Here is a 67,922-nt window from a genome sequence, read left to right on the forward strand (position 1 = left end):
TCCCCGTTCTCCTGGAGGGTCGCGAAGCCCAGAGCTCGCTCCTCTCTCCTGGGGCGCGCCTTAGGCCGGCCTGACTTCTTAAGGCGTGGGTCGGAAGCCCAGTCCGTACGGGCGTTCCTGTATTAGCGTCGAGGCTGCGGCGTAAAGGCCGTCCGGTTTCCGAGGCGTTTGCTTGAAAAATTCGTCTGAGAGATGTGTTTGTTCGTGGATTTGTTCCTTAAAGACCTTGGCTTTTATTACGCCCTCAGGGCATCCCGAAATTAATGTTGATGTCACCGTGGTTCAAATTATTCGTTTTAAACTAGATTTATTGCTGGAAACGAATCCAGAAGCCTTACCGCTGGAAATCCATTATTTTCAATACAAACAAGGAATTAATCAAGTGAAGCGTTACCGATCAGGCAGCAATAGAAATCCAGGCAGTGCAAGATGTGTTTTAGCTCTCCGCTTCCTACTTCTACTGGGAGACCTGCACGCACCGATGGCCTGGCTGATGGGGACAGCTTGCAGGACTCTGCTGTTCACTGACCAAGTTGCCTATTCTAGTGTTTTCAGTAATTAGATTAACCAGGACACAGTGAGTGTATGGTGAAAATTATATGGAAATGTATTTTACGAAAAAGGGAAAAAAATAAAATTGTCAGTGATCAGATTTCAAAAGTGAGTGTTGTTTCCAGACCAAATTTCAAAACTCAGCTGAATATATTTAGAACTCCCATTCTGTTTAACGTAGTTAAATATTTTCTGTAGTTATAGTCACAGTAAATCAGCAGCTAAAGGGGAGCAGTTCTTCCTTAGCAAGTTCTTTGCATAGAGAATGTACCTCTGCACCAAAGTCCAAGGACGTGTTTTTGCCGCAAGGACTGGTGGGTTTATATCTACTCTGCACTGGTGGAAATGGTTACTGCAGTCACAGGGCACCGGAGAAGCTGTCCAGCAGCAGGACTAGTAATTATTATTATTAAAAAAAAAAGTCTCATCTTTAATTATTTAAAAAAAAAAAAATAAATGTTTCAACTTGCCTGTATGGCCTATGCAGGAGCTGATCGTTACTGTAATATTGCTTTCTCCCTTAGGGATTCAAAAAACTTGCCTCCATCTTGCTGTGTTTTACTTTTTCCAAACTGGATAGCAGCATTTGTCAATTTTACACGTTTAATTTTTATGTACGTGTTCCTCAGCTCCTCTAACAAAACAGTATAATTAAACATTCAGATTTGCACTGCTCTTTGTCATACACGAGTTAAGTCTGGGGGGTTTGCCTTTGTTGAATTAATGGTATGTCATTTTTAGTTGTGTATGTAACATGAAAACGAGAGAGTACTGAATGGAAATTATCTATTGATACTGTTTAATGCTTTTTTAAGGCTTCAAATATAAATAAAAGTCAGTTATCTGCTATATATTATCTTTTTTCTCCCGTCACTAGAAAACACAGGATACTGAAGTATCCCCAGTTTCCTGAGAAGTGCTGATTACCTTCAAATCGTATTGATTAAAATAGTAATTTCTCTTTGATTCCAGTAGGATTTATCAGTGGCTGGCATTTCTGTGGAGCAGGAACATTTTTTTCAATCTTCTTGTGACATACAGAAAGTCAGTGTTGGTCCGCAATGCTCAGGCTATACCCAAGGCTTCAAGTGACAGCTAATGAAAGCCTAATTGATATTGTTTCTTCCCTAGAGTTTTTTATTTCAGTCAGTACACAGGATGAAGAGAGGAAAGTGGACTGAGGTGAAGTCAGGCTATGAGCAAGGGAATGAAGAGCTAGAAAAGCCCGCAGTCTTTCAGATTTTCTTTGATTATTATGTCTGTGACTGCATCAAATACAAACTTGACATTCTGGGTGTCTGTGGCACATGTCAAGTGAGAATATATCTCTTTATCTTCTTTCCTTATGTTCAAGTCTAGGAATTGTTTCTTGATGTAATTTCCAGCATCTTCAAATGTATTTAGTCCTAGTGGAGAGAACGGTAAAAGAAAGAGAAGACACATTTCAACTGGTACTTCCTCACAGCTGCTAAGAAACAAGACTTCTTTTTTTCTTTTTTTTTTTTCTTTCTTTTCTTTTTTTCTAAAGGGAATGAACTTCATGCAATAGGTGTGAAAATTTTGTATCTAAACTGCCCACCTAAATTTAAATTTAAATCCCTAACCAGAAGTCCTCATTTCTGAAGTGAAATGCTCCTAAGTCAGTGTGAAACAGTTAAGGACCTTAGAGAGAGAGCAGAAAGTGAGAGAAACAGAAGAAAAAAGGAAGGAGCGTAAAGTCAAAGGGAATCAGGTAGATAGCAGACAAAATTGGTGGGAAGTACAAACATGAAGAGATAAAGAAATAAAGAAGGAAAAAGGGAAAATTGAGATGCTTATATATTCAGTCATAATTTCTTCATGCAGCTTTTCTGCCTTTCGGTAGTACTCCTTTAGAACAACAGCAGGTGTAAACACTGGTACCGCGGACTCGCTGTAGGTCTGGAGCGGGATGGGAGTCCTGGAGGCAGGCTGTGCCGAGAGCCCTTGCTGGCTCCCATCCTGTCTGAAGCCTCAGGCAGCGTAAAGTGGTGTAGCTCCACTGAGTCTAGCACATATTTGATTATCCCAGTGAAGCACTGAGTAATTTGGGGTTGCTGTGTTGATGTGTCCTGGGAAAGGGAGTGAAGGAGCTGGTTTTCAGGAAGTGCGCAGAACCCATCTTCTAATAACAATATTGCTTTAATTATGCTTCATTCTGGACACTCCCTATCCCAAATGCATTAGGTTAATACTAAAATACTGACAGATTTTGGCTTTTATGGCACTTTCTGACTTAGCCTCCTATATTGTCTTGCACCAGCTGGGAACAGCTGCTGTTTTTTATTTCCAGTAGACACTACTGTGACATGCAAAAGGAGGCAGGCTTCCTTTATGGAATGGATTTTCAAAATAGGGACAAAAAACCTTGGATCCAGTTATGGTGTGTGTGAATGATAAGCCAGTGACTTGTACTGAAGTATTGGCTGGGTTCATCACACCACACTTCAGCCATCTGAAACTTCTAGGTCTCTCAGCTTCGTCTACTGCCAAGGGAGAGAAATAAGCATCTCCAGAGAGACATGACCCCACCCTAGGATAAACATGATGAGTAGGTGAGATGAACCGGATTCTGACCATGTCTGTCCCATACCATTCTTTGAGAGTAAGGCTAGATGCTTAGATAAGATGCTTAGCATTTAAATGGTTATATATATTGGTGACTTGAGTCAAAATATGAGTCTTTAATGCATGGCCTGCACTAATCATCTGAATGTATTTTCTTCTGAAAAACCCAAACTTACCATTATACTCAGGAAAGCAGATATTCAGATGAACTTTTGTTATTTTCTCTTGAAAGAGGTCTTTTTTATTTAGAAACAGCACAATGGAAGTGGCTGCAAAGCACTTGTGGTTGCAGATGCTGTTGAACAGCTGAAGGCTTTCATGCATTCTGTTCTGTTGAGATGCAAAAGGTAAACTTGAGAGACTGACAAATCTCATGCCCATATGTCATTTTTACTGTAATGTTCTTTACCGGCAAGAACCAATACAGCATAATAGCCTTTAAATGGTTATCAGGGAACAGGAATAGTTCTGATATGCCATCAGAGAGTACATTAAAACTTAGCAGCAAAAAGGGTTGTTTGTCTCTTCTGACTCACCACTTCTTTATCTTCCACCAGAACCATGTCATAGGCACTGAGTGCAGCACAGAATATGATGCAAGTAACTCCCTCAAAGCAATGAATCCACTTTTTTCTCTCTGATCGCTGTCCACCCACATCAAACATCCTTTGCAGAAAAAATAACATATGTACAATGTAAAGCACTAACTAATAAGGACAGAGTCATGCTGTTAATGTGCAGAGTGCAACTGGAAATCAATGACAGTCAAATATCCAGCTTTTCCAAATATTGGTCTGTTTCTATCCCAACAGGTCAAGGAGTACTATATATTATTTACGGCTTTGTAGTGGGCATAAAATGAAAAGTAAAGGCTTAAATACCTGTGTATAGGAAATACATTCAGTACTTTCGGGTGGCACTCTGTGTTGAGGAAGTGGGGCTCTGCATAAGAGCTCAGTGCGGGACTAAGCCCTGCAGGCAAGGATTTATTCAGGACAAAGTTCATACGTGAAACATTGACAAAAGACCCTCAAATCCACAGTCATTTGTTACTTCATAGTTTTGCTTGTAGTGAATGGACACATTGATCAGTAAGACATGTGACTGGAAGCCGATCATGGATTGACCCACTAGTTATGTTTAATTGGCTAGCGTAGATCTATATTTAGTCATCTATTCATTGCCCTGGCGCGATCACTTAGCTAGCTGTATAACCTGCAGCATGCGTTTGTGTGGGGGGGGTCTCTGCCCTGTCAATCTCATTAGCTGCTGTTTAAGCAGCAATTCGTGGGGAGCAGGAATCCCTTCATTTGTAGAGAGGAAAACATAGAGCTGTCCTCCTCTGCATTAATTTCCTTCAGTCTTTGCCAGAAATTACTACCTTTGGGTAGTCATATGAACTTTTTATGGACTCTTCATATGGGGTCAAAAGCCAACCGAGCATACCTGGCTGGGACCTAGTTAGGGCCCAGCTGAGATGGAGCTGTCGTCAACGCTACCGTTGTTCTGGTTAGCATTAGCTTTCAAAGTTCCCACTTACATTTGCAGTTCTTCAGTGATAAGGGATGGGGCTTTCTTTTCACTCTTTTTCTGACATAAAAAGTGCCAAAACTGAACATTTTAAGTGCATTACAAGGGAGAAAGAACATGTAAAAAAATCAGATTTATCCTACCCTTACTTTTTCTGTTTCCTTGTGTACATGATGACTTTTCCCTGTGCTGCCTGTTGTTGCTGAAGTTAAAGCTGTAAACCCTAATCCCCTCTTGCATTATCCCTTCCTTCAAGAAAATGCATTAGATCTTAGTCTCTGATGTATCTCCTGCAGTATCTGGAAACTAAACACAGCTCGGTTTTTACAGCAATGAAAATATCGGGATTCGGTATGAAAAAATTATGTCAGTAATAAACAAAGCACGAATAATTTGTTACTGAAACACCATTTTTTGCAGTATATTGATCCTCTGTTTTCTTCACCATCGCCAATGCAGCTGATGGAAACAAAGGTTATTGTTAATCATTTTTCATCCTGCTTAGAAGAGATGAAATCCTTCCCAATGGTTGTGATGAACTGTTTCTGCAGCTGAGGAGTAATTAGAGAAAATTATTTTTTTTCTAGTACATTTCATCTCTGATCATTGGGTGTCTATAAATGTGAATTATTAGGAAATCAGGAAGCTGTTGTGGAGCAAGATTTTAGTAACAGTAATGGCGTCCTTCCAAGCATATCTTCACTGAGTTCAGTATGCCTACTGAAGAGTGAGGTCAGTATGAATAAAGCATCTTGATTTTTGGCTGCCATTAGTGCCCCCAAATCACGTGCCATTATGCGTCTTCCTTGATTTGTGGTATGTAACTCTGAAATCAGGGTTATGGGGGGAAAAAGGCTTCAAAATTTAGTCTGCAGTAAAGTTTTGCAAGCATATATAATCATATGAATCTGTATTCACTTCCTGCAAGCTTTGAGCGTATTGCCCTGTGAATATTCATTAATAGGACAAGATCAAGGCCAGAGGCAATGCTTATGGGCAGTTTTTGTTGTACTAACCTTAGTTTGCTTAGCTCTTCTCATGTCAGCCTAGAATGTAGCATATGCCCATGTAAAATTGAAGTCCCTCTGTGAGTGGTAGAAAATGTATTTCTGAGATGATATTTTCGTTTTACCAAGACAGACAAAGTTAGTCTCAAAAGCTCTATATTTTCCCAGCACTGCTCTTGGAAAACTTAGCTACAGATATGGGGCTGGATATATATTTATTTGCCCTAATGGTACATATAGTGAGACTTGAAGACTAAAATAAAGCTTGCCTGATTTCAGTCAAACTCTTCCTAGCACATCAATGGAAATGACAGCAGGAGAAGACCTATGGAGATCAAACCTTCCTTTAAAAATATTTAAGTATGTTCTGAGCTCTGGAAATCAAAGTCAACAATAGTGAAATAAATTGAAGACCACAAGAAAGGTAAATTACACTAAACCAGCAACGTAACCACTAAGAAGATAGCAAATAACAAGAGATGTTGTCTGTGCAACTGTAATTCAGTTCCCTGGAGCAGTACTGGGATTTAGACTTTTACTGCACAGATACAGAATGTTTTCTGCCTCGTTCAGTTCAGGAGAGGGACAAGTGTTTAGTGAATGAAGCATCTGTTCATGTTTTCTTTCTATCCACGTATGGCTTGTGACCTCAGGCCTCATTTAAGTACATCGACCAAAACTCTGAATGTGGAAGTGTTCCGTCTCTTTATAGAAGTTTCTATGGTACTTATCAAACTAACTGCAGAGTCATCAGGATCCCCCAGCTGTTTTGCATTGCTCTGGCAGTGCAAAATAGCAGTAACTGGCTGGTTAAGATGGATTTATAGCTGCTCTGCGTCTCTGTAGCAGCTCAAACCCTCAGACTATTTTGTAGTGATTTTACCTTGTATTACTCAAGTGCCTAAAACCACCAATGAATTTACTCACATAACACTACTGTGATGCATAGCAGAGAGGCTAAACACAGTGGGTTTTGTGTTTGTGGTGGCATTAGGAGCCTTCCTCTTGTTTACAGACATTCAGGTAACTTAATTGTCAGTTGTGCTGCATTTCAGTTGGACCTAGACACTAATTCTGTTATTCTAATATCAGGACTGGTAGCATTCATGTCAAAGAGGGTTTGCACTCTGATGATTTATTTCTCCATCCTGATTTTATTTCGTACATAAACTATGATTGTAACTGAAGATGCTCGGATTTCCAATGTACAAAGCTGTCTGGAAATAAGTTAATCAGAGAAAAAGAAGATGATGTCTATGACGCTGCACTGTAGTGTTTGTGGGTAAGTGCTGAATTTTCACACGTGATCAGTGTATTAATAGGTGATAATAATTTATTTGTAGGGCATCTACTTCAGAATCTTATTTTGTATATGTAATTTTCATTGTGTCAAAGCATAGATGGTTTGGGGGATGTTTAATTGCCACACGAGAAGAAAAAATGAAGCCCAATGAAAAATCTAAAAGTTATAATCATGGTGCTTTATACATCTATCTGTCTCTACAGGCAGTTTCTTGTCTGGACTAAATTCCTCAATTTGCACCCCAGCCTTTAAATTAAGAATTAAATGGAATTCAGTCCTTAGAGGAAAGCATTATAGAACACTGAAACTATCATAATTCATTCAAATACATTTTCATGTGGAATTAGATGTTTTTAATTGGTTCACCAAGCATAACAAAATCTTGAGTATCTGAAACTGTCAGTTATTTTTCAGTCAAATTTCTCAGAGACATTATTTTCAAGACTTTTTCTGAACATTTTGCTTTTCATTTTAGATGAGCATGAAGGCATGCATGCTAATACTGAAATTTCCCATGGGACAGAAATTATTCTTTTTTTGCCAGCTGTAATGCATTCCAGTGTTAAGAGCAGTTATTTCCATTCTCAAAAGAAGAGAGTGAAAGGTTGAGAGTGCGTGCAAATTAGTAGTCATCAAATGTTTTGCATGCTGTTAAGGACATTTATGTAGGCAAATTTCATAAATGTCACAAACAATTATTCAAATGGCAGGATACAAATAATGCTTTTAGACACTTACATATGTAAAATGTCCTTTTAGAACCTGATATTCTGAGATCTCTTAATAACAGTCCATTATATGCTTAAATTTGGAGTACTGGTACTAAAATACCTTGCTTTTTTGGCTGTTTCAAAATATTAAATAAGAGTGGATTCAAGGATATCACAATGCGATTACCAATATTATAACAGGTCAATACTTTTGAAAGAAAATACTTAAGAAAGATAAAACCCCAGAAAACTGTCAAGAAAACTGGCTTTCCTACCTGAAGTTCAAATCCTTGAAAGAAAACTGAGTCTCTATAATCCCAGTTGTTTTCACTCGGGAGTGCAAAACATCTTGCTCACTAGGCACATAGTCTGGCATTGCTAACCTGTCCAAATCGTTGAGGTAACTAAGGAGAGTAAAAAGAAATGGTGATCAGTGAATTCAAAAGGTGAAATGAACATTACATAATCACTTCATATTGAGCTGCTTTTAAATATTTCGTGTAAATTGCACATTAAAATACAATACTATTGGTTTTTATACAACGTAGATCCACAATCCAGAGCTTTTCTTTTTTCTTTTTTTCTTTTTTTCTTTTTTTCCTTGTATATAGAAGCTTAATTTAGTTGTATATGATAAACATCTTTCTGAGAATTTCAGTCCAGGAAAATCCTTAATTTCCTCAGGGATGCTAAAAACCTACCTTTTCAGGGAAGGGGTTTTGTCCATTTGCTGCCACCACAGAGGAAGAACCTCAAGCATCTTGCAGAAGCACATTAACTAGAAGTTATTACAGCCTATCAGACGTGTTTTAACATTATCTTCCTTCCTAAGTGAGAGGGAGGGCCTAATATTTTGGAGGAATTCACATTTAGGGGCTGTTTTCCCTGCAGACCTATCAGTTTACAAGAGGAAGATACATGATAATTTAAAAAAACATATTTTGTAATCAAAACCAGAAGCTTCAATGAAGCTGAGCCCCCCCTAGGCTAGTATTCTCACAACCCCATGGAAAAGAGTGGATTATCTGGTTTTATGTCTGGCATACAGAGATAAAATCTGCATGAAACGAGAATGCCAACTAGATCTTTGAAGCCTGTTCCTGTCCTACCAGCAACCCTTCTCCTTTCTCTTCCAGGAGCAAGGAGCTTTCTCAAAATGGCTGGACAGAGCCTATGAAATCCTACTAGCTGGTCTAGGAATCTGTGTAAAGAGGTTATGAACTGAGAGAAGGAAAAGAAGAGGTGATGTCTGGGTAGCTTCCTACCTTTTAACTACTAATATTCAAATAAAGCCACAGGCAAGAAACCACATACAAAGGTTGAAGCATTTTCAAGCTTTCGGTGTCCCAGTTGGCTGCTTTCCATTTGTAGCCTCTTGTCTCTTGACAAAAGAAACACAGTCTCTCTAATGTTTATTAGGCTTCATGCCTTTTTTTTCCTTCTCTAACACAAAGTCTGCCCAGCGTGAAGTTCTGCTGTTCAGTTTAACCAGACAACTACCAAAACAAACCTCACAGCTCATCATACCTGTCTGCAATATTTAATAGATCTGTAAATAAAAATAAAAAAAGAAAAATAATTTTTTTTAAAGCTAGAATCTTCCATTTGGAGATTTGTGAGTAATGCTTGGAAATGGGGTTTTCTAATTTTACATTGAATAAACTGAGTCCACTCAGCAAGGAGTGCTGAAGTTCATCTGAGTAATCCAATGTTTGCCCATTATTTGAGTCCAGGAAGCAATCTGTTTTAAAAAAAATTATGCAATATAGCTCTGGTTCTCTGAGTAGGGCCTGAGGCAAACTCAGCTCAGCTCACTTTTGTGGAACACAGAAACAAAAGACATTTTGCAATTTATAAAACATGTAAGCACTAAAATAAACACTTGTATATAAAATTCATTGTAAAGATCTGATAGTTCTTAGTCACAAATACCTAAATTCAATTCAACACAGCCAATTGTAATTGCATAAAAAATTAGACCAGGTTAATTATTTAGTTAATGGAGCAAGAGAAGCATCTTCAGATTCTTCCTAGAGCTGTAGGCAGCTCCAAGGGGACACTCTGCAGGCCAACTCTCCACTTGCAAAAGAGGGACCGCAAACTAGCAGGTTAGTCTAAATGCCTGATCTTTCCTTGGCTTGAATGAGGTGAGGAAAATCCTACCCTGAGAGACAAATAACTGAGCAAGCAAGAAGCGCCATGTACTACTGGTAGCTATACAATGACATTTAAGGTCATGATTTATAATCCTGATTTTGCCCCTTCCTTACCCATTGCTCCATCTTAAAACAGGATTAATTCCAGGTGAGTCTAAGGAAGACATTCCAGCCAAATTTGACATAGATGGGATTTTCTATTATTCAGAAGATCTCATTTTTTTCAATTAAAACACACAGAGTAAAGGCAGTGATCAAACTTCATCAGGATGAATTAATAATGAAAAGACTCAGAGCAGACAACCTCAGAAGGTCAGTTTACACAATATAAATCAATACTCTGTGTAGGAGCTGATTCACAGCAGCTGAGAAACAGGGTGTTGGTTTTAAAAGAAATTGAAATGTAGCATTAGATGGTTGATTGACTCTAGCTGGTTTTGAATTGATCATTAGAAGCCCAGTAGCAAGGGCAAAAATTAAGTTGATTTTAATGGTTTAGAGCCAAAGGCTAGATTTTCAGAAGCATCAGGTACTGAAGGATGAAGACAGAGGATTAGCAGGATTTTCAGAAGTGTTCAAGCAGATGAAAAACATATCACTGTTGTTTTTAATGTAACTCTAGCAATAAATAATGATTATTGGCTCCTTTACAGACTGTACTAGCTCCCTTAAATACTGAAACCTGTTGCAGGTTAAAACATGACACAGCCCATAACACTGAAAGGGAATTACTTTAGACTATCCTATCTTCTTTTTAGCCAACAGAGCCTAATCTGCCAGGCGTAGTGTAATATTTTTTTTCCTGCATTAGTTTTTGTTTGTTTGGTTGGTTGTTTTTTTTAATGTTTTTAGAAGTGTTTTTCCTTTTAATTATGATGACTGACTTGTTATGGGCTTTTAGTGCTGGGAACTGCAGTGTGGGCTGTCAGAAAGGATGTATTAGGAAACAAAAGATTGCTCTGTACTATTCCTATAGAAATACAAGGGTGCCATAAAATACTGCCAAATCAGGCACAAATCAATGCAGGCAGTATTTTCTTTGTTTAGGTATCTGGCAGAAAGGTCTTCATTCTTGCTTTGAAGATATAAAGAGACAAAGAATTTTTAATATTTTCATGGTATATCCCGTCTACTATCTACCATTAGTGAGCTGTTACTGCCTTCCATTTGCCCAGCTCCTGGACCAGCCTCCGATCATGCCTTCCCTGCTGAGTAGAACGGACACCCAACACCTTGTGAGGTTTCACCCTGCAAGTGCCCTCAGCCTGTACGAGATGCTCCAGGAGCAGAGAAACCTCCATCTGCAGATCTTGGAAGATGGACCTCAGCTGGAACAACCTTCTGCCCCAGGTGTAGAGTCTGACTTTACGCACTCTAGGAAAACTCCGACCCAGGTGACAACTCCCTTCTTGGTCTCCTGTGAACTCAGGGAGAAAACAGCAGAGCAGGACCAGTGTAGCCTGCAAGAACAGCTGTTCTGTTGCAACCAGACCAGGGAATCCTGAAAAGTTGAAGCTTACTGACTACATCTAAGCTAGGAGATGTACTCCAGCTGAATGGTGACCCTTCGTGGAGCTGGAGCTGAGCAGCCCTACTCCCCTGCTTATCTGCCTGCCACCTCCCAGGCTGCAGAAAGGGAACTGGGGGCCATCAGGTGGAGAGCGGCTGCAGCACCGCTGGCCAAGACCAGCTGGATGCTGCGGTGGTAACGGCCCAGGGAATACCCGTCCGTGCAGCCAGATTAGTTTAGAGGAAAGTTTCTATAGCTTTCTCCAGACTTATGTTTAGCAGCTTGAAAGGTGTACATTCAAAGTACAACTAGAACCTAAGCTGTTTCAATTCGCCTTTTTCCTCATTTTGTCAATCTTGGAATTACCTAGGGAGAGAATAGACTTTTTTTTTACAGTTTAAACAAACTCACAGAAAGAAATTATTCCTTGTTTTCACTTGTTTCCTTCAGTTAAGCATTTCTAATACTTTATAAACGTCAGCAAAAACCCTCGTTCTTTTTCAGGTTAGTGAGCAATAATTTTCATAGGCTGTTCTGCACGTGAGGAAGAGTTCTTGTCGCCAGCCTTCCTACGCTGTCCGTTACGGTAATAGCCAGCGGGTCAGCACCTGCGGCTGGTGTCACCTACTAGGCTGCCGAGTCACTGAGCTGGTACTCCGCTGCCCTTGCGAAGCAGGCCTGCGTCCCGCCGTCCCTCCACAGTCGTTTGATGAGTTCAACCAATTCAGAAGACATGTCGCCATCCTCCAGAGTTGTTGCCATGGCGCACAGCTTCCTTTCGTCTTCCTAAAGAGAAATTTCAGTAAATGTTGTGCAAACTCACTGTGCCCCTCCACCTCCCTGAAGACGTGCTTGGTTTACAATGTGTTGCAGGGGCAAAATTTCTCATTTTCACTGATTTTTCCAGGTAGCTGTACTCACCTGTGCATGTAAGCATCCTTTTACAAGCTCGCTTCCCTCTAGTTAGTGCCAAGGTTAGACTTAAATTGTGATACACAGAGTTTTCCTCTTTTTATTGTTTTGTTTTGTTCATACAAGAGCTCAGTTTCATCTTACCATAGCTGTTCACAAAAGGTCCAACTTGGAAGGAAGACTTTTATTGTAAGAGAGAGTAGGGGGGTATCAAAAACTAAATTAAAAAGGATATTTAAAACTTAAAGATATTATAACTACATCAAAGCAGAAATATATAGCTAAATATATTTTTGAATGTATGTGGAAGAAAAAATGTCTAACTTTAGGCCACGGTGAGAAATGTGGCAAAGTGAATAAAGCTAGTAAATGCATTTCCCATATGCTTTTTTTTGAGGAGGAAGAAACCTCTAACTGAATAAAATCCCAAATATTTTAAATGTATTATTCTGTAATTTCTTCCTTTTGCAGTCAATCCAAAAAGACTTCAAGTAATGTATTACATTAAAAATATTTCTTTTCAGTGGTTAACAGCTTAGGAATGTACTGTAAATAAAGAGCATGATTAAAATAGGGTAATCTGATACAGTGTCACAGCAATGGATAATTATAGAATATAATTCCTTCCTAGCCATGTAAGTAGACAACTGAAGTGACTTGCAGTCAATAGTTGCAAAAGGAGAAGTGCATTCTGACAGACGCCGTTTTGGCAGGGAGCATGTTTTATTCAAAAATAGAAAATATCTTCACAATAACTTGTAACAAATTTATTTTAGGAATGTACTATACCTTTATGTTTCAATAGAAATTACAGTTTATGGAAACTTTGTAAAAGTAAGAGACTGATCAAAAAGAAAACACAGCAGGTTTTCTAAAATATAGGAGAAACGGAGTTAGCATGGAAAGAAAAAGAAAAAAAAAAAGGGGGAAATAACCCCTAGAGAATTGCCTTCATTCAGAAGAGGAAGGAGGACAGCCGTACAATTGCCCTTCTGCACTAAACGACACCGGCTCCATTTACAGCCCCATCCTCTCGCTCGGTGCTGGCTCAGCAGAGCCGAGTCATGCTTTCTCCCGTGTGCCCCTCATTTGTCTCCAGGGCTGCTCTGCAGGGCGCACACTTGTTCAGCTTCCAGATAAGAGTTGGAACGTTCTCCCTTCAAGATACTGCATATCATTTAATGATTATAGCTCTCCTCCTGCGATATTGGATTTGGTGGTTGAACAGCCTGCAACAAGCCTTGAGCTTAGAGCTGCCAGGTGTATGGTACATGTTCGTGGATTATTATGCAAAAGGTGGCAACTGTGGATTTTGATGCTTACGTAAAAAGGGAAGATAGTGGCAGACTGAGTTTATCATAACCCTGATTTATACCATATTTTGTTTCTCTCTGGCATTTAGACAGACTTCAGATGATTTTCATATTAAAGATAGATTGCAGTGTTGCTTTAGGAAGAAAAAAATACCTCTCCCCAGAACAGATGTTGTTCAAAATTACGTGCTGAGGCACTTTCAGGACCAGTAAGAGGTATTTGCAGGCAGTCCTGGAACATGGATAAACCCATTGCTTTCTGGCCCAAGATAAGCCCAGTCTTTGGGCTAGATGACTTTAAGCAGCTAAATCTGAACCAGAAGACAGCAAGAACAAAGTCCAGCTGAAATCAAAGCTTATATCAAAACAACTCAAGCTTGTAAATGGCTTATGATTTTACAGAAAATGTAAGCTAAGTTTGGGTTTGGAAGAAAAGGCAATGTTTAGTGGCGATTCAAATAAATGTGACCAAAATTTCAATTTTCTTTAAAACTCACATCCAGGTTACTTTTATGTGGTTCTGGGGGAAAAGAAGGCAGGCACTGCAAATATTTTATACAGGTGTATTCAACTGTACTCCTAGAGGCCTATTCTGCCAATGACAGTAAGAGTGGGTTTACTGTGATAAACTTACAAAAGCTGTATTTTCTGCATTTGCTTATATATTATGTGAAGAAATTAACTGGGCTATTTAACAAAATTTTCAACTCCCAGTTCCCCAGGCTGTGAAATCCCTTGAAAATAATGTCTGTGAAACTGGCATAGATGATAGATGATGAGTGAACATGTATAAACCTCTCAGAAAGTTTGGTGGGGCTGAGGAAAGAAGCTGAAGCACCAGGGCTCAGGCAGAACATATCTCAATTACAGATGGCAAACAGAGTCTGGACCTTGTAGTGGATATTAGAGGCTGAGCCAGGACTTTTGGCTAGGTGCTGCAAGGTTCAACTGACTTAGGCCATGTAGACTGGTAGGTGGGTCCTTATGTGGTACACGTGTCTCTCACAACTGAGGAGACAGGCCAAGTTGCAGCACATTCACATGGGTCTATTTTCTGTGTGCTGCTTTTGGGCAGCATTACATTTGTTTGAATGACTTGCATTCACGGACCCTTAAAAGGATACAGGAAGAAAACATTTAGTTCCTATTTTGCCAAATGACTGTATGAGCTTTGGTAACCTTTGAAGCATTTGTTTATAATTTTTTAGGTCAAAGTACCACATCACTGTAATGAAATATAGACTTCTGGAGCGAGAAAAGCTCTTTCAGATAACCAGATGTAATTCCCTCTAAGAGAAACCTCTAGGGAATAGGCACAATTTGCCAAAACTGGAACCAGCTGATTTTCTGACAGGCCTTTGAGAAATTGTCAGCAAGGACTGAATTACAGGCAATAGACTAAATCATTGCACTGAGAAGAAGGGAACGTGTTTTTCCTTTACTTCTGTCCCTGAAAATTCAGCGTGATTGCCAGGAGGTAGCAGGTCTTCTTCCTGTGGCTTTCCCTCTATGTGCTTGTGCACAGGGCTGCTGACTGTGTCAGGACAGACTCCACTTCTCTGCAGCGCCAATGCGCCAGCGCTGCTTCTGTGCACAGGGAGGTCTCTGCTCCAGGAGCAATGCCAAACTGAAATATTCCCGACATGTCTAGATGACCCTTCCTTACATGGCTGAGCCCCAAGGTTTGTTCATAAAAGGAAAATATTTATTACTTTTCCCAATAGCAATAAATAAGTGACTGTGCAGCTAAGAAAAGGGTTTTTTTTCTTCTTTCTTACATCTTTGCAAGTTGAACATTTCTTTTGTAACAAACAAAATGGCAGTTTGTGCAGAAGTTAGACCTCAGGCATCAGTCTTGGGAAAATAAAAATAACTAAGGACATCTTGTCACAGATAACTCAAGCAGTACTTAGTTGCCACTGTCATAAAGCAAATACTGAACCCTCTTTGTTCTACTAGTCTCTACTGTTATATTACAAAGAATTGTATTCTAATGCCTATTTCAAGACAAAGGGTGTCATACTCACAATTCTAGCTGGGTTTTCGTAACTGATTCCTAACTTAGTCATTGCTTTCACGATAGACAGGATAGACTGCACTGCGTTACTGTAAATGACAGGTCTGAACTCCATGCGTTCCTGGTAGGTGAAACCATCTTTATGGATGATCCTGGTGCAAAAATAGAAAGCAAAAGGTTTATGGGATGTGTTAAAAAAAGGTAATGAAAAGTTGGATCAGATGCTTTTGCGGTCAGCATGAGAAGGAAATGAATCCATCTGGCCCTTGGAAAAACAATTATCAATGGTTGACCTGCCTATTCTGCTGGAACAGGGAACCAGAAGTTTCTGCAACTATGTGTGGTTAAATTTATGAGGCTAGGTTTTGACTTCCCCATCTGAGTGAATAGGTATTGTTTTTTTGCCTTGTGGGTGAATATCAGATAATGTATAAATTCAGAACAAGACCCAGGCCCATTACTGTAGATATAGGGCAAGACGCATAGCTGTACTTAGATCCCAAATCTTGTATTATTGGAATCTACAATGTTAGTCATGGGCTGTCACATTGCTTGTTAAATCATTCTCATTTTTATCCAGAATCTTACCTAGAGTAGAAAAATTATTGCAAAAAATATTTCTACACTGTGAGGTACTTCCTCAAGTAAACAACAAAAAAAATCTTCACTATTTCTTTGTACACCAGTTACAATTTTTAGTTATTGAAAGGTGTTACTGTTATTATATACAGGCTTTGGGGGCATACATATTACTCCAGATGATTTGGCCTGTATTACAGAGGACAAAGAACCTTAGCAGTCAAATTCAATTAATCTAATTATGATAGAGGGATTATAATTTCATGATCCTCCTCAACTGGAGAATGGCATGTGGTTAAAGTTCTCCAAGATCAATGTGCAGATTATATTGTGACTCAGAAACATCTTTTTCCATGAGTTGTGAAAAAGGATGAAACCTTCACCCATTTTGGAGTAGCATACTCTCAATGAACAGACACCAAACTGCTGTGGCTGCTGCTGGAACCAAGGCTCTATTCTTCCTCACCTCAGTTGTTAAGAGATGAAGACCGGGTTACTAAATAAGTAATTTCTGGGCTTTGGGGTTTTGGGTTTTTTTCCTCTGTCTCTTGCCAGAGATACAGTCTGGACAGAGGATCTGCCAGGTTAGCCCAGAATGAGTGTAGGTGTGTGTCTCGGGGAGACTCTCCCTCCAAGGGGAGAGGTCAGCCCTGTCAGAAAATAATTCACTCGCACACACACGCACAAAACCCAGAACACGATTGAATGTGTCTTAATATCTCTCTGATTTATGGATGTCAGAAAATTCACAAGTAGCCTTCTTGTGTCTGTAGGAGTAGCATCTGCAGGAAAAAAGGGTTCCCTAAATGTTTCCCCAATCACTTCTAGACCAGGCAAATCTATAAACTCTGTTGCAGATTTGGTGTTCTGAATGCTGTTTTCAGCATGAATTCAAGCAAATCTGCAATATTCAAAGGAATGCTATTGAACTTGGGAGAAAGAAAAAGGGGAGCTGTGTTATGCAGTCTGGTATACTAGTGAACCTGGTTTTTGCCATCCTCTGAAATATCCATGTATCCCTGTGTCAACACAGTGATTTGAATGAAATAAGAATTGTTCAGAGGGGAGGCTTATTCACTTACTGGAGTCTAATGTAGCTCCGTCATAGTGCACGGGATAATCTGGGTTGCCGCTTGGGGATGGCCTAAGCGATGTCCTGTCTGTGAAGCACCACGGAGCCCAGAGCTCCTTACTGGTGTAGGTGGCCTCCTTTAATGGGTCAGATCGTCTTTAACAAGAAATAATTTCAGCCGCCATCAATGTTGAACCTTGCCCTGGTACTTAAGCATATTCTTCTCACTCTTACCCTCACTACCTGTGAAAGCAGCAGCTTTTCTATAAATAATGGAATGAAATATATAGAAACTCAAATGCCTTGAAGCACATTAACTTGGTTTAACTACTTTGTGTGTCTCACAGCAGTGGCCAAAACAGGATTTCTTGGGAAGATGGGTGTTTTGCCTGTGGCTGCAAAAAATCTGGGATGAGGGAGAAGGAAAGGCCCTAACACAGTCCACAAATGGCTATTTTATATTTTCATGCTTTCCCTTTGAAGAACAAAGGAAGGAAGAAAATATAAGATTCTGAAATAAAACTAGATTCTGTAATTACAGAAAGAAAACTTGGGTTTGCTTGAGGCTTTTCATGGGATTTTTTTGTTTCATTGTTGTTTGGTTTTTTTTTTTAATAATGTATTTATGTCCTCTGGCAGAAGGTATGTTAGGCAGCCTGTTAAATCAGTAGTAGATTTTGCTGCTTTTATTAAAGATCTGTCATTCTTAAGGAAGGATTGTAAAACAGGCTGACATCTTGTATGGCCAGAAGAAGCATTTTAGCAAATGGAAAATTTTGTTCCCTGATCTTCCTTGAAAAAATAAACAACATTTAAAAAGTAAATGCAGGATGCTGAAGGCATGAGGTATTAGGCTACCAGTCATAATATCTAAATTATATTTCTATTGGAGGAAAAAAGTTAGTCTCCTGTTTTTGTTTTTTTTTTCATACAAGGAGGGCTTCTCACCAGATAGGTGGAGTTATTTCAATATCAACAGGCATGCTGAGTTACCAAATATTTTGTTCCCTGCTTTTCATTCGCTAAATTATTTATAGTAGGTTTGTACTGCTAACTTAGAGCATGGCACAGAAATACTCAACTTGGTTTTAAAAAAGTTAGATCATACATTGGAAATGATCTAGTCAGAAGCACAGAGCTTCGGAGAAGCTTATATTTTTTCCTTTTTGGTTATCCCTCATAACCATCTTAGCCTTTTTAGTGCCTTGCTGCATATCTATATTTTGAGCATCAGAAGATATTGTGCAAAGCTTAGAGGAAGGATTTCAGTTTGATTGAATTCTTCAGTCTGGAAAGAATGAGGCTTATGAATTAGAAAATTATATTAATAGGAGTAGAATTACCCTGATTTTGGTGGAAAATTTTATTTTCAGCAAAATTACTTCTTTTGTAAGCAGCTATCAGTCTTCTCTTGAAAATGTTATGCTTCACTGAAAAAAATTAATTACTGAAATTGGGCTTTTTTCTGAAAAATTTCCCTTTAAAAAAAAAAAAAAAGTCCTTGGTTGTGAAAGAAAGATGAGATTTTGCATGAAAAATGATAATTTTCATGAACAGTTTTCTTGTAAAATAATTCATATTTGTGATCAGGTTGACAGCTTATAAATGCACAGTGCTTTAAAGATGACTCTCAGCTTTGCGTTTTTCTGCCCCTTCCTCAATGCTGCTAAGGGTTATCAGCCTTCTTAAAGTGCTCAATTCAGAGGAACATCTTTAAGCTGCTTCTACTTGGGAAAGCTTTCAGCACAACACATTTCAATGGTTTGCTGAATAGGGAGGGTCTTCTGATTGGAACTCAAAAGAGAAACAAAATTATCCACCATTTAACTGGACCAAAAGAGTTAACAAAGTATTTGATGGATGGTTCTGAATCTGTCGTATTATAAAATTAGCTGCTTAAATAGTAGAAAATTGCTCTTACAACATAATGTTTTTTAATTCACTCTTTAAAATGCATTGGTGAAGATATGAAATAGTTAAAAGAACTTCAATTGAGAATAATGTTGCTGATTTCATAAAACAGTCTGATTTTTACACTGGAGGAGATTGGTGCTTACAAAGTGGAGTCATGTCTAAACAGTTACAATGCCTGCGTAATTTTTTTTCTGTATTTGGACAGGTCTAGGAGGAAGACCTGGACACTGTCCATGAAAATAAGGCTAGATACAACAGCAATATTTTAGCAGGTTACACAGTAACGGAGGACTTTTGCTGCCTGTGTAAATATGACCTCTGGAACTCAGGTGGATTATCTATTTAAACCAGATACATGATTAGTATTTTGGCTACCCTTAAATAAGTAACTTGAATGAATTTAGTTTTAGCCTGGTTTATTATATGTGAAAATATTGTGGTAGTAAATTGTAAATGGGGACACACGCATACGAATTTGACCTTCCTCTGAAACCAGGGCAAATAAATCTGCTGACTTCAGTCTGTGTGGCACCATGTGCACTTTGAACAAACAGCTACAAGTATTCTTGCAGTAGATTTATGGTGCAGTGACAAGATCTTCCTAACCAGATATTCAGTCTGAATTTGAACTGGGATTTCTGCATTTGAGCTTGTACAGACTGTTTTTTCCCAGACTGATTATTGTTTGAAAAGTTTTTGGGGTGATACTTTCCTTGCTAAAAGCAGTTCTCATGGCTGTTCCTACCGATGCTAGATGGTGGGTAGCAGCTGCTCACTGTGTAGGCTGGTGGCTAAAAATGTTCTCACCTGGGCTGTGGGAGACTTGAGAACAATCTTTCTGACCACTGGCAGGAGCTGGAATAAGACTGTGGAGACCAAGAATGATCTACAGAGCCCAGTTTGGGGGGGAAAAAAAAAAAAAAAGGGAAAAAAAAGACTTTGCGCTATTATACAATGTAAATACTTCGATGTTTTCTCTTGCAATCCAGCGAAATCAAATTAAATTAATAGGGACCAAATTAAAATTGAACACCTGGAGATGATTCACATCATATGTAATTAAACTGTGGAACTACTTGCTGTAGAATATTGTGGATGTTATTAGTTTACATTGGTTCAAAAAAGATTCAAGAGAAACATAGGCATGAATTACCGAAGGCTATTAAGCACAGCGATGCTGTCTCTGGTGCAGGATGCTGCCTGAGTCATGGATCATCAGATACTATCATGGCATCCAGCACAAGTATTACTGTGTGTTTGCTTGTCTGGTCTGGTGATCTTCTGAAAACATCCTTCATTAGCTACTGCAGGAGATGGGATACTAGGCTAGGTGGATCTGCCATGGGCGGTTGTCTTGTACATTCGTGTTGTCACTACAGTACTGTAACTCCTACCAAAGCCAATGAAGAAGCTTCCCTGGTCTTCAGTAAGGAGTTGGACCAGAGCATGATTTGATCAGACAGATTTGATTACCAATCCAGCTGTGTGTCTTAGTCACTTTGTGTTTTTCTTTATGTGGTTGAATGAGAACTTGATTTTAATGATTCAGATAAGCATAAATATTGTAGTAAGACATTAGCTAGATAGCTTATATGACAAATACCAAATTCAACAACTGATATGAATATTCATATACTTACTTCATTTGCTTTACAATAGTGCTCTTTCCTGACTCTCCAGCACCTGCAGAAGGGGAATGTTGAGAAGATGTGACCGATACATGAATAAGTGGCAAGCATTAAAAATAACTCTCTGGAACACAGAATTTTGTATCTATGAAGAGACATACAGATGTTTTAGATCCACACTGTACTAACTATAACCCTCCCTAGCGTCCATTCAGACTTAAAAATAATGAAATCTTGGTAAAAGTATTAATTCTGAAAAGGAAAGGGACATTTGAAAAGAAAGGAACAATCAGTCAATTAAGAGAAAAATAGACTCTTTAATTATCAAGGAAATAAAATATGGGTCATATTTTGATTTCATCCCTGGCAGATGGGCAGAAAAACATGAACAAAGCACAGCTTCTGTCAGTGTCCCGTTCATTACGTGATTTGTGGCTGCTCATTTAATGTGTATCATGACCTTTTGTAAGCCAAACCAGGCAGTTCCATGCTCTTTAGCCAGCCTCTTTGAGCAAGTGGCAAAACAGAGCGTGGAGACTTGTATGTGGTCTAGCTCATGATGCAGAGGCAGCACATGAGCAAAAGTCCTGACACTGGTGTTTTGTCAGTTCCTCTGCCCCATGGTCTTCTGCTATGAAGTAGTGTGGCTGGAAGTGGGAAACCTGCAGAGCAACGCAACAGATCCAGCTTGGGAACGATCCTGCAGGAGATCCCCAGAGCTGGTGGAGAGGTACAGGCATTTGCTTGCACAGCCAGTTGCAGAACTAGGGCGTAGGTTTGGTAAGATTATGTACGATTAATTTGCCCTTCTTATCTCATGGAAAGTGAGTAATCACAATGCAAACCTTCTGCATTGGAAATCAGTTCAAGTGACTATCATCTTCTGTCAGAGAGAGTGATGAGGCTTGGCAAGAACTGCCAAACGAGCTGGATTTTGAAAGCTCCTTAAAAGAGGATTTAACTTTTCCTGTGAATCCATGGGACAGGAATCACCACTGCTTTTCTCTTTGCAGATTATCATTTACCTCACTGGACAATGTCAAATACGTTTGAGAAAAGAGGAAATCTGGGGCATAGCTATTTTAACTGAGGGCTTCTCAGTGAATGGAACAAACTGATTACAGACTTTCCAAACAGATTTTGTAAAGCTAATAACATTTAAATGACAGGGATTAATTTACTCAAATGAATCACAACAGACAGCAAACCATACGCAAAGCATTTTCTAAAATCCGTGATGTGAACGGCAGAAAGTGCGAGTAAAAAACGAGCCCATGCAAAATAGGCTGATGCTGCCATCTGCCACAGTTTGGAAAAAATGCAAATTGCTGTAGATCATTTACTATCCCTTCAATGCCCTTCTGAAGAACTTGGTAAAGCCCTGTCAGCAAGGTGGCGTTTGTTACGCTTTTTGTAGGGAAGAGAGCAGGCTGGGCTGAGAATTCATACATTCACCTCACGGAAAGATTCCAGGAAACATGATCTAGAAATGAACCTCTCTTCCAGATCTGAAAGGAAAAGTTAAAGTAGAGTGAGAGGCAAAATTTAGATCTTTTGCGTTCCTTTTCCTACCTCTGCTCATCTGTAATTTATGATCCAGTAATGCCTTTATCTAAACAACAGATGACGCTGAGACTTTGGCTTCACTCCGGAGTATCATGTTAGCCGTAGCGGCATTTGCACCCCAGGAAACGGGTCCGAAACGATTTACTTTGCACCTGCTTCCTTTCTTCCTTCCCCTCCTGTGCAGCTTGCTCCTCCAGCCAGGGCCCCAGGGCAGGAGAGCAGGGACCGAGCTGCATTTCCAGCCACCGCAGCAGCCTTCTGCTCGCAGAAACAGCGGCAAGAGTGCATCGTGACAGCCCTTACGTGACTGCACGGGGAGCTGAAGGCAGCTTCCCTTTAGGAGGCAGCAAAAAGGGCAATTATGACCGAGCCCAGATTTTCTGAACAAAAGAGGGGAGCTCAGCCAAACTTAGTGCTGTCCTGAAGCTTGGAAAGTTTAATTGGCTTTTGAAAAACTCTCTGTCCCTGTGAAGATTTATAGCTCAGCCTGATAGAGACCAGTGATAATATGCCATAGCCTGTATTTTGCATTTCACACATTTAGGATCTTCTAGCTTTTTCACATTTACCTCTGATTTCTCTGTCTCTATTTGCATGCCAAGTCTCCCTGAGAGGGATAAAGGCACAGAAAATAAAGGCATCGAAACCTTGGTCAATGCCTGAAACTCTGGCCCTGCTCCTGGGAGGTGTAGGTGTTCCCACTGCCAGCAAAGCTGATGGAAGTTTGCTCCCACGCGTCTTCCCAGAGATCGCGTTCGCCGTGCCCCGGGGCACGCCACATCCACCTTCAGCGTGGTGTGGTACACACGGCACCCTGCCAGACTGTAACCTGCCTCTGTTCTTGTTTTGAATGTTTTGAACGGCACCCCAAGACCCAAACCCATTATGTTTCTGGGCCCGCTGGGGCTGCAGAGGAGACTGAAGCAGTGCCGAGCCGTGCGGCTGCGGGCCCCGAGCTGCAAAGGAGCTGACCCCAGCAGCCTGGTGGGAATCGCCCTGAAACCTGTCAGGAAAACCACGGAACATGACATAAACAGCAAAAAGCAGGAAAAGAAAATCTTCAAATTAAAATCAGAAAAGTTTTCACACCTCTGCCTGAGCCTGGTCTGTGCCATTCAGAGCTCTGGAAACTGAACTAGACTGGAAACTATCTTCCTGGTCCTCTTACTAAACTCGGCAAACTTTCTCCATGAGAGAAAGAAGGTAGAGAAAAGTTCTAAGATCTAACCCTCTTGAGGGAATAAGGTTCTTAAATGCTGCCCCCCACCTCCACCCCCTCCCCAAAAAAAGAAAATCTGTGTATTCCAATCAATAGCATAATTGGGCTGTCTTTGTGCTCAAAGGCTTTGCTTCCAGTGCAGGTGTTAATAACAGGAACTTAAACCTGACTTCAGTACTACAGTAACTGATTCATTTAACTGGTTTTAAATGTCTATGCTATAAACATCTACATTCAGACTACTTATCAGAGACCTCTTATAGTCAGTGGAGAAAAATATTTGCTACTAAAACTAAAACAAACAAACAGCTTCAGTTTTTCTCACCCTGAAGCAGATGTTTAAATTAAATTGGGTGGGTTGTGCCCTAAAAGTGAGTATTTATCAGTGAAGTGAGCTGAGGACGACCAGCTCAAATGAGGGTGAGTTTTGTCCTGCTGCTGAAAACTGTAGACAATGAGGCCATGGAGTCATACTTTGAAAAGAAATAAGTTCAAAGTTTTAATGATTATTTAAACTGAAGCTAAGTTCTTATTTCTGTGAAAAATCACTGTAACCACCAGCTGTTTTGGCCACGTTTGGAATGTGCGCTGTACTTTGCACACAAATAAATTGCAAGCTGGCCTCCTACGAAGTACAGAAACTGTGTGCCATGTGGTAGGCAAGATACGGCCCTGATACAAAGGAAATAAAACTTTCACCTTGGAGTTTGTTCCAGACTCATAAACCGATCTGATTTTTTTGAAGTATAAATATGTAGAGGCTAGATTTGTGGACAAGGTGGGGGGATGGGATGGCCGTGACAACACAGGAACACGTAACACAGGACTTAACACTCTTGGCTCCTGGACAACTTATGAGGAACATCAGAAAGTGGCATAATTTAACCCCAGTTTTTATGTGCATGTCATATAAACTGTAAATTATCACCTCAACACAGATAATGTGTGTGCCCAGTTCATAGAACTTAACATAAACAAATGTGGTGTCTTTTTTTTCTGGATATAATTTCATTTTTGTAAAGGGACCTATTGGAGGATGTAGAGAGACCAGACTAGATATTAAATAAACCTTTCAGGAAATGGCCAGAATACATTTTTTTTACATTTTAAGGATAAGAGCATAATGATCACACTGAAAAACTTATGATACACATATCCATTTTTTTCCTGAGAATTTTTTACCAATCTGCCTACTGCAAAAGAAACAATGGTGACATCTGGTCTGTAATATAGAGGCAACATATGGTCTGAATGAACAGAAACCTAGGACTAGGGCAGGACTAGACTGGTTGGAGCTTGCCCTTGATTTATCAAGTGTAAAGTTTGAATAATTTCTGAGTAATTTCTGAATAATCTCCATAACCTCAGAGTTATGGAAAGATAACAGGTACAGGTCTGAACATAGCAAATTTAATCCTCTCCTATCTGGCCATTTCACTGGCTGACTATGGAAGAGGCTATATGGTGCCCCTTATATACATTGCTTCAGCAGCTGTGATTCCAGGTGTTCAAGACACAATTTCACTCTAGCTGTGCAACAGGCTCAAAACAGACTCATGTTTTATTCACCTCTTGCTTTTTTAAGAACAAGAAAATTCAATCTGTTAAGTCTATAATCTTTTTTTTAATCTCTCCCACGTGTTTTCTACCAAGTCCTTGTGATCTCTTGTAACAATTCCCCAGGAGAAAAAAACCCTCCAAAACATTAGCCACTGACAAATTTGGCTCTTTATCATCTGTGACATGAATAAAGGAAGATATTGTAGAAATATATTCCATAAAGAAGACTTCAGCGAAAGTAATTCGGATTCCAATGATCATCTAGTCTAAGAAAAGAGTGCTTGTATAGTTGATGAAACTGAAATATGTTCAGCTTTGAAATGAATGAAATAGAAATCTTTTTCACATAGCTTGCAATTAATCTCAAAGTATTTTACCAAAGGTATCTTGAGACTGATATTAATAATGTCAAAAGAAGAGTGATTATATACATTAGGAAACATTTAAAACTATAGTCCTACTTATAGGACTATTTATAGTCCTATATTTAAAACCGTAGTGTAAGACAGCTGCCAGTACTATTGCCAAGGCATGAAATCTTGAAGATCAAAATATATAATTGAACTGCTTATCTGATAAATTCCTTTTGATCCTATAAAGTCCTCTTAAAGGATTCCTTACATCTTCTTCATGGATCAGTGTTGGACAAGCCCAGAGACAGGATGCTGGAGTAGATGGACCCTGGTTCTAACTCGATATGCCAATTCCTTTTTGTAAGAATATATAGAAAGTATTGAAACTTATGAAAGTTTAAATGAAAATATTATTCTGTTTTTTGACCAACTCAAGCTTGCCTCAGTAGGGGCAATATTTTGTCTTAATGTGGCACAGAAAATCTTTGTATTCTCCACTGGACTGAAAAGGTTTGTAAGCTGCAATCTGAATACTGATGATACATGAAGTGTATCAAACTGCTACTTTCCTATTATTATTTGAGTAACCTGCATGGTGGTGTTTTTCTTTTATTTCTTTATTAATAATAATAGTTAGATTCTCAACAGGTATAAATAGACTTTTTGCATAAGATACAAACCAACAGAGTTAAGCCAATTTACTTTATCTAAGGGATCTGGCTGAGTGTGAATAAATGTCAGTTTTAAAAGCATTTGTAAGCATTGTGGTTACAAAGAAGGAAAAATAGAAACATTTCAATGATCAAAGCCTGTTTTTCTATTCATTTTGAGAAACTCTCATAACAGGCATCATACTGTTAGAAGAAAAATATTAAGAGGGTGGCAGTGTTATTGTGCTCTTGGATATTTTCTGTAGGCTACGCAGTATCATGGAAAAAAAAGGGAGAAGAATAAAGCTTAATCAAGGAAAAAACATTTTTCATCTGCCATTACACCTGCTGGCTGTTACTAAATTGATCATAGTATGAGTTAGAAGTAGTAGTCTGTGAGTATATTCATCTGTTTTCATCTCATTTCATTACCTTCCATTCCACTCTCCACAATATCATTTTTATACATTGAAGAAAGCCCTTCTAAGTCACTTTCTGCCTCTGTAAAAAATGAAGTGCAACAGTTTGGAAAATAAACAATATCAGTACCTTGTGACACCTGTGGATTTTCTATGTAACCAGTTATCTCACTTAATCCTCCTGCAAATGAATGCATATAGATCCATGAAAAAAAAGATAAATCTATGCTACCTTCTGCGTAAGCAAGCACCATAACATTTATTCTAACAGTAGGTTCTTAATTCTCAAATCTTTTCAAAGTAAAACATTTATAATATTTAACATTTAATACATGCAGTGACATGGCCATTTCCAGCCTGTTCTTTGTGACTTCATGAGTGTGCTCAACCAGAAAACATTTTGTGCATATATTACAGGATTGTCTTCTTCCAATAAAACAGTGAGAGGTGGGAAATTCACTGTACTCAAATATAATTCCAGCGCAAAATAACCCCTAAGTGGAAAAGCATTATGAGCAATTTTTATTCTATTTACCCAACAGTAGTAGTTTGACTGTCCTGGCTTCCCTCTTTGCATCTTCCTGGAGTTTCTTTTCCAGTTCCCTGGATCTCCTGGCTGACTCCTTGTTCTCAGAACTGGCTCCACTGCCCATCTTGAGGTGTTAAAAATCCTCTGTTTGTCCAGCTGACTGACTTCTTGTCAGACTAGTTGCTTTAATTCAGAAGGAGGACAATAGCCTGTGCTTAAAGAAAATTTTAAAGTTCCATTCAACCTCTGTGTTCAGCCTTCAAATCAAATGGTCGCTTTTCACCTGTCACATGATCTGGAGATGCTACAGTCAAGGATTTATATAGGGACATAAAAACGTACTGTTATGATGTCATAGAATTAAAATGATCCATTCAAGAGCAAAACCAAGATACGGATAGATCTCTGTCCTTGTTCAGATAGGTTCTAGCTTGACACACTTCAAAGAAATGTGCAGAATGTCTTAAAGCAACAAAATTGGGAATAACCCTGCTCAAGGGAAAAATTTTCAGCTTGTGAATCAGTGTTTATGCCCTGAAGCAAAAAAGGTTTATATGTCTTTGAAACATTTGCATAATTTATTTTTCATCTTTCTCAGTAGTCGTATCTTTAAATTTATGTATTCTTTATTTAAAAATGACATAAGTTGGATTTATATAGTTAAGACATATTTTGTTTTGAATTATTAATTAACATGAAGAATGTTTTTGTATTATGTCAAGAACATTTATTTTCTTGTAATGGTGGTGGGTACTTTACTGCAATTTGTAACATCTTTGGGATACTTTTATGCAGCCATTCCTTGATGAATGTCAGTCTTTTCCATTTTTCTGTGATTTAATTAGCAGTTACCAGTGTTGGCTGAAGGCACCATGCCTTTTTTGTGTAAGAAAGGACACAGGTCAGATTCTTCCCACTGATGTAGTAATTCCATCTTAGTTTCTTCATAGTGCAATAGTAATATAAAAGTGGTTTATGCAATATGGTGGAAATACTATTTGGCATGTGGTGTTAGCAGTATATTGAGAAAATATACTCTACTGTAATATTGTTGTAGTGGGTAAGAGAATTACTGTCAGGACTAAAAGATCCAAAATACTTTCTTTTTGGTCCCTTCTCTTCAGATTAAGAATGACAATAAAATAAATCTCACTAGTGTGCAAGAATATAATTAATATTGTACTTATTCACTTTCTAAAGTATTTCAGTTATATAAAACATACAAACATGAAATTATATTGTAATTTTACAATTATTAACTAGTAATAGTCAATAACACTCTGACTTTATGGTAAGTAAGCTTATAATGTTTAGCCTGGAAATAATGTTTCAGGGAAATATAAGCATGCAGGTCAGTTTGAGTGACATTAGATGTATTTTTAGGCCAGAAGATAAATGAGGAAGAGGGTTAGAGGCAGAGCATTTAACTCCTATAGAAAAGGAGCGAACTTATCCTATAGAAAAGAAACTTTCCCATAGCAGAAGTAGGTGGACCCCAGATGTAACGGGCAGGCAACTGGTGCTGGGTGGGGAAGATGGGAGTCAGAGGAATAAAGATCAGCAGTGAGTGGTACTAACGAGTTCTGTGCCATTAGAGCAGCAGAGAGCTGTCTTCTGAGAAAAGACAGGTCCTTTGCTGTGCTCATCCCATTCAATAGTGAGTGTCTTCTCGGACTTACAATTGAGACCACATACTGCAATAAAGATCTGAAGTTGTGCTTTTTCCGTATATGCTTCTTAGTCAGCAGAGCAGGAAGCCCTGTTTTCAGTCTCCTTGCACTGCTTGACGAGAAATGAATAATCAGTACTTGGTAACAGCTGAATGTTTGCATGTACATTTACAATGCAAGAAAATGCTCTTTTGTTAAGCCTATATTCCTATTTTGTTTATTCTTTAAAATAAGCCATAAGAAGATCTTTATGCAGCCATAGTAACAACTGCTTTGTTTAAAAAATGAAAATAAGCAGCTTCAGAAGTGTGCTATCAGTGCCAGGTGTCTGTTTATCAGAACCGTAGGCAAGTACAGCGCTCCCATGGATTTCAGTGGGTTTGAAAAGTAAGTCTGAGCATTTCTGAGCACTAACAGAATTTACAAATTAACTGATACAGTCACAAATCGTGGAGATGAACATCATCTCCAGATTAAGGGCCCAATTCACTACTGAGTTGTTCCAGGCATATACTCGTATAACTCTATTCATTTTGCATTTAATTTTTACAGTATCAAACTGGAATAATGTAATGGTAAACTAGGTCCTATTCAGTAATACTGGAAGAAAATGAGTGTAAATAAATCAAGATGAAAGCTTTACATCATTTTTCCTAGGTGGAAAGTGATGGAAAATCAAGCGTGCATCCCGTAACACGAGTTTCTTAACATTCTCTGTTGCTGTTATGACTACATACAGGAATTGGCTTTAAATAAGTAGGTGTCTGATACAAGCAGGCTGTAAACAGAATGTGTATAGAAATAAAGATAAAACCAATTACTTCACAAACATGCAATATCTATAACATCCATTTGATTTTCTCACTTTTGCCTTCAAATTCTTGACTAAATAGTTTACTGAAAAAAACACAGCAATCTGTTTCTATTTCTCTGGAGAGTGAAGAGGATTCTGTTCTGCTTTGGACATCATCACCATCATCATCATCACTAGCTATATTTTGACTGAGGAAATTTCTGCTGATGATTAAGCCAGAAGCAATAGACACTGCCTTACAAGGTTCAGCTGAATCTAAAATCTTTTGTGATATCTTTTCTCCAGCTCTTCTAGGTGCAATAATAAAAATATGGTCTCTCCCTGCCTCTCTTCTATTGTATCAGCCACGTAGATTTGATATGGAAGTCTTTGAAAGGGAGAAAGTCTGGAAAACGCTCCTTTGAAATGCAGTCATGCTTTGTAAAGAATATTGGTTTATGTTATTGGAGTTGTTTCTAGTGATGAACTCTAGGTGGTGCTGATAATATAGAGTGTACACTAAAGGCATTCTGTAGCTAGTAAGAGCTCCAACAGACTTTCTGAAAGGCCTTTACAAATGGTCTGTTCAGAAGTCATGGGTTTGGGATTCTGGATTCCAATGCCAAATTTTTATTTTGGAACTTATATTAAAGGTGTACTCGTTGGGGATTTTTGTTTGGCAAATAATATAGATTGTTTTGTTAATAGAGTCTTCCAATTAACTTAGGTTTTCATTTTCAGTTTCTTCTGAAAGTACTATACACTTCCCAGTCAAAGAAAGAGGCATAGCTTAGGAAATTCACACCTTCTAAGTTTTTCTTTCTTACTTTCCTTCTAGGTCTTTGCATTTGCAAACTGTTCACACTGGAGTCCGTTCATCTTTTCCACATTTCACTGTAACTAATGCTTTCCCTTTTCCCTGATAAAATTTGGAAGAATGACACTGATGAAAAAGGAGGAAGTTTTAGTTAGAATAGAAGTCTCTAAATTTAGGAACTTTCAATACATTTCTTTCCGTATGCTCCTAAATAAAGGAAGTCTGAAAAACTCTTCAGTACAATGCCTGTTACAATCAAAGGAAACCCTTCAGTTCTTTCAGTTGGCTACTAAATTGCTTCCAATGCACAAGAAGAACCAAACCAGCTCCAAAATACTCTGTTGCGCATTGACACTATTTTAGTGGAAAAAAAAGTTTCTCTCATGCCTTGAATATTGACAAACCCCATCTAGACTTTTGCAACCACTGACGTGCAGACATATCTGCTCAGTGACAGATATTCTAGAGATACATGAAGCAGGGTGGGTACAGAGACCCCTCATATGCTCCCAGTCAGCACCGGTGTTAGCTTGGATCCATGGCAAGCTGCATTAACATGGCACAAAACCAGAACTTTGGAAACCTGTCAAGAATCAATGTTTATTACCTTGGCTAGTCATGGGGCTGAAATGTTTGTGTATCTGAGGTACTATCTCCACACAAGGCTGTGTTTCACTGTGTGATGTTTACAGTTTGGATTGTCTTCTGCCTCGTACAGTGTAGGCATACCCTTATTGCTTGACTGCTATAAGTGATATTGCAGATGGATGTTAATACTTCTGTGAGCTTTTCATCTCTCAGACTCACAAGAATGTAAGACAGACCTGGAAGAAGCTGGTGGGGTTGACTTCAGAACTGGACATCTAGCCTAGCAGCAAAGTAACTGGTGGAGAATCTCTGGGTAGTAGATTGGCCATGGAGGGCTTCTCAAACTATCTCTTCTTGCCACTCTGATCCTCTTCCAAGATATTGTGACTCAGTTACAAAACTGAAACTGTTGAAGCTTGAGTGTGACGTGAACCCCACAAAAAATTGTCCAGATACATATCTAGCTCCTCTTAAGAATCATATCCATACATCGCAAGCCAAAGGGAAAATGTATCAATCTCAACACCGAGATGTCTGACCTGACATAGATCAAGAAAATGTGACAATCATCAAACTGGTGTTACCAGCCAGCTTTATACTACTGTGAACGTTTATAAAAATGACAGTAGGAGACTGAATTACTTCTGTTATTCAACATTCTGTCTCCATGAATGAAGCAGACCTTCCAGTGTCGCTGGAAGCAGGTTCTCCAGGTTCTCTGGTTTTCCCTGTAGCAGTGCTGCCATCCGTTCTGTCGGTGCACAGATGTGACATGCTCAGTCTTGTTGACTCAAGGGTAGTCAGAGCTCGGACTTCCTCAGTTTCCTCAGTTATATGTATAAGATGAGGTGACTTAATCAGAACCCCCCCCCCTCTGGACTGTCTGGCCTCTCAGCAGGGGAATATATTGAAATTCACGTTTGCAGATCGAGTCCACAGGCTGGTCTCCTGTGTTCTATTCTGGATGAGCAGCAATTCTGTTAGTGAATGTGCACAATTATAAAATGGGATCCATTGCGTTTACTGACAGAGAAGGTTGCGATGTTATGGGATGGAGGGCCATTTATACTTCAGACACCTCAGCTGGAGGAGTCAGACCAGAATACACTGACATGAAAGTCAGATGATACCTGAGATATATCATTCACCAGCAAGGATGGCTCATCTTTTCCTAATCCCCCCTTCTCAAGACACACAGGTCAGTGGTCTTTTACTGAAATTATTTTATATTAAAATATAGAGGTTCCTTAAGAAAGAGGCATTGCAGAGTGTCATGGCAAACTCCCTGAGGCCTTAGGAACTCCTAGACCAGCTTCATAATTTAAAGTTAAGGTAAAACTGTTTGAGATTTCTCTAATTACTTAATAGAACAACTTAGGTTGGAAGGGACTTCCAGAGTCTCTAGTCCAACCCTCAGCTCAAAGCAGAGATAAGTTCAAAGTTAAAGTTTCTCAGGGCTTTGCATTGCTAAATTATGAAGTATCCAAAGATGAAAATTTCACAGTCTCTCCAGGTAGCCTGTTCCAGTGCTTAAACATTCAATGTGACGTATTTTTCCATTTCTCTGGTTGTAATTTCCTCTGCTGGAACACATGACTGTTGCCTCTTTTCTCAGGAGAGTTTGAGTCTGTCATCTCCTGTTTTTCTTAATGGAAGACTACACTTAGATCCTCTCCTGAGCCAGGCTGGGCAAACCGAGCACCATCTTCCCCATGTGCTTCAGCCTTCTAATCTTCTTCATTGGCTGATGAATCTTTTTTTTAATTAGTGGTCCAAAACCTAGAAACATTTCTCTGGATGTGCCCTCAAGAGAGCTCACTGGAGGGATTCCCTTGCCCTGATGGCTGTATTCTTAAGGCACCCCAACATGTGGCTGGCCTTGCCTAAGGGCATGCTGCTATTCATACTCAAGTTACTGTCCACCATTCAGGTCCTTTTCTGCAAAACCACTTTCTCGTTAGTCAGCTCTCAGCCCCTAATGTTTCATGGAGTCATTCCGTTCCAGATGCAGGAGTTTGCGTTTGCCCTTGAGCTTCATGAGGTTCATGTTGGCCCATTCCTCTAGCTTACTGAGGTCTGTCTGAAAGGCGGCCCTGCCCTGTAGCATACCAACCACTAATAAGCACTGTCCAAAGTTAATGCTAAGTCAGTTAATCCGGAGCAGTACACAAGCACACTTGAAATTCAGTGTTTGGGCAATAGCACTATTTGCTACAGGAAATAGTTAACAAGTTACTTGAGTCTTCAAGCACAGTTGAAAGCATATCCTCATACAAACAGATGAGCGTTTAGCTCAGAGAGACTGAAGTGTATGATCTAGCAATTCCTTTATATTATTCCTGTTATGTACCCATTGTGAAACCTTTTCTGTATGCGCTGCATGCTTCCACAGTGATTTAAATATTATGTTATACGAAAGATAAGCTTCTTGTAGTCCTGGTGCCTGTAATCATTCATGTTTACTTCAGATTCCATTTATTGATGAATCCTGCTGTTTATCCTCTTGCTTCAATCAAAAAAAACAACCCCCAAATCAGATCTACATAGCTCTCCTTATGATTTTTCAGAAACTGAAGTAACTCTAACATAGCTGTTTCAGAAGGGTCACATAATTTATCTTAGTAGTCTAGATATTGTCCTGGATGTTTGTGTGGTGAACTATCATCTGTATTTTCCACGCTATGGAAAAAAGCCTTATTGAAGTAAGGATAACTAATATACTGATAATTGGTAAGAAAAAAAAGATGTGATTAATATCAGCTGAGACACTTATATGTCTGTTTATCAATACTTAACATTTTTGTGCTCTTTTCTTCCTACTATCTTTACATTTTGACAAAAGAAGAATATTTGCAGATTTAATATCCATGTTAACTGCATTAATGTGGGAAAACAATATGATTATGAGCTCTTCAGCACTGTGGCTTCCTTTATAAGCAATATTATTCTTAAACTTCAGGTTCCTGAAATTTTCCAACTGAAAACAAAAAAACCCACTCTCAAGTTTTTCATGGGAAAGAAAATATTGTTTCTATGAAGAACATTCAAAAGCAAAGAATATATTGATAGCTTACTGAAGTTGAAAATTCTGCCTTTTTTCCTCAAAATATTAAAAAATATAAAATTTGGATTCTTTTCTTTTTATTTGCTCTGCTCCTTCCTAATCTTTCTGTTCCCTTTTTCCTGCACTGCATATAAATGAGTGAAGTCTAAGATTTTTGGGTTCCCCCTACCCCCACCATTTGTCATCTCCTATCTACAAAACATTACCAAATTGCAGAAGAAAAAAGGAAATCTTGTCCCTTAGCTCTATAGTAGTAACACATTAATGACAATATAACATTTGCAAAGCCACTTAGTTATACAAGAAAGGGAAAAGGAATGGTGTAGTCACTCATTTTTACTGCTTAAAGAGGTGAAAAGAAAAGGAATTAGAAGAAGGAAAGAAACAACATTACAAATGTCAAGACAAAATATTTTTAAAATAATAAGGAGTTGTTACATTTTCAATCCTGTCAGACAGATTTTTTTCCCCAAAATATTGGCATATGTAATAACTATTTTCCCTTTTTGTGAAAATCTCAAACTCACTATGAGGTATGTGAACTGTAGTAGCTTCAGTACACTCATTGTCCTCATTTCTATATTTGTAACATGTGCTGATGCAATGGAATACGTGACATTGTGTGAGCAAAGATTATTGACCACTGGGTGGGGGCTCGCTGGTGGCTATCAGTCCAGGTAAGACTCACATAATTTTGGCAAGTTTACCAATACTTCAGCTGAACATAGGCTGTGTCTCAGTGAACCTATGCCAATTTTGTGACAGTAGATTGCCGGCTAAGCTACTATGTTCAGATTAAGAACTGGTCATTCCAAAAGTCTGAAAGTTGATGTGTAGTTTTGGCTCACCAGTGAAAAAGCAACATCCAGTGCAAAGCTATAAAAGAAGCCCAAACCCTTCAGTCTCTCCTGAACCAATACTCTGACTCCAGACCACGCTTACGAGCTGTCTGTGATATATTTGAAAGAGCTATGAACTGCACTGAGCACTGCTGATTTCCCCTGATTTCTCACATGAGGACAGCAAGTATCTCGGGGTCTGACCTTTCCACACAGATTAAGAAATGATCTCTCCGCTATGCTGAGTTTAAATTTTCTCCTGGCTTATTGCTGATTCGCCCAAGAAAATTAAAAAGAACAGTCAGAATGTAATGCATTATAATGAATAAAAGATTTGAGGTCTTTAAACTGATTCACACATATTTCCCACTGGAGTGCCTGACACTCTCTCCTGCTGACTTCTTCAAGAGGCACATCTTGTATTTTGGGGAGGGGGGAGAGAAAACAAAGAAAAAGGGAATCTTAGTGAGAAAAAGGGTGATGCCTGCTATCTCTGCTAAAAGGATTTAGTTTCTAGTACAAGGTGAACAGGCAACATAGTACATTAAAAAAAAAAAAGCTTAAAACAATGGGGAAATATTTTGTCAACATCCCACTCTGTACATTTCCAATCCCCAGTGGACTCATATATTAAGAGCTGCCAAGTCTCACAGTGCCTCACGCAGCCAGAAATGAATGAAGAGTAAAAGCAAACATAATTCTGATTTGGCTTGTAGAACTCTGAATAACAAATATTTTAACCTTTCCTTTTGGTGTCAAACTAACATGCATGGAAAAACATGGAAAAGACGAAAAGACATTTTTCCCAGCAGACTAGCATTCCTTCCCTTTTGTCTGGCAGACTCGTTCCAGCTAAGCCAGCCTGTGACTACAGTCCCCTCAGCAGAACATGAGCGGCTCCGTGCTGTAATGCAGCTGTGTAGTGCTGGATGAAATTTGATTTCTGAATGCTGAAGAGGACTTAAGTAGGTAGCTTCAGAGCTTGGAGTGATTTCCGGGATGTCAACTGAATTGAACTATGCTGCGTGGAGTGTGTCCACAAAATTTCTTTTCCACAAGAGTTGTTACTGTATTGTAAAAATCCTTATAGAAAAGATTGTAGAAGAGATTGTTCTGCTGCTGAGATAATCCACTGCATCCGAAGAGATCTGTTTTATTCTATATGCATTGTTATACTACATACTTATGGAAGCTGGCTAGCGTACTGCATGATATTTGTTCTTTCATTCACACTCCAGGCCATAATAATAACTAAATAATAGCCTTATTTTGGTAGTATTTTAGAGACAATGGTGGTATTAAATTTTTTAAAGATACACTTCACTGTAACTCTGTGTTAGACCTGATTAATTCAAAGAATGGAGCACGGCGGCAAAATGTGGTAAGGCAAAAGAGAGAGATTTCCTGGGGAAATCCATCTATAACTTTGAAATTATTCTGGGAAAACTCTCTCTCCTGCTCAGTATGACTTTTGGAAGGAAAGTAATTTCTCGAGAGGAGCAAAGTTGTCTCTCATTACCTTTGTGGCTTGTAACCATTTTAGCCTCTGATTGAGCCCTATACATTGTCTTCTTCTATGGTCAGATCTGCTTAATTTTCAGATGTCTTCAATCAAGATACCTAAAGTCCTTTCCATCTTGATGGTATCCTCAAATACTGTGAAATCCTGAAACAGTGGCATGACGTACCTCATCCTAACCCATGCAGCATGTGGAGGAAATAGTAGGAATTTTCAGGTTTTGGGCATTGTAAGAGTTAATGAAGTTTTTAGTATTCTTCCATTCTACTTATAAAGCAGTGTTCTAATTAATACAACTCTAGCTGATACTTTTCTTAGAAAAATATGTATTGTCCTGGAAAGAATTCAAGGGAAAATGGAAATTATCTCATTCTTCTCAGCTCCCACTCCCCTTAAAGAGGAACTTAAAAGCTGAGCATTTCTTCCTGAGCTAGGCTGGCCTCCACCCCAAAAACGTTCTGTTCTTAGAGAGGGAAGGAAAAACAAAACCAAAATGTTTTTACTACTCTTCTGATGGAATGAGCACAGATCAGACTCCCTGGGTATTTGAGAAAGGAGATTCTAAGCACATATGTTAAGAACTCTACTCACATGCAGTAAGTCGATGGGAGAAAAAGTAAATCTCTGAATCCTCAGGTCTCAGAAGGAATGAGGTCAGGACTTAGGTGCAAAGGAAATGGAAGAGCGTACAAGACTAGCCAGAAGTTTTGTGAATGCCAATAGTGTCTAAGTGTTATTCCATAACAGATCACAGATGGGAGTGTGTCTCCATCTTTGATGGTATCGAACTTCAGCTGCTTAAAAGGAAGCGTGAACCTTATTTGGTAATTATAGAATTACATGTTGAGATGGGGAATGCCTCTGTACCTTTAGGCACCACGTTAGTTTATGCCTTCAAGAGTGATGTTTTTGTTCCTCAAAACCACATGACCATTTCCAGAATTAAATATTATCCTTCCAGTTTTATTCTCAAAGTTGTAACTTTAAGTAGAATTACTTTCTAGTCTCCTGAGGTCTTGTCTCAGCATCTACAGATACTTTGTGCAAATGTCTCTCTCCTTAATTTCTTCCCTTTCCAGCATTTATCATGTCTCAAAGTTGATTTTATCTGAGTCTGCCACTAACTGAAGTGCAAAACAGAATCTGCTGGTTCTTTGAACAGTGACCATGTTTTCCTATTTGCTCATTTGAGTATTTCTCTCATTAGAGAAGCAAGGTAGGGCTGCAGCTATTTAAGACTCTGTGGGATAACTTGAGTTATCCCATGTTATAGTGTCCCATACTCCAAATGTTGATTTTGTGTTTTCCTATTTATTATTAAATCTGTTTTGGCAGTACTTTCATGGGGTGCAGGGTGAGATTCTCCCCAGAAGTCATTGTAGTGCCCATCCCTTATTTTCAAGTGTTGTGCAGCTGGCAAGCTGGTATTTCACACAACTCTGTCAGGCTCTTTTTATTTATCTGCGTGCTCGCTGCCACTCCAGAGTCACCCTGATGGAAAGTCATCTCTGGGTTGAAGTGTTGGCCAGATGCCGTGGAGTGCCCTGTGTGATTCCAGCTCTGTGGAGGGGGGGTCACATACCTGTCACGGTCCTGCTGGCTGAGCAGTCACCCCTCCTGCTTCAGTGTGGTGCTCTGCTTGGGTCTCGGATGTCATTTGTGCCTGCTCAGTGTTTAAGTCCTTCTGAACTGCAGACACGGCAGGGCTGGACTCCAGCAGTTGTGATCAAACTCTTCATGTGTTCAACCCCATACTCTGTTCAGGTTTCCACTTCGTAGTTAAACCATTCCCTACATATATAGCTTAGCAATGCAGGTTGCTTTTCTGGATGACGGGCTCTCCTGGATTATTCTGTGGCATGTGACAGAAAGAAATAAGTCTTCTCACTCGGTATTTGCCCCCTACCCTCAGTTATCTGTTGAATTTATAGGCAGCAGCTATATTAGTAAATTCAAGAATGCCTGGCAATTATCCTGGAACTGGATTGTCTGTGCTGGTAAATTGTTAGGACAGTCACGGTAAAGACTTTGGTGTGTTTATGACATTCCCTGCACAATTCATAGACTTAGCTTGCCAAAGAAAATTGGCACAACTAAAGGCAGATTACTTACAACCTGTCTGGTTTGAAGGCTGTGGCAGTTTATTAATAGACTTAAGGTGGACTGTGATAATTGTTCTCAGTTACTGTAGGTGTAAGCCATACATTCTGAAGCTGACATGATGTAAAGGACAGTGTTTGCAAGCTGTCTCATGATCAGCCTTTCTGGATGTTGACTCTCAAAGCCTTATTCTGCATTACACCTTCTTGTGCTTCCTAAGTCAGTGTTAGTGTGTGAGAACAGGCTGAGGTGGTTTCTATGCCCACAATGTGCACAAATCTGCAGCATTGGAGATGGGAGTTTTGCTTATAGCTGGAACAACCACTTAGATCACAGGTGTGATCCAAACTTTAGAGAAAGTCTTTCCAGTATATTATGCAATACTAACATAATATTATTTTATCGCTTAGTTCCTTTTATGTCAGGATGCTGGCAGCCAAGATGCTTTAGCTTCCTGGATTTTTTAACCTTTATTATAGCCATCTCCTGTCTCTCCCCATCTGCTGAAATCCCTTGAATTAAGAGTACCTTTAGAGCAGTAATAGGCTTAGAAAACAGAAGGTCAGTAGAAGCATTATTTGTCTTGTGGCCTCATTAATATCTTCAACAGTTAGAGCAAGTTAGTCAATAAATGGCAAACGCTTTCAAGAATGCACTTCTCTTCAGTTGGCTGCAGCATCCTACTTATTTTACGTACAATCTATGCTGATCTGTTTGCACGAGGAAGCCAATACCTGTGTCCCGTAGGAACACAAAGACTATTTAGCAAAGCGGTCCTTTCAGTGCTGTCCAGGCATCTTGCAGCTCCCTTCCACTCCTGCTGCAACCCCAAGCACTTTGAAGCGAGAAGCAGAGCAGCCTATTTTCCTAGTTTGCCCACTAGTTTATTTCATAATATTCTTCTCTGGTTTGTGGGGCATGCTCGAGGTTAATATCTGGAAAAGTGCTGCCTTCAGAAGTGAACAAGCAATGATGAGCTCCCTGCTAGTCTGTTGAAATTATTAGTCTGCTTCTGGTCTGTGATTGCATCAGTATCCGTAACTAGCTTTTTTTGGTCAAGGTGCTGATCAGCCACCTGTTCAGTGTCCTCCCTATATCATCCTCTTGGAATATATGATCTATAAAGTAAGGGTAAATTGTGAAAATGTCTTGCCACCTCCAAGATCCAAGACTGAGGAGAGTTTTTGGGAAAAGAATACCAAATAATACAGGAAAACAGATCATAAATCATTGTGAATAGACACCTACAGTGTGGGCAATACTGTCCTTTTTCTCTCTTTTTTTTTTAATATCAGAGATGTCACAGTGGCCAAAGGTAAAAATGTCATGAATTGTGTGAGAACTGTAAGAGTACGAGGAAGAGATGTAACTTTTCACATGTCCAAAGTAGAGCAAGGAAGCTGGTGAAGGGTCTGGAGCACAAGTCTTAATGAAGAGCAGCTGAGGGAACTGGGGTTGTTTAGCCTGCAGAAAAGGAGGCTGAGGGGAGACCTTATTGCTCTCTACAACTACCTGAAAGGAGATTGTAGTGAGGCAGGTGTCAGTCTCTTCTCCCAAGTGACAAGCGATAGGATGAGAGGAAAAGGCCTCAAGTTGCTCCAGGGGAGGTTTAGATTGGATATTAGGCTGCCCAGGGAAGTGGTTGAGTTATCATCCCTGGAGGTGTTTAAAAGATGTGTAGATGTGGCACTTAGGGACATGGTTTGATGGTGGACTTGGCAGTGTTAGGTTAACGGTTGGACTCGATGATCTTAATGGTCTTTTCCAACCTAAATGAGTCTATGATCCTATGATTTTAAAAGATGCCAGAGAGAGATACCCAAAGACAGAGGAGGATATTACTCTGACATGTGTGTACTTTGGGAAATGCTCATCACGTTCTCCAGGGGCATTTCTAATTATGTGACACTATGAGAAAAAGAACTGAAAGATCCTCTTACTTTATCACCATTTGATAGCTCAAGATGCCATTTTGAGCATCCTGTTTGCACAAATTTGTATCTGTGAAAACAAAATAATGTTTCTAGATTGTATCATATTCTTTTAAAAGTGCACATTTGTGTACAAGCAACAAAAATAAGTATGAATATATATAAATAATAATTTATTGTTCACTTATGTTCCGTTCTTTATTGATAATTCATTAGAATTATGAATGCCTAATAAAACTACATTCTGTCACTGCTGTTACAATGTTGAAGCATATTTGTTGACATAAGTTGCAAATGGCTGCAGATGCCTACAGTGTACAAGTCTACATCTGGAGTAGTCACCTTCTGTCCTTTTTGTAGGCAATGAAAAATTTCCAGAGTTCACTTTCCTCTCACGCTTGCAGCATATAGTAGTATAGAGGCCTCATCTTTTGCCGCTAATAATCTTCAGCAAGAATGCTAAAATCTTTTTTATCTCCATCTGCAGTGCTCTCACTGTTACTCTCACAAAGGTTCTTCTGAGCATGGTTCCCATCAGAAGCATATCTTTTGCATTAAAATTCTCCAGCTTTTTTTCACTGCTTCAAATTCAGCAATTCTCCAGGGAGAATTTGAATAGTGTCCTTCTCCCATGCAAGTATCTGGTGAAAGATTTCTTTACTAGAGAAGCTAAGGATGAACTTTTTTTCTCAACGTCATTGGACAAATGACAATGTCATCAAAGTCCAGGGGGACTCCAAGAGCCAAAGTTCAATTTCTGATTTTAGGAAAACACTGTGTAGAGATCTTGAAGTTAGGAGCCTTTCCAGACTTCAGTGCAGGAACATGTTTGACTCGTTACTGGAGATTGTTTGCAGTGGTTAGTGGCAGTCACTCTGGAGACATCCTGATAAACTCTGAGACCCGCTGGGCAAAAGACCCACATGAATCTCATAAGTGGCTCCAAAAAAAGTTTGGAAAACTGACAGAAAGTTGGAAAATGGCCAAAGCTAGTTATAATTTCCAACACACTGGAACAGGAGTGACAAGGTGAAATAATTTTATTGATAGAAACACGTATTTCATTAAAATAGTCCAGCGGTTGACCTCTGAACACAGAATGAGGAAACAGTGATAAAGAGCAATGGGAGACAGGGAGTGTCGCTGTGATGATAGCCACATGCATCTTTGTGTTGACAAGAGCTCTTCTGTGTGGGTGGTGGTTGGTTTTTTTCCCTATTCTGCATGCAAGGTAACACATTTAGTTTCACTTTACCAGATTAATTGTATAGTCTAACCAACCATCTGGGTCTCACTTTTGAAAGGACATTTTTATGTCAGAGGTTACATCTAATTAATAACTAAGAATGAAATCCATCTCTGGAATAATTTCTACCTGCTTCACCGACCTGTAGTCTGAATATTAAAACCTTTGTTCAGAACTCATGGCTTTCAAAATGGAAAAAATACCCCTCAAACAACAGAAATACTACAGAACTGTTTCCTCTAGCAGAAAAATATAAATGAACTTACAAGCAAACAAAATTGGCTACTCTGTGTCTGACTACACAGACTTATAGTCCACTATAGAAAAACATCTGTTTTACTACAGGCCAAGTTCTGAATTGTTTTGAGTCTGTGTGGGCATACATGGAAATTATGGGGGGAAAAAAAAAAAAAGAGACATAGCTCTAGGGGCAGGAAAATGTTGAAAGCCTCAGTTCTCCATATATACTAAGGGAAAAAAGGAAGTGGATATACAGACATCTTCTGAATACGATGCCTGTCTTAGAGTTGCAGATTTGTCATGACAGGCATACCTGAAAGGAATTGTAGCTGATAATATCCAAGTCAACATAGTCAAGGAGAGTTTTCCCAGAGATAACATTGCAGTGGTGAAATACAAGAGGAGTTTCACACAAGACAGTGCTCGGTTCCATCGCCTCCTTAGAAAAGCCTCTTAGAGCCAAGTACAGAAGCTCATAATGGAAGCAAAAGTCTAGAAATAGCCTTCTTTCTCCCTGTTACACATTTTCTGATTGAAAATGTCAGGGCCATTCTAGACAATAAATTATACACTCACCTTACCACTTTGTAAGTAAACACCAGGTGAATGTAATGGGCAACACACGTCCACTATGCCCTAATTTTTACAAGAAATATACAGAAAAATTGTTTTGATGTATTTGTCTAATGTAATGTATGCAATCGGAAGGTCTGGCCATGCAAATTATTTTATTTGTAATAGTTTTGAGAGCTTAGATACATTTTTCCATTATTAATTAATAAAGAATAAACAAGGGGGTTATGGTGTTCAAGAAGCAAAGCAAAGAGAAGTTGTATTAAGCATTAGGAAAAAATGAGCTTATGCAAATAATTGTCATAGTGAAAAAAAAAATAACATTTCTTTCTAAGTTTGGAAAATAGACTAACAAGGAAATGAAGTGTGGAAGTGGTCATGATAGCCTAAAAATACCAAACACGCATTTTGAGGAGAATGGAGATCAGATGTTCAGGTCAGGAAAAAAAAAAGATAGTCATAGCTTATAACAAAGAAGGTTTCTATTAGATCTTATGAAAGCCTTCTAACTGTACTGGTGGTTAAGCACTAGGACAAGCTATATAGGAAGGTTATGGAAATCCCTTTGTTTTATAGGAACAAATGGGATTAATTTCTACCAGGGACTGTTATAGCACACTAAATCCAGCCATATTCGATGCAGAGAGACAGAATGGAACTGCTTTGGATGTCCCATGTACTCCTATATTTCATTACTTGTGGTGTCTTTATAAAAATTAGGGCAAATCTGAAGATTTTGCTTCAGCAACATGATGTCTCTCCTCATTCACGTGAATCTCGGTGTGCCTTTACACATATTTAGCTTGCTCGGTGACCTCTTCTTCCTCAGACGGTCTTTTTGGCTACTTGCAAAGATCTTAACGATAGTTTCCCTTTCCTTCCTGAATGTTACACTGAAATATTGTACCACAGGCCTTAATGACGTATGCCAGATTAAAACATAGCTGTTTACTTACTTTAAAGAAAATTACAAGGATTTCAGAAACTTTTTTTAGGCTGAGGATTTTTCTTACAGCCTCCAATCATGTGGTCATGCATTGCTTTCAACAGGACTCCAGGGCTCAAAGGGGAGTCCAGCGTGAATAAAAGTGTGTCAAGTAGAAAGCTCGGTATGAAATTCATCCAGAATAACTGAGAATTGCCTAATACCTCAGTATGCAGTTGTTGAGCGGATCAGGATCGAAAATGCAGACTCTTACCATCTGAATTAGCACCCTAGTGTGTAGGAGAGCTCACCTGGACCTGTGAGGTGAGTCAGAGCGCTGAAGTTGGGCACCAAGATTTGTGGTACAATCAGTGGCAGGAGGCCGTCACCTCCAGGAGAGCTGCTGAACTCTCCGAAGAGGTGCTGAGCGTGATATTTAGCCCAGACTTTTCCACCAAGAAGAGAAGGTAGTAAGAAGGAGATCATAAAGTAGGATGGCTCTGTAAGCTAGTGGTTGGGTACTCAGTAGTGAAGACGCGCTCAAGAATATATATATTTTTTCTTTTTATCTAGTACTTAACAACTGGTATAAACAGTAGAGAAAAGGTTTTCTCCCTTCTTTTTTGAAAGTTGAGCTCACCTTTTCACAGCTGAGTTGGGATGAGAGTCAGGTGGGAACCTCCGTGGCTGCTCTGATCAAGAAAAATTTGAAGGACCTTATGGCATAAAATATAAATGTCATCTGAAACTGTGTTCGGGCTTACGTCATGCTGGAGTGTGAACATTAGGACTCTCTTTATGAGTCTCAAGCTTCTTAATTGCTCTTCAGGTTTATCATTAGCATCAAAGCAGGTGATCTGAATCTTATCCTGTGTGTTTTTCACAATAGGAGCAAATTTGGGTGAGCCGTATTACCTTATTACCTATGAATGGAACTTTACTTCAGAAATTCCTAGGATGTTTTGCTTTTTAAGGATGTGTCTAAGACATCAAAACAGCTATTAAGGTAAGGAAATGGTTTAGATACTTTCTGTCTGTTTCCTTCTTTTGTTGAGCCTTTAATAAAAAACTAGAACATTGCTTAGGTGGTGATACAAAACAGAGGTGGTGGGCTGAAACCTCCTTGTATTTATAGCAATGTACTCATTTTATAGTTCCTGATTTTCCTTCCCTCCCATCTACAATTGTTTCAATAATTGATCACAATTTCTAGAGCCTGAAGAGAGAGTTTTGCAAGAATGGAGCTGTTTAAACAAGATTTCAGGGAAGTCCTATGTCTCATGTTATGCAGACAGTCAGAAAAGATAATCACAGTGCAGCACTAACTTTGTCAGTTATGGACTGGTTTGTGTTGGATTTCTGCTCAGCTCTAAACAGAAAAAGACCTGATACCCACTCGGTGCATTTAAGTGCTACATTAGTACCAGGCATAAAAGCATCATTAGTGATGTATGACAGGGTCCCTAACGGCTCACAGAAAGTAGAAGCTGGTTCCTTATATTGATGGCAGCTAAATGGGTAGCAAGAAATTTCTAAGCATAAATACATGCTCTGCTTCCAAAAAAGCTTTCAGAAATTCTGTTGACTGTGCTTATGAAGCATATTGCTGTACATGTCTTCTATCCAGCCTCGCATGCTGGTCTCACGAATTAGAACCTTTTGCTGTCTTGTTTCTTCACAAGTGTATGGATGCAGTAGAAATGCACATACCACTTCGGACTAATTTTTTATATATTGCTTCCTGTCCTATACCGTTTCCTCAGCTTCTGTCCCTTAATTTCAGGGCATTACACCCAGAAAGTGGAGGGATCCAAAGCGAAACCAGGACTGGACAGGGGGCTTCCTGGAGCCCTGTACTGATGCTGGATCTGAAATGGGGGACCTGACGCTTCTGAGCATCCAGCTATCACTAAATGATGCAACTACCTTGCAGGTAGGTCTGTCTTAGAGCTGATGTGGCCAAACAACAGTGGAAAAAGGGAAGAAGACAGAGAATGAGTCAGTCCACCCTCTCTGGGCTGTGGCTCCCTCAGCAGCCCCGCTTAAGTGGGTTTCTCTTATTATGAAGAAGGGGCAGCAGGAAAGATAAAAGAGTTTTAGCCTAGAGTCAGTGCTCTTCTGTGGCTGACAGGGAGTGCTAACCACCTCCCGTTTATCTCAGTTACCCAAACCACCGCAGTGCCATCTCACTTCTGTCTGGACCATTAGTAGTGCCCATTCAAATGATTCTAACATTGAAGTACCCAGCAAAACTATGTGATAAGCGGAGAATTCTGAATCTTCTTCAAGCTCAGTCTGATCCTGTGGGTTTGACCAAATTATAAAAATATAAGTCAAATTATGTGATGTGCTGGCCATCTAGAAGTCCTACCCTCAATCCCAGCAGAAACCTTTTCCCTTTGCTCTTCTGCCAGATTATGCTGTTGAGGGCTTCAGGGCAGTTAGGTTAAACTCATAATAGGTATTGAAAAAGAGGGTGCTGTGGAACATGCCAACTTTTTTTGTACATCACTTATCTTAGCAGGGCCTCAGAATAAGAATCAAGCCCAATATTTTCGTGTGTTTTGTTAGGCAGTCAAAATAGGAGGAGGCTGCTCTGCAGCACGTATTCCACTAGAGAGCTCCAATGCAGCAGCAGAATTTGGGATGGTATTGTCATCTTGGTTATGGGCTCTCCACGTCCTCCTTAGTGGCTTGTTCAGATACACTCAGGATGGGGCCCTCCCAGTCAGGGACAATGATGAGGACAAAGGTTATCTATGACTAAATTCTGGCACGACACACTGTGCAGGTCCTCCTAAGACTTTCCAGAGTTTATGTTTGAATAATATGAAGAGTATGTATGCCAATACCTCAAGCCACAACCCACCACCATACCCCCCAGCCCCAAACTGATAAAGGTTGTCTCTCCCTCTCTCTCTGGAGGCTTATGAAACCTTTTTCTTCCCCCATTTTGCTTCTGAGGTTTTTGCTTAGACATGAGATTAGAAACAAAAACAAAAAAAGTGGTTTTTTTGAAGCTGAAATCAGAATTTTTTACAGGACTTTATAACATAGCTGACTGAAGGTACAAGTTTAAAGGAAAATCCAAATACATCATTGCTCTAAAATAAAAATACTGTTAAACTAAAACCATGCACTTCATAGTAAGAAAGAAAGACACAGGGAAGCAATTTCTGTATGCAGACTGACAAGGAGGTTTTGAAATCCCCAAGCCTAATTGTTTCACTTGTTTGGAAAATTACTGAGACAGAGTTAGACACACAAACACATCTGTATTGAATACATTTATAAAGAAAGTTTTCTGTTAGGGTGAGTTTTAAAAGTAGAGCAGAGCTATGTCCTGTAATGGAAACATGAAATTAAATGGAAAGTCTGAAGCTACCCTTAGACAGGTAAGGGTAATGTAATCCTCTAGGGAAGATTTCAGGGAAAAGCAGGTTACACTGTCCCTCACCTCATGCTATGCTGCCTCTTCCCTTTTTCATGTTATATAAATTATTTCATAGGAAGAGCTCTGACATTAAACCTTGTTCGCAGGATTCATCTTTGTTCTGGAGGCAGATTTTTTTTCCCTAGGGTTTTCTCACAATGACTTCCTAGACCCTAGACTTACCTGGCACAGCAGTTCCCCGCCTTGAATGTAGGCAACAGAGACAGGTCAAACCTTGGAGCTAACACTGAATTTTGCTACTCCAAGAAATAGACCTGGGGGGTGGGTGGAGGTTGGCTGGGGCTGAGCAACTCCCACTACCAGGAGGGAAGAGGAAGCTGGTGGGAAAATGTGTGGAGCTGGACTTGCTGCTTCTGCTACCTCCCAGGAGATGGGGAAATGAAGGATGGCGCCTGGGAAGAGCTCCTCTTCCTCCTCTCCCCAGCTCTACGCACCAGCCCACTCATCACAGGAAGATAAACCATGTTTGCAAGGCTCCAGTATCATAAACAAGGGTAAGGGAGAAGAACAGCTGTTTTTTTTTCTGTATCTGCTTTGCTAAGCAACTGCCTGTATTGCCCACAACAAAATCAATCATCTATAGGAGCGAGTTAATATTACTGTGCACCTTAACTGTGATTACTAAGTCTTTCTGTTAGAGAGAAGAACAAGGCAATCTAGTTTCTCAGAGCAGCATTGACAGAAATGGCTGTGGGCGGCTATTCAAGCTATCATTGATTTATCTCAAGTACAATCTATTTCTGGCAAGGCAAAGCTCAGTGTGAGCTAATCTGTCTTTATGTCAATAACAGGTTTATTGGTATTAGTCCAATCTGATGAGAGTTTCCTTTTGGAAAACTCATCATGTATTTCTATAAAAGCTGCAAACCATTGTACTGCTTCATTTGGAACATTTAGTATTGTGGAGCCCCTGTCTGGAACCTGTTCCTGCTACACCTCTTTTCAGTGACTGTCTTACCATATGCCAAGCCATCTCTCCCCGTTTCTTAGCAGTGCAAATGCTCTTCTTCTGGCCTTCAGGTTCAAGCTCTGAGTTTGAGATCTGCATATATTATAAGAACAGTGTGTAAGGATTCACAGACATAAAATATAAGGTTTATTGGAGTTTGCTCATCAGCACAGGGACACACCTCTGACTGGAGTGCTTGGTACCCAGGAATGGTCAGAATAGCCATGTTTCATTCAAGCGCAGCGGGCCTCCCTTTTATGCCTGGTTGTCTGAGTTATGTGGGGACTCCCGCAGTGGTTCTGGAAGGTGGTCCTCTTTCCCTTTCCCAGTAAGAGTAGACAAATTTATGTCCTGTCTTGATGGCTCATTGCTGTCACTGAAATAACATGCCACTGCACATTTTTCAAAACCAGAATGCACCTTTCCCCCACTCTTTTAAAACTTAAATAGATTTTAGTAAGACTGCGTAATGTAGTCATGGCTATTGTCAGGGACATGGCTGGCATCCATAGGCATCCATTCATGGTTGGCATCCATCCGTTTTTTTCAGGAATACTTAACAACCTTTTTTAATAACACATTTCCTCATATTGAATATGGTTTACATACTGTGCCTTGGTTCTTGGAAACTGTAAACAGTGTCAAGGACTTCCACTTCTCATAGACAATTTTCTATTGCCTTGGTTATGATTGTCTCAGTGAAATGCTGCTTCTAAAATTTTCTTGCCTGTTATGCACAACTGTTGGAGATTGCTTTCTAAGAAGGAACATGTTTGGGGAATTTCCTTTAAAGGACTAAACAGCACCTCTGCCTGTACCTTCTCATTAGGATTTTCTGGTTGACATAGTGAATAATTTTAGGTATTTCCTGAGATGCTTTGTGAGAGTAGTAATTTCAAATGCTACTTGTCCGAATTCTTCATTCTAGTGTTTCACCTGAGCAGTGGCTATGTCTTCTATTAGCAATGTAACTTCATGTTGAGATCTTTAACTTCTTTTGAAAGAGGCTAATTGTCTTTTACTTAGAAAAACACAGTTGCTCTGGTGCTTTTCCTTTGAGTAAGTGCTGTATTTCATTATTATAAACAGCATAAAAATGACAAAAAATGTTCATGAACTATGCTGAAATGATGTATGTGTATATTTTTTAGTAAGCTTTAATGTTCTAGTTGTATAGAAACTGCATATAAACCAGTACAGGCTAATATTTAGTGTCAGCTACCTCTGATTTATTTGCATAGATTTATACCATGAAAGCCAGTGAAGTTGTCTGAAGTTTCTGGAGAACTTAGACACTTTGTGGAAGAATTTTTCTTAACAATCTGCTTTTAGGAGCTTTTTTGAATAAGCAATGTAGATTTCTGCTTGTCTTCAAAATAATTCTGGAACTTCGATCTTAATGCAATTATTGACAGGCAGAACCAGGCTTGTTATAATGTCTTCTTCTGAATAAATTGTTTAGGAACATTTTCATTTTGATGTTTCAGGAAACAATTCCTGAATTTAATCTTTTAATGCTTACTGGACTGGAGTTATGAAACCTTCCTTACAGCACTAACAGATATTGGACGGCATAAGGTTATGCTCTTTTACCCATTAAGTTGCCAAGTTGAATTGAATGAATTTTCATCACTGTGTCTGTGAGTTTCTCTTCTGTCGCATTATACCAGCATTGTAGCTGCTGTGATTTGGTGAAAAATAAAACAAAAACCACCTCAAAACACCCAACCCCAAACCCTATTTCCAGTTGTTAAGGGCACGCTCCCAAGTTACACTTGCCAGGTTTGGTTTGCTGTTACCGGTGTGGGATGTTGATCTTCCAGTTTGCAGAACGCTGCTTATTGGAGCTCCTTCTCTTTGTAAATGTGGCAAGATGCATGTGATTACACCCCTTTGCATTCCTTAGGAGCTCTCGGACTTGCAGCCACTTAGCCTTTTGCTGTTCAGAGAAATGCCCCTCCGTCCAGCACAACCAGCAACTTTTCAGCTCCCACTGATTTTTCGGCATTTGCACAACATTTCCTCCTAAAGATCCTAAACAGATGGATCAAACAGACCTTGAAAGATTTGTTTTTCTCTTTAAAAGGGCACTCTATTTCAGGAGAATCTGGAACTTTTCTGGGGGAACACAAGGCTTGGAGAAGGGGGTGTGTTATTAGGGTTTTTTAGATGCTTTCTGAATACTGAGACAGTGGCTGCTGTGATTCTTATGCTTTGGCATTTCATAGTAGTAGTTGACAGCACTCCTACACAAAAAAAAAAGGACAATTGCAATCTAAAATATACAAAACAGTGATCAGCATGAAACTTTTATCTGAAAACAGATATTCCTGTGACCTCTGTCTGTAATGCAAACAAAAAATCCAAGTCAGGAAAACAAAGTCTGAAAAGATACAGAAGGAAAACTTAGCAGCTGAAAAATGGGAGCCTGGTCCTGACTTCTGAATACCAGTTTTACTGGTATTATTCTATTGACTCTAGGGAATTTATTCCAAGTCTGCTCTGGATCAGTGTACAATATCCTTTCGTGTACTTAACTGTTAAGGAACCAGAACATCAATGGGGTTGCCCAGGGTCTGCAATACCAAAGCTGCAAGAGCAGCAGAGGGTATTTAATTAGCCTTAACATGCTCGTGTATATGTAATGAACACAGTCACAGAGTACTCGGTTGTGTCTATTTTCTCCCTCATGCTTTATAACTGGAAGAGTGAATTTGAGAAATTTACTTCACTATAAGTGGGTATAAGAGGGCATAAGTTCTGATAGTAATTACTTTACTACAGCATGGTGAGCAGGTTGTTCTTTGTAGTAAATTCTTGCTATCACATGGTCTCACGATACTGTTTCGAGGAGCAGTTATTCTGGTATCCCTGCATTTCCCACAGCTATGGCTCAGCAAAACTCAGGCGTGTTACTAGAGCACAGGTCCTTCCCCCCCAGTTGCTCACTGATTAAATACCACTTCCTGCTTACTTAACTCAAAAATGTGATTATTCTTCAAGATGCAGGAAGGCTCAAATTTAGACACAGTTGGAAACTGCACAATTTTTTTCCCCCAGTAAAACAACAGGGACAAACTGTTTATGCAGCTATTGGCACGCTGTTCCTGGCAGCACTACACAAAATGCAGCTGGCCGGCTGGCAGTTCTGTACTGCTCCCAGAGGCACAGCTGGAGACTTAATAAATAAAACGTGTTTCTACCAGGCACTACAGAGAAAGCAAGCTGCTTTAATGGCCACAGCAGCCACCTATCATGTTTTCTTTAAAGATTATAAGAACAGATCCATTTTGTGAGAAGAGTTTCAGTTCAGAGTTCCTTTAGAATAATTCTTATTTTAGAATAAAGGCTAATTGTGCAATACGTCCTTCATAGTTTCTCATGCAAACAGTTCTTACTGGCTATGACCCACAGCCAGTGGAAAATTCATGGACAAATCTCTGGGACTGTGAACAGCCTTTGCTAACTGCAGAAGGTCACAGAAGAAGATTATCATGCTTGGGGAACTGAAGAACCGAGTTCTTTAGCCTCACACATTTGGTATTAAGTCATTCACTTTGGAGTATTTCAGTCCATGTAGCAGCACATAATCAACTCTGTCCTTTTTAATGCAAAGGGATCTTTCTGGCCATGTTCCGCTACCACAAACAAAAAAACTAAAGACAAGCCTTTGAGTACTCTAATCTATACATGTCGCTTTGCCAGGCAAACAGTGCACTGGATTAGTACTTTAAAGGAACTGTTCATAGCAGCTGATAATTTTCTGCTGTAACAGAATGCTGGGAAAATGCTGATGCTACAAAACGAAACGCTCTCCAGTTAGCTAGCAAGTAGGTGAACGGCTGGGCTTGCTGGGCAGGCTGCCTTCAGGCTGCTCAGCCTGCTGGCTGCCCTGCTCTCAGCCCAGCTTCTTCTTGCAGCACTTCACATGCATTTCTCCCTTAGTAGATTTTTCAGAAATTTGCTCTATATACATTTTAATTATATGCATATACTTAAACATTCATTTCAGTAATGGAAAATGTATTATAAGTTTGTACTTCTAGATAGATGATTTTGACCAAAAGTATTGCACACACACTTTTTACAGTATGCTGTCAAACCAATTGCAAAATTCCATATCATGCGTGCAGCTATTAACAAACAATAATAAACCAATTATCTTTATTTTTTGTTCTTGATGAACATAAAACATAATTCACACCCCTTACATGACAGATAAACACATATATAAAAGACTGCCATAAAATATTCAATAATAGAATGTAAATACCTTTTTTTCCACATAAACGGTCTCACTTATCTTTTCTTGATCAAGACTGAAATGCCATTTATATGATTAAGTAATAAACATCATGTAAAAATAACAAGCAGTATTCAAAGTGTGCCTTACTGCTTGCCAGTTCCCCTATTCCTGACAAGCTTAGTTAAATATTAAAAAAGTTTTATCTGACATTCTGCTTGCTAGATTGTTTTTTCTGATGTGGGATAGAATATAGGGACAACTAGCAAGTTCTCTGTGCCACTGTAAAATTTAAAGCTACCTGGTTTTTCTTCATGCAGCAGTACGTTTAGTGTAATTACAGTCAAAAAGGTGGGGGACCACTGGTCTCACAGCACAGGCAGGGAGTTTGGAGATTTGTTCTCAATTCTGATACCAGCTGTTTGGGCTCTGGACCAAGAGGTCCTGGCTGAAGCTGAGGCACCCTGGTGAGCCTGAGCTGTGATTAACCAACCAGCTGAGCCCTGACATATTGCAAGCCACAGAATCTAATGTGATTATTCTTGAAGATGGTGGGGTAATTTGGGCTTCACTAGAACATATTTGGTTTTCGCTAAAATGTACGTATCTTCAAATGTGGGTTGCTGGATTAGAGCAGAAGTGAAAGTCCAGTGGCATTTGGAGTTGACATGTTTTTGGCTAGAAGCCAGTTTTGAAGCAGTCCAGTGCAAGTGCACCAGTGAATGATAATCAGCTTTTTGGGTGAGGCTTGGCTCTAAGACAAGGCTAGTTTACAGCAAAAGACTGAGGTGATACTTTATCTAAGGCCTACACGTTAAACAGAGAGGAATGAATGATGATGAAATTATGAAAACATGTGGAGGCAAATATAGCTAACAAGTATATGCCACTCAGTTGATCTGAAATAAATGTGTAGCCATAATTCACTACCCACAAAGTGGAGAATACATTGTAAAACAGTGGCACTCTTCTTGAAACCCTAAAAGAAAGGAAAAGCATTAGAAAGAGGAAACCTGATCCCAGAAAGCTCTGACTGGTTTTCATGACTTTCCTGCATGCGTTGTCATAGCATGGGCAGTAGTACAGTAGACAGACCTGGCATGCTGGGTGCTTGTCAGCAAGGGCTTCTGTTGTGGCAACATCAAGTTGCAAGTTTTTAGTCTGTCAGCATAATCTATGCCCTTTCTAACACAATCCTGACAGAATTAGATGTGCCTAAATTGAAAGTCCCCACAGGCTTCAATGTCTGAATTGAAATGTCGGCATATGGCATGAAAATTAGTTCAGAAGTCCTGATCACAAACTCGTGTCCCCATGGGAGGTTTTTGGTGGGAGGGGAAGATAGTATTTTGCAAACAATCCAAGAAATCTTTAGATCTTGTTGGTGAAAATTTTCTAGTATAAATGCTAAAGAAGCCAGCCAGGTTTATGTTAGGAAAATCTCATTCCCTAACTATTGTACCAATTAGTCTTTATAGTATGACACTGTGAACTTAACAGCATGACATTGTATTAGCTTTCTTAAGAGACACATAGTTTACATTGAATACTGCATAGTCATAGTTAAGTCAGTATAACTAAAGGGCCCCAGCTCATCACAAGGAGGAGGACAGCCCCCACCCTGAAGATAAGGACCTTTATTTCTTGGAATCTTAAAGCCAAATGAAATAACACAAGCCCCTCCAACATCTCTGTGAAATTCTCCCAGTATCTGGCATCACAGATAAATAACAGTAGCAAGACCTACTTCAGGGACATGTAGATCAAGAAAGAAGCAGATGGATGGTGACATCATAGCTTAATAGTTGCTTTTAAAAATATTAGTATGTATGTGTTAAGTAGTGATTGGTCAAATCGTGTTGTACCTGAATGCTTGAAAGGTGTAAGAACCATGTATAAAACCACATTTGGTGTGCCTCAATTTGGATGGGACACCTCATGAACATGAATAAAGAATTACTCTTGTAATTCTATGCTTTGCATCCTAACCTCTCTCCTCGGTTGGCACAGGCCAGTTGCAAAATTTTTGTGACATCTCTTTGACTTTCTGCCCACAAAAATCTGGTGGTAGAAGTGATTGTAGATGGTTGTTTGTACTGTAGTGACCATGAGATAGTTGAGTTCAAAATCCAGAGAAAGTTGAGGAAGAGAAGCAGCAGAGTTAGGACCTCAGAACAACTCGCTTAAGCTTATTTAGGGAACTTCCAAGCAGAATCCAATCAGAGACTGTCATGAGGGAGAAATGCACTCCAGAGATCTGGCTAACTTTTAAAGAAAACTTACTGAAAGTTCAAGAACATCTCCACACACAATCATTTTCTAGAAAGAGGGAGAATTTTGATGGTATTCCAGCTTGGCAAAGCAAGGAACTTCTTAATGAACTAGTATGTACAAAGCATAGAAGATGTGGAAACAAGGACAGCAATACATCCGAGTGTTCTTCACGCATTTAGTGAAAACATCAGAAAAGTCAAAGCTCAGCTGGAGCTAAACCTAGCCAGGGATGTAGTAAGAAGGGATTCTACAAGCATGGCAGTTGAGAGATCTGTTTTCACTGATGAATGGGAGAGTCAATTTGGTGACAGATGACTCCGAAAAGGCTGAAGTATTCATTGAACTTTTTACCCCAATCTCCACAAAGACTGCTGCCAGACCACTGCCTATAGGAGACTGAGAAAGAGGTTAGCCAACAGTGGGGATGCAACAAATTAAAAACTACTTAAAAAAGCTGAGTGTATGCACAGCCATAGGCTAGCTGGTATTCACAGAAGTGCGATTGCAGAATGACTGTCTGTTACCTACAAAAACATCATAGTGATTGGAGGAAGTCCCTGCCTGGAAAGAGGTTTATATTATATTCATCTTTAAGAGTGGAAAAAGGGAGGCTCCAGGCCAGAAAGGTTGATCAACCTCATCTCAGACTGGACATCATGTACTTCTGCAATCCATTTACAAGCACTGGAAAGGCAAGAAAATCCTTCAAGAACAGTAAGCACAAATTTACCACAGACAAATCATTCTTGACCAGCTTGATGGCTTTATATAATGAAATGGCTGGCTGTGGGGACAAGGGAAGAGCAGTGGATATCAGATGCCTTAACTTTCATAAGGCTTTTGACACCATTTTCCACAGCCTTCCCAACTGGAAACTGAGGAAGCCTGCGTTGGATGAAATATGCATTAGATGGGATGAAAACTGAATCGACCTTTGGGCTCAAATGATAGTAATCAATGGCTTGACATCTAGTTGGCAGCTGATAACAAATACTCCAGGGGTTAATACTGGGATCGATATTGTTGAATATCATCATCAGCATCTCAAATGATGAGACAGACCACATCCTCAGAAAATGTATAAGTGACATTAAATTTGGGTAAGGTGATTGATATGTTCACAGTTGAGATTCAGTCCAGAGGGATTTTGAGAAGCTTGAAGACTAGGCCAACAGAAAATTTATGAAATTCAACAAGAAGCCTGAAGTTCTGTGCCTAGCGCAGGATAACACCAGGCATCATTACAGGCTTCAAACTGACCCGCTGAGCTGCAAACTTGCTGAGAAGGCTATGGTGGACACCAAGTTGAATATAAGCCAACAGTGTGCTCTTATTGTAGATAAGGCAAACTGCTTATTGAATAGGAAAGCATGTCCAACAAATTGAGGAAGCCATTATTACCCTCTCCATGGTGCTGGTGTGGGTACACATGAAATATTCTGTACAGTTTTGGGCCATCTCACTCAGTCTAGAAACTGGAGACCATCCAACCACTAAGATGATTGGGGGCCTAGAGAGTATGACTCGTGAGGAGAGTTTGAGGCTGATGGGTTTATTTAATCTAGCAAAGAGGAAGCTAAGGGGCAATGTAACCACGGTCTAAAACTATTTCAGAGGGAATTGTAAAGTGAAAGCCAAAATCTTCTCAATAGTGGCAGATGTATAACAAGAGAAAAGAGCCAGAGGCTGAACATTTTTGAACATTAGGAAAAACTTCTTTACTTCGTGGGGGTGGGATAATGCAGCATTGGAAGACTTTATGGAGAATCTGCCCTTGGAGGTTTTCAAGGCATAGCTAATCAAAGCCGCAGCTGGTGTAATACAACATTGATGAAACTCTTAGTTTAAGCAGGAAGTTGGACCTGAGACCTCTGGACATACCCCTTCCAGCTAATATTTCTGTGATTATCTTCTGTTGTGGATCTACATTCTGTTCAAGTTCAAGTCCAGGTGAATGTATATTTACTTGGTCTGTCTAAAGATGTTACACTGAAGAAAGGGAGTAAGAATGCACTTCAGGTAGTAGGAGATTGTCCTTTGACTTGGATCTGACTTCAGCTTGACACCGTCTTATGCACTTTGCAACATAATCTGAGAACATACTATACTACATACAAATGCAAGAGTCAAACAGTAGTGAGAAGGTACTGTAAGTTCATAGTGGGAACTTCTCTCTGTTTAAACCTATGACAGTTTCACATGCCTAATGCTTGGAGGAAGAAAAAAAAGTCCAAGATGCACTAGATACAGCGTGATCTGATTATGAATTCTTCTGCCTGTTGCCAGCAAACAAATATTAAGCCATACACTTCATGGTCAAGCGATGCAGTTGTGTGATTACACAGTACTAGTTGCCCAGATCTCTTCTGTGTCTACATAATCCTATGTGTTCCTTCAAAGCTATGAATGAGAAGAAAATATTTCTCATCTGATATCATGCCACTGTAGTTAAGGAGGTGGAGAGCATTACCAGTAATAATTAAGCTTAAATGACACTGTAATATATACCATTAGCAACTCAATCCTATCCTCTATTTCAGACTTTGTTTTTTTGAGCACTCTTGTAAGTTGCTCTGATTTATACTTTCTATTACTTTATGTATTTTATTTTATTTCATTTTATTTTATTATTTTACTATAAATCCTCTTGCTGTGCAGATAACAGTTTTGGGGGCTGTCATTTTTTTCTATATCAAAATTTGTCTCTCGCTCATGCAGCTGTATTTCACCTGACAGAAATTATTGCTGAGTCAGCTCAACCCTGAATTCCAACATACTTTGGCTGCGCAATTTGAGCTGGTAGATTAACCATGGCAGCATAAGCAGGAGTTTGGCCTTGTGAAAATGACCCTTCAGACAATCTTCTACAACATATATACATATGGCTTGTTTTGTTCCCTGGGTGGAGATAGGAAACAGGTGGTGATACTTTAGATCCAAATCTTTTTCTAGATCTGATCTTTAGCTTCGCAACAAAATGTTGCCCTTTATATGAGCTGTGATAAAACTACAGTTTAATCAATAGTGAGTGATGAAGTCATGTTTAAAATGAATTGTCAGAATGTGGGTATCCTTCCAGGAGATGTCTAGAAACTCCTTATTGATTCTGTTTGATGCTGAAGAAACCCTACAAGGATTTATATTATGTTGCAAACCTAACTATGAGGACGGGGTTAACTTGCCTGCCCAGGTGCCGGAGGCCATGTTTAGATATTTGACATAAATATTAGATATGCCTTTAAACTAATTAAGCAGCTCCTACACTCTTACCGTCTTATGTTTTCCCTCTGTTTGTACTGCTTCAAAGTTCACTGTGTTAGGGAACATACCCAACTGGAAACTAATTCAGGAAAAAAAGGTTTTTGTTATAATGACCCAGAAGAAGGGACAGATCGAGGGCTGAGAGCAACTACCTGGTGACAGATGAGGAATGTTTAAAATAACATAGCCAATGAAGAAATGAATGCTCACGTCTTATTTTTGTATGTGCTGAACTAGTTTTCTAGGAGATCTTCTGCTACAAAAGAGACACTTCAATGTCCTCCTCCCTGTGCAGAAACCCTTCGCTGCCCGGGAGAAGCTCATTTTTCAGTTCTGAATTGCAGCAGTTAGTAAGCTGTACATCTGCTGAAGGGACACTCTCATCATTCAGGAATGGTGTTCAAGCTGACCATCTGACGTAAATTGTCTCACCATTTAATTAACAAATGTGTGGCCATCACCATCTAAATGCTTGTAACACACAGCTGTAGTGCATATAACAACTTGCGTCTTCGACAGACCCTTTGTGCTGTAGCCTCTTTACATCTCTCATCCCTTAGACTTTGTATTTAGAAGTCAATATTCTTAATTTGTTCCCTTTAAAGAAACTGGTTGTTTTTAAAAGCACTTAAAATTTCTCCAGTGAGCCTTCAGGTGAATATATGATGATAATAGTAATTAATTAAGCATGGTCTTTCTAAAGATCTCACAGAAGGTTACAAAAGCTTTTAACAAATTAGTCCTTAGAACACCACTAGGATTTGGGGGAAGATTTATTATTTTTATTTCTGATTAAGAATATTAAACTTGTAGATAAATCCCTTGTCCAAGGTCCAAAACCAAATTCTGCCTGAGTACAGATTTGGAGTTCCATCAGAAGCAATGAGTTTTACCATTTGGTGTCCATATCAACAGAAAAAAGCTCACCCAGACTTTAGTTGGGCTGACTTCATAATTTGACCATAACTTTTCAGAAAACCGGAACCCTAGAGAAAGACTTGAAAAGATGCATTCAAGTCTTTCTCTGCAGGCTGTAGTCTTGCTCTTTGAGTACAACTAGTTGTAGAATTGTGCAATGCACAAAGCTGTAGGATTGTGCAAAGGGTAGCAAAGGTAATCCTATTTTAGGGTACTTCTTCCATCAAGTTCTGAATTCAGGTGAGTTTTGAGTGAGTCTGTAACAGTATATGGGAAGCATGTTCCTCATGAAAAGATGCTGACTGCGAGGTGATCTCCTGTAAATGTGAGTTTAGGGATTTAGAAAGGTTTGACCTCCTCTGCTGTCAGGAATGTACTGTAGAACAAGCTTTCTGGACCTGCAAACACTTAAATGACTCCTGAAGTAAGAATACTTTTCTTTGGTTATACAGGAACATTGAGCAGGTGTTTGATTAAACAAGAACTCTGAGCAGACTGAACAGCTGAGGAAAGGAGGAGACATCAAGGTAAGGTGAAGGGGCCGTGTAGTCCTCTTCACCACTATTTCATCCAGCCAAGGCTCAGAGTTTTTCTCCATATCAACAGAAGGGAAAAAAAAAATGGAAATAAGTTTAATTATTAGCAAAGGAGATTCAGGGTGGTTATTTGCAATAATATCTGATGATGCATTTCTGTTTAAAAAAATGGCAATTTCCAATAAAAGGAATAACTGATATACAGAAAATATTTGGGAAAATGAGGATAGAAGTGGAAGTAAATTACTATTTGTTGCTAGTTTACAAATTGCTTTTTTAAAAAAAAAATCTCTACTAATAAATAACAAAAAGTATGTGCAAGAAAAAGGAGCATGTCAGGCTACAATAATTCATTGGTATTTCAAGACACTAAGAAAAAAAAAAAATAAGGTTTCCACAGGACAGGAATTATTCTTTTTTAGTCCTCAGCAAAGATAAAAGCCCAGGAAAGAAGAACTGAATACAGGAGGCATATTGATGATGGAGTAGAAAGTACTGATAAGAAGACTTTGCTTTCTGCACTCATGGGCTGCAGTCCTGAGCATGATGAGGAAGAAAATCAAACAATAACAATTTGCCAAAAACTTAAGAGAATTAACACTGAGTTTGGACTGATACCAAAGAAAGAAATTGGGCTGAAAGCTGAAAGCCAACACGGGGCTTTGGAAGTGGCAAAAAGTTAATGGAGCTACCAAAGGTGCCGTCTAGTCTTCTCAGCTTCGGCACTTGCACTGTGCCTACTTTTAGGCAGCTGCTGATAACAGTCCTTTACAGGTGTCAGTGTAGAGTGAAGATGACCTAAAAGGGACTGTCTGCCTGAGTTTACATCTATTTATTAGGCAGACTAGAGCCCATTCATGCTAAGCATCTGAGATGTCAAGTGTCTCAAATATCAAGACCATGTAGAAAGGTAGGAAGAAATTGAAGTTTGAATGCCAAAACTATGATTTCACTGAGGCATCAAGATATCTGGTTGGAAAAACTGCAGGGCTAGAATATCTATATAGAAAGATGTAGTCTTTCTATGTTATCACAGATTATTTTCTTTACAGACTGTGTATTTTCTGGAAGGGCACTGTATATCTATATCTTTAATGGCCTTCTTCATAGGTAGAACCTGAGGGAATCTTAATTATCCACAAAACTGTTTGAAAATAATAGACCATGACATAGCCCAGCAAGTTCTCAGAGTGTGTTGGGAAAAAGTTTTTCTTTCAAATAGCTGAGCAAGTAACTAAATGGACAGTACAATTTACTTCTGTTGAAAACTGTGCTCCCTGAGAACACAGAGAGAAAATGCTATCAGCATAATAACTCCTCAAAACATCATACTGCTCACTCAGCGAGGTCATTGTCTTATTGCTATTCTATTGCTTCAGGAACTTAAAAATGACAAGCAAGGCAATTTAGATCCCTGATATGTGAAAGAAGTCGAAATAGCAGAGTAGACTGAAGAGACTGTAAAACTGTTTTCCACCAACTCCGGAAACTGCTGGATTTAGTCTTACGGTATAGTATAACAGAAAAAACTCTTAATTACCAGATGACAGTCTTACAGGTATAATAACAAACCACTTAAAGGGAAAGAGAGATAAGAATCACAGTAAAAGAGCACTGTAACTGCTTTGGGACCTCTAAATAACTGGGCAGGGCAACAGTGACATAAGCATGATCACGCATGTGACTTTGGTTTCAAACTGATAGTTAAGGCTTTCTTGGTGATGGGAATTTAAACTCCTCTTGCAGACATAATTAAATCTACAGTTGCCACATCCTGCGTGGGTACTCGGATCACTTATATAGACAGCCCTACACACATGTTTATGAGGAAAATGACTTATAATGGATTAGCATTGAATTAACTTTAAGTGATCTGTAGATGTTCACACATCCAAGACTTTTCAGGATCCCAGTGTGCAGCAGACAGGCACATTTTTGTCTTGGGCAAGGCAACTGTGCTTCTAAGCAAGTAAAGGAGTTTAGCTTCTGGCATTCCAGCGTATTCCAGCAGGGCAGTAGGTTGCTAAACATCCTCCTATATGTGACTGTATAAGTAGTTTTGTTCCTCCCTGTGTAGTAATTCAGACCACATAAAGAGTCTCTCCAGATGACACTGGTATGAAAACAACGTAATTCATTTTATTGTCTTTGTCCATCGGTGTCTAATTAGCTGTTGTGCACAAGTGGCAGAGGGGTTTTTTTCTTCTCTGGGTCTACAAATGTTAAATACAACTACTAGCCACCATTGTGTACTTTCTGTCATGGCCCACCTGACTGAAAGCCAACACTAGGCATGCCGTGATCCCTAAAAGCAATTTCTGCTTGATTTTAAGCTTATATTCTTTTTGCAATTAAGACAGGATGGCTAAATGATCAACTATGAGTGAAGGATTTCCTTGACTGTGTCTGTAAGTAGTTTTGTATGTAAGTGACCATTCACTGGTGGCTTTCCTGTCACGAGTCTTACTCATGTACGAGCTATCTTTGTGCCTTTTTTGATACTTCCTCTTACAATTTGTTCTTTGTTCATTTACCCTGGAGATCATTTTACTGGAGCAGATTTCCTTATACGTGCTTCTAAAGCTTAACCTAAAATCTGTCTCCTGAGGATCCCCAGCTCCCTATGATGTAGTTGGTACAGCTTCTGTCCTGTGCCTCAAGTCTTTGTGGTATTATAAATCAAATTTGGAAAGTGACAGATAGATTCAGTCTTTTGTAGTGACTTAGGAGAAAGTCTATGTGTCCTGAAAACAGGACTTGGATACAAATTAAGCCATGTTGCATGCTTGCTGTACTTTAAATGTTGTAATTATTATTTTTTAACTTTGGCACTCCAGTCCCATATTTGTTAACAGCACAGGTGAATCACTCAAGTCACCAGTGCACAGGATTTAACTTATTTTGTCTGTTTGTTCTAACAGAAACTATGGGATGATCCATAACCACCCAAAGCATGTTTTAAAACAGGTGCAGAAAAATAACTTACATTGGTTGTGACTTGAAGTAGTTGGGGGGATTAGAAATATGACAGTTTATGTATATGGGTAATAAAAGATAACTAATTATGAAGCAGGAAACTCTTATGCAGTGGCTATGTCAAGCCAGTCAAGTTCTCTGACCTTCCTCAAAATATGTCTGTTTTGTTTATGAATACCAGTCAATTTTATGCAAAAATACTTTTGCCTGTCAAGTCAAAGTAGAATCAGTGGCATTGTTGCTGGAGGTAGGTTTTCAGCCTCAGTGGTTATAAAGTGGTCCTTGATTTATGCGTCTTTCTTTTTTAAAACTCTCTGCAGATTGACAAACATCCCAGTCAGTGTATAAAAACAATGCTGTCAAAGCTAACATGTGACTGCTAAAATGCTGGTGTTTATTAGATTACTACCATGAATTCTGAGGTGTAATTTTGAGATAACTGGAAACTTTTAAGTTCATCCCAGAAACGGTTAATGATGATGTGCATTATTATGCTACCTGTAAAGTTTCTGACTGTGAAACTAATTTTAGGGAATGTCAGGAGTGAGCCAGTAAAACTCCTTGTGTGTTACAGCATCATTCTGTCAACTGAATGATGACTGAAGCAGAGGGGTCAAGAGAGACTGGATATTTTACTGAGGTTTGAGTACGAGGGCTCTTCAGGCTGGGCAAAATCCTTCATCTTCATCACTCAGAGCCTTGCAACTCACTTCTGTTCCTTTTTCTTTGCACCTCATGCTTAGTTGTTGGGCTTGTGAAGCTTCCAGAAGAAGTTTCTGTCTTGTTTCCCTTCCCTTGTCTGTTTGAACACAAGGGAGACGCTCCCAGGCATGAGGTGGGAGAGGAACGGTGGAGTGCCACTTCGCGCAGAGGCAGCTCGATGCAGCACAGAGGATTGAGGGCTGCTCTAAATACTGGAGCTAAACCAGGAGGATGTCTGCAGCTGGTTTTTTGTCAGGATCCTGAAGGCATCAGTAGACCCAGTCCACCCCGTCCTGGGGCCTCCCCCACCCTGCCCATGGCCCAGGTCCCCATTCCAGGCCAGCCTGGTGCTGTCAGCCCCTGCCCCAGCCCATGGGGAGCTGTTGACCTGCACTGCTGCAAGATTTTAATTATTTTCTTTGTCTCTCTCGAATCTGCATACTTTTCATAGCTGAAACTTTATGAAAGAGTCATTGCAAAGAGGATTTAGGGATGCCACCTCCTTGGAAATAGTACCACAGGTGATTATTGCATTCTTCCAAGTCTTCCAATGTTAAGCACTGCCTTAGAAAGTGCCAGGTTGCAGGTTGCCATTTCTGTCTTTAGCTGTAGGCATTAGTACAGCTTAGGAAACATGCAAAAGAAAAAACACCCAAACTAAAACAAAACAAAACAGAACAAAACTGTGGGAGTTTTCACCACTGTCCTCAAAAAGAGCTGAATCAGGATTGCAGATTCTGTACTGTTTGCCAAGATGACACTTTGAACGTGGTGAAGGTCCAGAACATGCAGCCTGGGTAGTGTGGAATACTGGTCCACACCCTGCAATTCTGGATTAGGGACCATTGTGTTAATTAAACCATATTTTGTGCAATGTTCTGACTAGGAACATTTATGGGTTTTTTTCTTAATGAATAATTATAGTAAATACTTAGTCTTAATTACTGGGATTACACTGCTTTTTTTTTTTTTTTTTGCCTTTTTTTTTTAAACTATTATTAGTATATTTTGTAAGAACAGTTCAGTTCATGCGTGCTTTAAGAAAAAAACCTGGATCTTGTGTTCCAGCTCTGCGAAGGAAAAGAAGCAGGTTTCAGCACTGGAGTAAATGACGTGGAAAACTCTAAAAAGGAATAATATGATGAGGCCTTTGTATTGTCAAAAAGATCCTAGTGTCTTTCTCCTTGGTGAAGACATAGAGTAAAAGCCCTGGCCTTCTGGCCAATTGCTACAATATTTGATCCTTAAATACATGAACAGCACTCATTCTCTGGTCTAGTCCCAGTCGCTCTGCTTTTTATACCTACATACACATTTATCCCCAGTGCTAGCGTGAGGAAAGAAATTACCCCCAAGAGGATTTGGAGCCTAAATCCAGACATTTCGTGGATTCAGTGAGGTTAAGAGGTTAGTCACTTCAGCTCCCCCCTGCAGTTTATAGAAAGCAGAAGGGGACTAAAGTCCCAAAGATCTGAATTGCTTTTCCAGCTTCCTGACTTTCTCCAATGAGCAGAGAGGCAAATTAATTTAGCTAAGGTAGGGATGCCTGGGGCACCTTTCACCACTATTTAGACATCACAAGCATCCTAAAAATGTTCATTCACCTAATGCCTCTAAAAGTCTGTTGATACTGCCAAATGCGAAGGGATCAGAACCAAGTGAGGACTGCTGGGGCCAGCTGGCACTGATTGTCCTATATGCACAGTGCTGGAGCTAGTTGGAGTGGTTCAAAACAGGCAAGGAATTGTTGCACTGAGAAGTGCTGAACACTCACACTCACTGTTCAGGCTACCCTTACTTCTCTGTATAGACATACTCATCTATGGTCTTGGTGCCTGAATTTCTTCTGCCAGAGTGTACATACTCAAAGCTGCTGAGATACAAGGTCGAGTCTTACGCTTGGTAAATCAGGTAGGAGAATACCATCAACACCTGATCCTTTCAGTATCCCCTGAGCAGCAGTATGACAGAAGTTCATCTGTTATTCAGAGGTAGGTGGGGAAGTATGAATTGATTATAATCTTGAAATGGGGATGATCTTAACTACAATCCCACTTAGAAGAAACAACTGCCTGTGAAGGAGTCCATCTCCATAGCTGAGAGTTCATGGTTAAACATCTTACGTTGAATGACGCATTTATCTAACCTACACTCCCTTTCTTCTACCTTTCTTGTTGGATAAGTTATGCAGCTGTTCCCTTGTCTGTGCTTTATATGAGGGTCACACAGTTCATGCTAGGAACTACATGAGATGTTAAAAATGAATTTGGAACATTGCAACACTTAAGTGCGTTATGGACGTATCGAGTTGAGCAACTTCCAAATGTCACTCAGGAAAACTGTGGAAAAGCTGGAACTTAATCAGGTCTCCCACAGTACAGGGAAGCCTAATTCCCTGTTCCCTCTCCTCAAAATGTACTAATTCTGTAGCTTCTTATGTACCTCACACTGGCAAGGTCTTCCTTCTTTAGTGCTTCTTCCAGTCCTTGACCCTTCAGATGCTTGTTTGATATTTCAGGGATCAGATTAAGAATCAAAGTATTGGGCACCAGGGAGCTCAAAGGCAAGAAGATGGCAAGTGGGAGAAGACATTCTAATGGGAAAAGTCCAGAGGATATTTTACATAGCCAGGGTCTGAAAGAGCTTCTGGTGATCCTGTCACCACATTTCATTATTAATGTCTGTGCTACATTTATAGCATCCTTTTCATCAGGGACTGATATAGCAGGCAGTTATCTTGGCCAGAAATCCTGTGATCCTTTTCGGGAATTAAAACCAAGGGAAGCATGGCTATGTAAACTCAGAGTGATTCACCGAGGACAGTGAAAATAAGTAACACAACATGATACCGGTTAGGAGGCAAAGAGGACGAGGGGATTACTACTGCAATACAAAAGTGAGTAAAGAAAATATTAGGAAAACACACTGTTGTGCAGAAAAGTAATAAGAATTACTTTGGAGAAAGCCAGATTTCTTTCTAGAAAGAAACCTAAAAACTGGGGGGATGATAGGTAAAGACAATATGGATGGCTGTTAGTAAGAGAAAACTAATAGCGGGGTACAGAAAGAGAACTATTAGTTGTAGAGAAGAAGGATCTATTTTAAATAAAATAAAAGTTCTTTTGACTTTTAAAAGGTTAAATAATAGTCAAAAAGAGAACAACAAGTCAGAAAAAATATTGATGGGGATTATTTGTGAATATTAATGGCTCATTTGAAGGCTACCAGTGTATTTCCTGAATACTTCACTCATTTTTGTAGGATTTTTCTCTTCCCCTTCTAAGAAAATCTAAATAGGAAATAATATTTAAAATTCATCACAAAAGCCACACTGTTAGAGCCTTGAGACTCTTGACTAATTGTATTTGAAAGTCCCTCTGAAAAAAACACACCCTGTAACAGTGAAAAACTTCACTCTACTATTAAGCATCCCATGGGGCTCTGTTTTGTAATTCAGAATCAAATGAGATATTAAAACAAGTAGCATACTCAAATTTCACTCAGCTGTGTTCATGAAGAAACTCTTTGTGACTCCTTTAATTAATCCACTCGGTTTGCATACCCCTGTCACAGTCTCTAGGGGTAGATATTCCTTATCCGCAACATACATGAAAAGAGGTATACCTACACAACAAATAAACACTGGAGTGCCAACCAGCTAGCAACAATCGGAATATCTGCATACAAGACCTACCCTGCCAGATATTTGTTTCTCATAATTTTCTTTACTCAAACCACTCTTCAGACTGCCCCAAAGTGAAATGAGTTGAAATGACAGAAGGATACCTGCAAAAGAAAAAAGTTCTCTGCAGTGCAACAAGTCAGCAAAAGAGACCAAAAAAAAATAAAATCATAAAGGTCATCTTGCTATCAACTTTCTCCTGTGTACCCCTAGGACTGCTGCTCTGTTCTGCTGAACTGTGATATTTTACTCATCATAGCTGGGAGAGGATCATAACTGAGAAACAGAAAACTCATTTTACTCAGTTTAATTTCAGGGGCCAGGATTGAATCAGTCAGATGTAAAGTCAGACTCCTTGGTATTACACGAAATACCTGATTTTAATAAAGAGGTAAGAAAAAAAAAAAGAGATCAAACTAAAAGTCCATCTAGCCTAGTATGCTGAACACTACCTAAATAGGAAATGCTTACAGAACAGTATGAAAGAAAATTTCTCTTGAGTGATCCCCCAGCCTATAGCAGGCTGTAGTTTACTGGCAAAGAGCTTTTTGTACTAAATAGCTTTAAATAGATTTTTTTTTTTCAAGAATCCTTTTCTGTTACTTTCTGAACTGAAGTAAATTAATAGCAGCAAGTAATTCTATAGCGTGACTGTGTAAAGGCACACCTCCTTTTGTTTTGTATCTGATTTTGCCTCTTTTTGGTTTGGTTTGGGTTTTTGTTGTTGGGTTTGGTTTGGTTTTATTCCACTCTAAGGGGTAATAGATTTCATTCCTGTATTGGAAGAAAGAACAATTCACTTTTATCATGCTACTTGCAGAACTCTGTCATGTCTTACCTCAGCAGTGTCTCTTTCAGGATAAAGAATTCAATACAGTTCCCAACATCACATTTGCTATTCTGACTATTATTCGGAGGACATTCTCATGGAACTGCCTATTCTGTCCAAAATCTCTCATCACTCAGATTCCTGACTGATAACAGCTCAGAATTCCAGCAATTTTAGGACTGTTTTCTTCTATGTACATCACTTCACTTACATTTTCAGGAAAAAATTATTGCATAGTTGTTTAATGTCATAAGACTTTTCTGCGATTCTTCACACTCAGTTTTCATCTTTCCTGCCTGAATAAGTTTTTATTAGCACTACATTTGTCAATTCATTATTCCTCCTCTTTGCCTAATCTTTAAAATGTCACTGACCTCCATGATTCCTAGCACAAATCTCTGGGGAATTCCCCTGCTGATCTCCCAGCTTTGTTATAATCATTAAAAACCCTGATTACTTCCTCTTGCCATCTGTTGCCTATCTTTTGTGCAGTTCTTCTTCATTCATTTAAGGATTTTCCTTCTCATGCTTTGCCATTTTGGGTTTCTTCAGGAACATTTGATGGATGATTGTGTTGAACAATTTTTTCAAACTGAAGTGACTGCATACACAGGATTTCCCGTGTCCACTTTTGCTCACTTCTCCAAAGAAACCTCTGAGGCATGACTTCCCTTGACAAAGGGGAGGCCTTTATTAACTCTTCCCTGG

The 67,922-nt window shown here is 39.3% G+C and overlaps 1 protein-coding gene across 1 annotated transcript; it reads right to left on the reverse strand.

The window, feature by feature from the left end:
* Nucleotides 1-1,767: 1,767 nt before the first annotated feature.
* On the reverse strand, nucleotides 1,768-27,209 carry GNAT3 (guanine nucleotide binding protein, alpha transducing 3). Its single transcript, XM_010580935.1, has 8 exons — nucleotides 27,092-27,209; nucleotides 20,802-20,844; nucleotides 15,607-15,748; nucleotides 11,983-12,140; nucleotides 7,964-8,092; nucleotides 3,675-3,804; nucleotides 3,315-3,468; nucleotides 1,768-1,958 (listed from the first exon to the last, which is right to left on the reverse strand). Exons 1-8 carry the CDS (start codon nucleotides 27,207-27,209, stop codon nucleotides 1,768-1,770), a joined length of 1,065 nt encoding a protein of 354 aa, XP_010579237.1.
* Between the last annotated feature and the right edge of the window lie 40,713 nt (nucleotides 27,210-67,922).

This window comes from Haliaeetus leucocephalus, unplaced genomic scaffold, assembly GCF_000737465.1.
Source record: "Haliaeetus leucocephalus isolate CR32 unplaced genomic scaffold, Haliaeetus_leucocephalus-4.0 Scaffold751, whole genome shotgun sequence".
Lineage (NCBI taxonomy): Eukaryota > Metazoa > Chordata > Aves > Accipitriformes > Accipitridae > Haliaeetus > Haliaeetus leucocephalus.

Excerpts from the sequence above, each read along its gene's own strand:
- GNAT3 (XM_010580935.1), bottom strand. The coding sequence starts at position 27,209 with ATGGGCAGTGGAGCCAGTTCTGAGAACAAGGAGTCAGCCAGGAGATCC. Across the intron at positions 3,805-7,963 it reads TTCAAGGATTTGAACTTCAG|GATGTTTGATGTGGGTGGAC; the intron begins GTAGGAAAGCCA and ends TTTTCTGCAAAG. Across the intron at positions 3,469-3,674 it reads TGGTGGAAGATAAAGAAGTG|AACAGAATGCATGAAAGCCT; the intron begins GTGAGTCAGAAG and ends GCATCTCAACAG.